General features: G+C 37.1%; 3 protein-coding genes across 4 annotated transcripts; 2 read left to right on the top strand and 1 right to left on the bottom strand.

Annotated features, from left to right (window-relative positions):
- The first annotated feature begins 9,980 nt into the window (after positions 1 to 9,980).
- LOC135728153 (CCN family member 3-like) lies at positions 9,981 to 13,082 on the top strand. Its single transcript, XM_065246280.2, has 5 exons — positions 9,981 to 10,105; positions 10,193 to 10,421; positions 10,831 to 11,085; positions 11,186 to 11,400; positions 11,562 to 13,082. The coding sequence occupies exons 1-5, from the start codon at positions 10,055 to 10,057 to the stop codon at positions 11,856 to 11,858; spliced, it is 1,047 nt and encodes a 348-aa protein (XP_065102352.2). The 5' UTR covers positions 9,981 to 10,054; the 3' UTR covers positions 11,859 to 13,082.
- Positions 13,083 to 17,207: 4,125 nt separating this feature from the next.
- LOC135728152 (zinc-alpha-2-glycoprotein-like) lies at positions 17,208 to 24,885 on the top strand. The gene is made up of 11 exons (XM_065246279.2): positions 17,208 to 17,368; positions 18,521 to 18,793; positions 19,023 to 19,313; positions 21,241 to 21,516; positions 21,599 to 21,727; positions 22,377 to 22,436; positions 22,698 to 22,744; positions 22,828 to 22,906; positions 23,233 to 23,265; positions 23,365 to 23,436; positions 24,356 to 24,885. The coding sequence occupies exons 1-10, from the start codon at positions 17,320 to 17,322 to the stop codon at positions 23,430 to 23,432; spliced, it is 1,305 nt and encodes a 434-aa protein (XP_065102351.2). The 5' UTR covers positions 17,208 to 17,319; the 3' UTR covers positions 23,433 to 23,436; positions 24,356 to 24,885.
- A 385-nt stretch (positions 24,886 to 25,270) lies between these two features.
- On the bottom strand, positions 25,271 to 53,661 carry enpp2 (ectonucleotide pyrophosphatase/phosphodiesterase 2). 2 transcript variants are annotated; one of them, XM_065246277.2, is made up of 25 exons: positions 53,527 to 53,661; positions 52,672 to 52,759; positions 50,967 to 51,122; positions 50,687 to 50,812; positions 48,565 to 48,625; positions 48,102 to 48,199; positions 47,931 to 48,010; positions 47,705 to 47,824; positions 46,904 to 46,959; positions 42,702 to 42,767; positions 42,514 to 42,586; positions 42,284 to 42,392; positions 42,082 to 42,207; positions 39,745 to 39,776; positions 39,462 to 39,589; positions 38,100 to 38,184; positions 37,934 to 38,021; positions 37,223 to 37,392; positions 35,209 to 35,344; positions 33,205 to 33,344; positions 31,889 to 32,024; positions 30,994 to 31,071; positions 26,424 to 26,556; positions 26,152 to 26,305; positions 25,271 to 25,740 (listed from the first exon to the last, which is right to left on the bottom strand). In XM_065246277.2, the coding sequence occupies exons 1-25, from the start codon at positions 53,542 to 53,544 to the stop codon at positions 25,570 to 25,572; spliced, it is 2,628 nt and encodes an 875-aa protein (XP_065102349.1). In that variant the 5' UTR covers positions 53,545 to 53,661; the 3' UTR covers positions 25,271 to 25,569. The 2 variants fall into 2 exon arrangements, with proteins under 2 accessions (XP_065102349.1, XP_065102350.1); XM_065246278.2 differs by having other exon boundaries at positions 35,209 to 35,254.
- Positions 53,662 to 55,300: the final 1,639 nt, after the last annotated feature.

Genomic DNA, 55,300 nt, shown 5'->3' with positions numbered 1-55,300 from the left:
TTTTTTAATACTTAATTAATACTTTTTTGAGCCTTTTTCCAGTGATTGTGTAGCGATAATCATTTATTTAGATAATCGGTTTAAATGCATTTAATAATTGTGTGTTTAAAGTGTGTGTGTCTTTTCCCACATGTGTCAAACCTCTGACCCTAAGGGCGCACTCACATTATCCCAACCAAACCAAACCATGCCTGGGCGCGATTGCCACCCCTCCCTACTCCCCCAGGTGCACGCACTCACACTGTACTTCTTATTGATCCGAGTCCGGGCGCGCTTTCGTCATTAAGATGCGATTGTTTTGAAAAAGCAGGAAGTAAAGCGCTCTCTTAACACTGGAACCCACCGTAATGATAAGTCTGTGTTTTTTTATTCGGAGTCGTTTGGAACGCGATTACAGACAGCCCTCTCACATGTCATCATATTGCTTAGTTCATCTGTCACGTGCGCAGCTCGGACATTCACGTAACCCCGCTGCGCGCATCAAAAGGTTTTTACGGAGGCAGATGAAGGTGAGTGGTCGCGCAACTGACGTCTTCACCTTTTGAATCGCGCTCAGGCGCGATTGCGCTCACACCACAGCCTTCCGCGCCTGAGCCCAAGTGAACCGCGCTCCGGCCCACCTCTGCAACCCGGCCGCGGCGCGATTAAACAATCCGCGCCCGGGCGCGGAACGAAGCGATCACACTAGTCAAACAAACCAGGCTTTGGGGGTCAAACGCGCCCGAGCGCGGTTTGGTTTGGATAATGTGAGTGCGCCCTAACAGTGTGCTGTCAGATCTGACACATCGCGGCTCCTTCAACCTCTTTGTGTCCCATTTCCCTCAGAACTGGAATCTTTGACAGAAATAGTGCAATTTCAGACAACAAAGGATTATTTTACATTATGGTTCTAATTGTGAGGTGCCAACAGGGGTTACATTTTGTTGAAGTGATAATTTTACTACAGTGAGAATCTGTTTTTGAAGGGAAATTGTCTAATGCATTTACATTCGGCAGACGCTTTTATTCAAAGCATTGCTAGGTATATATTTTTATATCAGTACAGGTGTGTATGTTCCCTGCATTGTAAGAAAAAAATGTATTTAAGCTGTCACTGGGACAGTTCAGTACCTTTCAAGTTCCTTTCAGGTATTAGTACTATAAAGTACCAATACATGTGTACCTTTGAGGTACCAATATGCACCTTTTAGTTACAAAAGTGTACTTTTTGAAAAGGTAACACCCTCATGACAACTTTTGTACCTTTTTTCTAAGAGTGTGGGTTTACACTCATGACATTTTACACTGCTAATGCAATGCTGTACCACTGAGTTATACAGGAGCACAAATATAAAATTGTAATTTCTTATTTTGTGTAGCTTTTGCTTTTTAATAAATGCAGTAAATATCCAGCTAAAATGTATTGACTTCCCCAAATAATTTTTAAAATAAGTTCTTCCAAACATTATAATTCAATTTACCTAGCCATATGCTGTTGACATTTTATCCAAAAAGTTTTTACCTCGAAGCTGAAAGCCGGCTGACATACAGGAGAGTATCATTAGACATTACAGACTAAACGAAAAATATTTCCTTACTTTTTCTAAATTTTAAGGATATCTTTTCTTAAAATTGGAATGCCTTGATGTTCAAACGCTATAAACTCAAATGCGGTCTAAATAAACAATCAAGTACATATTACTTAAAATTTCTGTTTTGGAATATTAACGTAATAAATCCTAGTTCACTAAACTTTTTGACCTATAATCCACACTGAAATAAACAACTTAAATCAACTTAAAACATTTGTTAAATAATTAAATAAATATCACTTAATTATTTTTATTTTAGAAGTTAGATTTATTTTAATTGTTTATGTAAAGTTTATTACATTTTTGGATATTGAAGCATTGCTGTCCTTAAAATATTAAATAAATCTTATTTACTGTTGTATGGTAGATTGTATTAACTGTTTATTATTTTCTTTAACATAGTTGTATGGACTTAGTTACTCTTAGTGTTATAATTGGCATTATAATAAAAAATTCTGACTAGTCAGTCATTGAATAAACTTGATTCTCCACAGAAAACACACATAAACTGCGTTTTTGACATGCATTGTCAGTTCTGTGGAGAAAAATACAATAAAATGTTACGAACAGGGTTTTCATGTAAGTAAACAATGGTGACTTCACAAAATTATCATTTACAACAAATCAACATTATTTGTTAATAAAACGTCATAAAGGTTTAAGGTCTTATAATATAACATTTCTTATCAGTTCTTATTCTCTGAAAAATCTTACTGTAAATAATCAAAATATTCACATTAACGTGCTGAAAATTTTAAGTTCATTTCACTTGAATATTTTAGTTTAATACGCTTAAGTCAAATTAACTCAGATTTTTTCCTTGAACGTGCAAAAGTTTATGATAAAAATGTACTTAATATTTTAGGACTATGATATGTGCAGTGACTATAAAACAGTTAAATAACACAAGAAAATATATTATAAGACATACTTTTCACACACATTTTATTTATTATCATTTTACTTAGGAAAATCTAGTTCTCAATAAATGTTAATATTACTATGTAGAAATTATGAGGGTTAATCTAATATATTTACTACACCAAAAAGTTTTTTTTTTTCTGTGCATAAGCCTAAAAAATACAAGTGTAATCGATTTAAAATTATGAGTACAAAGTACTCTGATGAATACCCACAATGCCTTGCACCTAAATATAATTTACTTAATCTTACTGTTGTATGGTAGATTGTATTAACTGTTTATTATTTTCTTTAACATAGTTGTATGGACTTAGTTACTCTTAGTGTTATAACTGGTTACACATAATCCATGAACAAAATGAATATTTGGATTATTAATGGTTGGTCAAAGAATAATAATGGTGGCACTTAAATTTTTGCAAACAAGATATTGTGGATGTTTAATCTCTTAATATTGTTTACAGTTTTTAGTAGTTTTCTGTGAATGAATACATCATTTAGGTGACCATTCTTTGCTTTGGTATACATGGACGCAGTTCAACACATCTTCACAACAACAATGTGCATGTCATCAGTGCATAATTATACAGTGAGATGTGCATTTTCATGGAGATGTTTATTCAATGATTTACACAAAGTACATCATAAAGTTTAATGAAATGATATCCAATAGTACGCAATAAGTACCAACTTAAGTGAAGGGACAAATCTTAAGTACAGTCTACATGACCAATGAAGTTTTTGGGATACCCTATTACACAATGAACTTAAATATTGTTCAGTTTAACAAACCGTGTTATCATTACTTAAGATTATTTGGAAAATACACAAGTACAAAATTGAACTAAGCTTAATAAACTCAAAAGTTTTAAACTTATTTGCTTGATAATTTTGAGACAATCAATTTCCATGCCTTTTCTAAGTAAATTCAACTCATTACTTTACATTGCGAAAACTTTAGAGCAAATTGAATTTCTGAGATTCTTCTTTTCTAAAGATTAATAAAATAATAAAATAATGTTTTGTTAGGACTGTTGGTCATTTCTTAAGGGTTACATGATGATTTTGGCAGCATAGTAGACATTTCTCAGCGTCCACCACACGGGCCTGAACAGCTGAGAGTTTTGGTAATTCTGGCATCTGGCAAACTCTTCACTCTTAGTCACCAAATATATGAATATTTGATATTATGATTGAGATTATCCAGCATATTTTGTTGTAACAGATTTCCTTCCCATAAAACAATCGTCGTTTTAGCTTTAAGCATTCCATTCCCACAGGGAGTCACCTCCAAAAACAAAGGCTGGATCCTTGTGTTGTTTGCTTTCGCAAGCCGTGTAAAATCGCCAAGAACATCTGTGGCAATTCTGGCCTTCAGCAGTCACAATAAATCTAAAATCTCTTCCTAAAAAACTCATCCTGTCTTTCCAAAATGGAAATTTGGTAAAGAGTTTGTATTTAAATTGTACTATAAACTGTGATCCTCAAAAACCACGATGTGGGGAACATTTCCTCAGTGAGGTCAATCTTCCAGGTTTGGTTTCACAGAGTTAAATGCATTCAAACATCTGTGGCTATTTTCATTGTTCTGGTGTGACATTCTATAAGCGTCTCTGGGCTTGATCTTCAGCTCCTGACCTTTTAACTACCATTATCCAAGACCAACATACGAATTGGGTGCGTCACAGCATATGTTTGGCCTACTCAAACACAAAGAGATGCCTTTACAAGGTCAAGAAGCTACGTCTACAAAGATAGATCCACACAAAATGTGGATCTTCAGAAATGTCAAAGGATTTTGGTGACGTCCTGAGGGTTACTTCAAAGACCAATACTCACTTAATCCTTGTGTCATTGAAAAATCCTTTAAACCTATATAATATGGGACCATTTCAATCCAACTCAACAATGAAGAGGTTGATATTGTATACTTCTGCATATATAAACCCTGTTTACCAGTAATTGTAAATATGTGAAGATTCATCTTTTTACATTGAGAACAATGAAGAGACTTATACGCAACTATTACAATAGATACAAACATTTAGTGATACTCAAAAAGTCAATACATTTAAAAGTTAGCTGTATGTTAACTGGTGTAAATTGGCATTATTTAATAAATATGTTTTTTTTTTTCATTTAGTAATGTCCTTCAGAAGCTTTAAAAATGCATACATGTTTCCTAAAAGACAAAACAACAAATTACACCAATTATCATTTTCAAAGGTTTACACCCACCTGACTTCATGAATCATGTTGACTTTTTGAGCATCAATGAATTTTTGTATCCAATTGTAATAGTTGCATATAAGTCTTAATGTAAAAATATGAATCTTATTATATTAATTTAAAGGTAAACTGTTTCAGATATATTAGTGTGCAACTGCTTGCAAAAAAGAATCAGGTAAGAAAGGACCCCATATGGCAAAAACATTTCTTTGGCCAAAAATATTGCTGTAGAAAGTAAAGCTTAATTAAATATATTTTTAATTTAAAAATAGATTAAGTTTTAACCTTCATATATTAACATAAGCGTATTTCAGGGGCAACAAATACATTTCTAATTTTGCAACCCACATTGCAAAAAAATATTATCCTGGCCAAAATATAAAAGTTTAAATTAGTAAAAGTATGTATAAAATATACAATAATAAGTATAATTTTGCAGCTGAAAATATATTTAATTTTAATCTTTTCAAACCTGTTTACAGGTTTGTAACATACAAAGTTTTTCTCCCGATGCGACGTAAACATAAATGCTTTAAAATATATTTATTTTTAATATATATTTTAAAATATACAAAAATGGACAAAAAATATACTGGTGAAAATAAATATTTAGAAAACATATTTCAAAATATATTTCAGTACATATGTTTTTGGCCATTTTGTATATTTTAAAGATACAAAATATACATATTTGGCTACTGGGACTACTGTACTCGTATTATTGCGCCTGCAGAAGACATGCTGGTAACACACATCTGCTAAATACCAAGTCTGATTTACAAAGTACATGGAAAATTCATGGATGGATCTAATCTTTCTTCATCACACAAAATCAACATCTGTCACTACTGACAGTAAGTAAATCTGTGAGTAATAACGTTTAGTAAAGATGTGTAAAGAAAAGCTGGAATTTAGATGGGATCTGCTGTTGTCATTCAAACTACACACTTTAAATTTGTTTCATCTTTAAAAAGGTTTTAATACGTACAATTTAGCTATGTACCTCTGAGGTAATAATATGAATGAACTTTATAGATGCAGAGTTGTACTTTTTGAAAGGTACCGCCCCAGTGACAACTAGGGACTATTTTTGACCATTTTTTATTTTTTTGACAGTGTATGCAGAAACTGCTTGAATACACTACATTTATGGATATGCCTGCGATATAACATTGATCTTTATGTATACTTTAATTATCAAAAGAAAATGTACATAAACTTTTATTTACAGCTTGCTTTCACTGATTTTTAGGCTGCAATATAAGTCAGTTTATATTAAAAAAAAATGAATGAAGAAGAATGAAAATAAGTAGGCTGCAGTAAAAGTTTTAAATGCACTATAGCACAAATCTGGCATCTCCTGATCTACAAAGCATCTAAGAAAAAAATTATCTTTCAATTCTTGCAGTTTTCTTTCCAGCAAGGATCCAAACAGACTTGATGTAAACACATGTTGCCTTTCAAGACTCTTTTATAAGCATCTAAATAAAGTATTTTATCAAGATTTTTCAACATCAGCAGGTCTTGGTATACAATTTAGCAGAATATATAGGCGGATAAAGGCGTGGTATGAAAAAAAGAGTTACTATTGTTTTACATCTTAGAGATCTCAGAGCTTGTAAATTTTAAACTATTTTAAAACTGATACCTTGGTTAGATCAGTGTCAATGACTAGAAACAGAGCAAGAAAACTATGCGGCAAAGCTTAAATATGGAGCAGCTCCTGAAATAACCTTTTAAACCAAATACATAGGCATTCAATCCAAAAGGCCTATAAAATCTATCTGGAAAACCAGTAACTGTAATCCAAATTTCTGAGGTAATGGAAACCATGACATGTCACAGTAATTAAATCAATGCAGTAAGTTATTTCATTCAAAGAGGAATCTTGTACCATGCTTTCATTAAAAAAAAACTAACTCCTAAAAATAAGTTTTATGACAAAAAAAATGACATAGTAAAGAATACTATCTCTAAAAAATGCCTGGTTATTTTTAACCCAGAGTTGGGTTACAAAGGGACAAACCCCAGCTGTTGGGTTGTACTGTGGTTGTTTAAACCAAAATGCTTGGTTGTACCTTTTGTTGGGTCATATATAAAGATTTTCTGGGTTCATTTAACCCAACACAAGGTTTGTCCCTTTTTGACCCAACACTGGGTTGAAAATAACCCAACATTTAGAGTGTACAACATACAGTGGATAAAGAGGGTTCATTGCTTGGTGCTGCAGAGAGCAAATAAATGATCTTCAGATTTTTAAGGGTTGGAAATAAACTTGGTAATAAAAACGTGGAAAATCATATTTAAAACTCAAAGCTTTGATGGTCAAAGTTAACGTGACCCGACATGGATTTTAATGTGGCTCAATCAGGGTATAAAATTCATATCCTGGAGCATTAAAAACCTTTTTTTTTTTTGAGGTTAAGCATCTGGGAGGATCATTTTAGAAGAACTGGCATAGAGAACACAGAATCAATCTTGGAGAACGAGTGATGTGTGGGGATAGGTTTTTATCTTTACAAGGAATGTTTAACCCAACAGCATTTTTTATTATTAGCTCTGAAGAGATTGAGATTAATTGGCCTCTAGAGATTCGTTTTTTAATTATAATCATGCGAAAATGTTTCTTTGGCAGAGAAAGACTTAAAAACAGGAAAATCTTTCACATGCATGATGCAATCAGTTTGAACTTAAAAATCACAGAGCATAAACCAACATTAAAGGTGCTGTGTGTAGATTTTAGACATCAAGTGGTGAGATTGTGCATTGCAACCAACAGCTCAGTCCACCGCCTACCCCTCCCTTTCTAAACACATAGAGAAGCTAAAGGACAAGGTAGCTGCCACAAGACAAACATGTTGTCTATAAATCTCTATTTTGCCAGGATACAGTATGTACACCACGTCTGTCATTGGCGGTGCATTAGACAAGGAGAAATGCTTTTTGAAGCCGATCCAAAGCTGACATCTCACAGATTGATGCCCAGCGTTACAGTAGCTGTGCCAGGGCTATCAGATTCAATAATACCACAAATATTTCACAGGTCACATAAATGTGCGTAAGTAGACTTCCTGCCCGACTTCACTGTATTTCACATGATATATGTGAAATACAAACATTTCAAGACTTGATACTTCAATGGAAACAGTGGACTCGGTTGCCACCTTTGAAGATGGCTGGGCAGCATAAAAATGTAGGAGACCTACAAAAGACTTTATTTTATAAATTATTTTATACATTATACAGTTTATATTTAGTGTTTTTCATGCTTTACTTTAATGTTATAATGCACCAATATATACAGACACACATGCAATTTTTACACATGCATGGTGCTAGCAACACCAATTTTATGGGGGGTTTCTATGGTTGTAGACCATAATTGCTCAGTGTGGGTTAAAACTCTAGATAAAAGCTTCTCAAGTGTCAATGTAAACTCTTTTACAGACTATAATATGGTGGAGATTTTTTCAAACTTTAACTTCATGAAACTAGATGTAATGCATATATGTAATGTAATGCTACTTCTCATCCAACTCACTAAGAAGGTGCCATTGAAATGTCAAACATGCTCTCTGAAATATGAAGCCCTATACAGTTTGAATAGTGTTCTGTTGAATTTTTTAGTAGGCTACTGCAGGCGCATCAATTATCAATTAAACCAAACCGGGAAATTAATGTCCCAGGCCAGCCCTAATATGACATCCTTCTAAAAATAAAGTTGATGTTCTTCATAGTGATGATAGAGGAACCATTTTTGGTCCATTCAGCAAAAATTAATCTTATGGCATTGTGAAGCAGTTTTTTTCTTATGTGGAATTCACACCAGACGCGGAAGAGGCGGCAAGCGCAAGTGATTTGCATGTTAAGTCAAAGACGTGAATAGCCATCCTGCGGTACGGTATCTCGAAATGACGCGGTGCATTGCCGGAGAAACACGCAATTTGAAAAATCTGAACTTTGGTGGATATTTGCGCCGTGTTAACCAATCAGGAGCTTGCTCTAATAGTGACGTGATGACAGGGAGCGAGCATAGTCGCAGAAGCCCCCTTCAATGACACAAATTTGCGTGTGAATGTTTCGAATGACTAGAATTTCACGCGCGGCTTTCACGTCCGAAAGAAGCGAGTAAACTAAAAATTTTCAAGCATCCAACTATGCGCGAATCACGCATTTTTGCCACCTCTACCGCGGCTGGTGTGAACGCACAGTAACTGTGTATTCACACCAGACACGGTAAAGGCGGCAAAAACGCACTATTCAAGAAATTCACAAGCCGCGTGAATTTCAAACCGAGAGTGAAATGTAGTAATCACGTCACTACTAGAGCAAGCTCCTGATTGGTTGAGCGCTTCCCACGGCAATGCTCAATTCGCATAGAACGCTCCATCCGCGCATTCCGCACCAATCGGGCCGCATCATTCGCGTCTTTGCATTGACTTAACATGTAAATCACTCGCGCTTGCCGCTTCTTCCGCGTCTGGTGTGAATGCACAGTAAGACTACCTGCTGTCAGTCTGAAGAGGCACATCAGATCCAGTCTGTAAACAAAGAACTGCAGCTTCTCACATTATTCAACGTCCAGTGTAAAACTATTTGACCAACAATAAACCATGTCTTGTGCAGAAAGCCCATTCACACACAACTAATTTATAGGGCATTCCACCCATTCTCTGCTCCACTGGCAGCTAAACAAGTTTAGATTGGATACACAGTTTTATGATTTGAGAAGGTCAGTGTTTTATTACTTAATGGCAAAAACTGAGGGAGGAATGAATGGAATGAAAGTTTGCAGAGAGAGAGAAATTTGCTATGTTTTTGTGATTAACAATTTAATCCATGTTTAGTGTTTTATTGAACATGACCAACAGTTTGTCTGCACATTGGGAAGGACTGTAAAGCTAAACATCAGTCAATATACTCAAAAACGTCAAAATAATAGTTCATATGCAGCCTTGATCTTAAGAGTGGAAATTCAGCATATTACTGCATTTACAGCATTAATCGTTGTAAATATTGCTGTATTTTGTGAAAAAAAATATCAATTCATAAATATATTGTATATCACATTAAAATAAATGAAAACTTAAAGTTATATGGTAAAAAAATTCTCAGTAACAACACCTGTGTCCTGCAGCTCGAGATGTTTGGGCTTTGGCTGTAAAATGTGACGGTAAAGTTCACTGTCCAATCAGAAGCCTGAGATTCGAGACAGCACAGGAATTGTTTGCATGTATTTTCCTCCCCTTGTACGCCAGACCACGACCTGCATAAATACCACCAGATTATTATCCAACATCAGAAAGAAAGCAGCACGTCAGGGAAAACATAAGATGACAAACATCATGTTGAAAAAAGCCTTTGCAGTCTACATTTACGCACAGGTATGCAACATTATTGTTTATGGCATAAGCAATGGAGTGTTTGTAAATAGGATATGTAATATATTCTGTGTGCGCGTGCGCTCTCAGGTGGCTCTTTGCGCACTGGTGAGCGCGCAGTGTCCGGCGCGCTGCAGCTGTCCAGAGCCTCCGCCGTGCGCCCGGGGTGTCCGACTCGTTTTGGATGACTGCGCGTGTTGTCTGGTGTGCGCGAGGCAGCGCGGTGAGCTCTGCTCGGACAGAAACCCCTGCGACACACAGAAAGCTCTCCGGTGCGATTACGCCGGCAGTGTGCACAAGAGGACAGGTGTCTGTGTAGGTTAGTGTTTCTCTGTTGGCTTCCTTAAGTATGTGCTTATTGGTCATGAATGTCGCAATACAAATATACTTATAAAAATATATTTCTATAGAGTATTGCCATGCAGAACAAAATATATGGTGGTAATAAGAAAATAGAAAATATTTATACAAATCAAGGTATACATTTTGTACTGTATGTTTCACTGGGAATCAAATCCTTGACCTTTGCAATGACAACACAATGCTCTACTAACTAAGTTGCATAAGATACGCAACAGCAGGAAATGTGTTAAAACATTTTAGAGTACTCATATTAATGTAATTCTACAATATGAATAAAGTTAACAGTGTGGTTTATGTAGTGCATCTTATATTATCACACAGTTTGCATGATTAAATAGTGCAGCTCTTGCATTCCCCCCAAACAGCTCACAAGGAAAATGTTTGTCGACTGGATGGTGCCGTCTATCAAAATGGAGAGACATTCTTCCCAAGCTGCAAGTACCAGTGCATCTGTAAGGATGGTCAGATTGGGTGCGTGCCACGCTGCAACCTAGACGTGATGCTGCCGGGACCCGACTGCCCGTTTCCACGGAGGATCCAGGTTCCAGGAGAGTGCTGTGAGAAATGGGTGTGCAATGCTCAGGATGAGATCAGTGCACTCGGCGGCTTTGCGATGGCTGGTGAGTAATGCAATCTCACACACATGGTCACACATACTGTATGCACATGTGCATATATGCAGTTATGCACATCTCATTTCATCTGTCAATTATGCCCCAGCTTACAGGCAGGAAGAGACGGTGGGCTTTGACCAGTGGGACTCCAGTGTGAACTGTATCGAGCAGACCACAGAGTGGAGCGCCTGCTCCAAAACCTGTGGCATGGGAATGTCCACTCGAGTGACCAATAAGAACAAACGCTGCGAGATGACCAAGCAGAGCAGACTTTGTATGATCAGACCCTGTGAAAACTTCAACAACCAGAGAACCACAATAGTACGTCGGCATTATCCATAACACAAATATTTCACAGAAAAGTTGTCATAAAAAATTCAAAACATAAAAATAAGAAGAATATGATGTTTGATATCTTATGATGTCTTTTTATAAGTTGCATATATTCAGTGTTTCATTTGCTTTTGTTATTTTCTCTATAGGGGAAAGGCCGGTGTCTAAAAACAAAGAGAGGCACTAAAGCCTCTCGCTTCACTTTTAAGAACTGCACCAGCGTCCAGGCCTACAAACCCCAGTTTTGTGGGCTGTGCAGTGACGGCCGTTGCTGCACCCCTCACAGCACTAAAACAGCTCAGGTGGAGTTCCAGTGTCCTGAAGGCAAGACCATCCGGAGACCTATGATGTTCATTAACACCTGTGTTTGTCATCACCACTGCCCAAAAGACAACACCATCTACCAGCCGCCTGCCAGCACTGTTCACAGCAGCCTCCGACTTTGAGAACTAGGCATATCATTGGAGGAAAGAATAAAATGTGAATTCATCCGTGAAGTTATATACTATATGCACTTACGCTTTTTGAGAATGAAAGTGTACGGTTTGGAAAGAAATGTAGAAAGTGACATCTTGGAGAGGGTCTACTGTGTATGAAGTTGCCCCAACAAGAGGACTTCAAAGACTTGCACACTAAGCCGCACTTACAGTATAAGTGTATGGATGTCACTGCTTTAACAAAATATAAACAGTAAAGAAATTAAGAGAAAAAGTATTTGTACACTTTTGATAAAATAATATAAAGTAGATTAGTGATTAACTACACTTGTGGTTACTCTATAAGGACACGCATGTTAACCTGTGGGATACTGCAAGTTTGTTACAAGTAATCGCCAAAATTGAAAGTGATGGTCTGGCATGATTTGTTTGTAGATAAAATGAAATCTATATATCTTAAGGGTGGCTGAGTTGTTCATATACTTCTTTACGGCACTGTGCAAAAGTAAAGTCTTGATATTGATGGATCTAACTTATTTGCACATTGATCTCAGCCAAATCACCTTCAGTCTGTGCTGTCTGGCTTTGTAAGCTGGTTTTAGTTCAGCACTTCAAAAAACTTTTCACCAATGTTACATAAATTTATTTGGTGAAAGGTTTGTGTAAAGGTGACCTCTCCCATGCCCTTGTGTAATGAAGAGAGCAGCGTGTCTTGTGTGTTAGGTCAGTCACATAGTTGAGGAAAATTCTTCAAGTTTTTTTCCTGTGATAAAAACTATTCTTCTTTTCTTTATATGTGAGGATATCTTTCTTCAGAAGCTGATTTTAATATTTGTTTTGTATATACTTTTTGTGTAGTTTATAAAATGTTTTATACACTTTATATGTGGCCTTACTTTGACTGTGAAATAAAAATGCACATTTAAAAAAACAGTAACACATTTTTTTACACTTCTAGTGCTGCACCCCATATGTATTTCTTAATAAAGTTGTATTTTTTGTTAATAAAAAGTCTTAGTTATTGGATATACTTGCAAGACTTCATGATCCCATACATACAGTAGAAAATGCGCCATCTTGTGATTAAACTAATATTGAAATCTTTGTAAATTCAAAGGAAAGAATTGGTAGATTTATTGGATGTTTTTTATTTATTAAAAAAATTATCAGCCAATCAAAGCAGAGTTTGAAAGCTTATTATGTCTTTTTGTTTATAATGTGTAAATAGTAAAACATGACAACAGGTACAATGACTGTGTTTGTGTGATTTCTCCTAAACACTAACAGAAGGAAAGTTTCACTCACCTAACACACAAGATACCTCGAGTCTTGTTTACTCATTCAACACAAAAAACACACATACTGTACCAGCACCAGGTTGAACATACAAACAAACAAAATAAATAGCTAAAATGTCTGTGACTTTGTTTTTTTAAATAATTTCATAAACTCACACAGACATAGATTAAAGGGGTTTACACTTTTGGCATTAACATGTGGGATATGATATTTGGGGGTGATGGTGCAGTGGATAAGACACATGCCTTTGGTGTGAAAGACCGGGTCCGAATCCACTGTGACACACCACTTAACCCCTTGGTGCTTCCGAGGCGTGTGACCTCTGACATGTATAGCATTTGTAAGTCGCTTTGGATAAAAGCATCAGCTAAATAAAAAAAATATATTTATTTAACTGGGATTACAACCATGTTTACAGATTTAGAGCAATAAACCCATATTTAGAGAATTTAGATTCCAGGAAAAGAACAATAAAAGCCACAAGGATCCACCACAAAATGAAATCTTGTCTGTATAGAATCACAGGACAAATCCTCAACATCATTTTGTGAGTCTCCTTAACCTTTGGAGCAACAATATGCAGAATGAAAGTTAAACACTTTGGGTCGGTTTCCAGGACAGGGTTACGATTAATCTATGAGCAGACCTTGTTTATTTTAGGACATTGAAGAAGCCTAACTTTTACAAACATACAAAAAACACATTACTGTTGAGACAAAACAGTGGCACTAATATCTTTTAAAATTTGTCAATGCAAGCTGATTTTAGTTAGGGCAACTCAAACAAGCATCTTAATCTTAGACTAGAATTAAATCCTGTCCCTTACCTATATCAGCTTATATTTTAAAATAACACATTTTAATTAGTTATAGATTGAGTTTGTTGTTATATTTACTATAGAAAAGTTCTACATTACATATTTTCAAATATGACAGAATAGCCAAATAAAAACTGCATGTCTAGCAACCATGACCATTAGATCATCATAGCTTTGATAAAAAAAAAAATGCTTATAAAGATATAATGCCTTACCAAATATAATGCTATACCAATCACTTTTAAACAGAAACTTCCCATTGATAACTTCAGCAATCCCAAAAAGGCAGATATGGACCCTGCTGGAGAAACCAGAATACCAGCAAAACCAGCATATGTTGTGTTTTGTTGCTGGTTTGCTAGTGAACACAGCTAAACCAGCACCAAAACCAGCATTAGCACCAGCCTCAGCACCAGCTAAACCAGCACCAAACCAGCATATTTGATTTTATGCATATTGCAATTTTTTTATTCCCAAAGTTTATTTAAACCAGAATGTTTGTTAATTTGTAGTTCTCTTTGGACAGCAAGAGACAAACACCTCAAAATACACGATGAACAATTACTAGCACATCAAACTCTCTTATTATTAGAGGACGTCGTATAACCACCAGTCGGCGCCATTCTCTGTAAAACCACTAAGACCGAAGCGATTCATAATTGACAGTATCTTATAAAAGTGAGTACACCCCCTTACATTTCAGCAATTATTTTAGTAAGTCTTTAGTATATATGGTGGTGATGACGTTTCCTTCAACAAAGCAAAACATCTGTCTGAAAACCACAAGAGCTTGGTTTTGTATAGGCACCTCATTGTATATAACTAGGTTATTATTGTCATGAGAAATAAGAGGTTAATAAAACAAATCAGGCCACAATGGATCACATTTATAAAGTTTTTATTTGGAAATATTTTAATTGTTCTGCCGTTGAAGGACTCAGCGTACTTCTTTCTTTACATATAATTTATCCAGCCTTTAAAAAAATTCTCCCACAAGGGACATGTTGCTGGCATACACAGATTTTTTGTGCACTCCAGTGTAAGGTGGTTTTCAGCATCCTGGGCTTTGGCAGGATTTCCAAAAGCCACATTTTTTTAACCTTGTTGGGTCCAGCTGTGTAGCCAGAGCCAAAGCCCTGAAGAACTCATACACATCTGGAGTGCAGACCTTCTTGCATTGAGTTGTGAGCCTGTTGAAAACAGGAGCAAACCATATTAATTATATTATTAACAACATGACAGTTATGGTGTATAACATGGGAGGTATAGTCATTGTGTCCTACCTAATTGTACAGTTGATTCTTATTTTGCAGCCCACAATCCTTCTTGATTGCCTTCTTGCTTATTTCATTGACAAGTGGAGTTTGATCTAGGGCTTTTTCACAAATTTAAATGATTTGCAAAACATGGGCCATGGCGAAGGTTTGCTGGGCACGTAGGATCATGTTAGATGGATTCTCTGTCACCATGCACTGAACTTTAGACGTAATGGCCAACTCAGCAAGGCATTAGCCTCAATGAGATGCTGCGCTGTAAGGGTTTGGTGAAACCTCATTACACCCAGCACAACAGTTGAGAGTTGGTAATCATCCAAATTGTCAGGGTCCGTGTGTGGTGAAGTGGACGATGAGACGAGGATCAACAATAAACATAACATTTTATACTAAACATTTTTGGAGGTAAACACACACTGTGGGGCTGATGAGGGTGAATAATAGCTGTCAAATGAGGATGATGAGGAGACACAAATGAGGGAGCATGCGATCCTGGGAATTTGAGTTACAGTGGGAAGGAAACAAACGGGGAAAACTAAGGAATCCTGCAGGAAGACAGACTGGGGTCATGCACAAATAAATGGAGGACCATCTCAGCCATAAGGCCTTTTGTAGGTCCATCATGTCTTCTCTTCGGTGGTGTTTCGATGACCATGGCATTGGATGGGATGGGAGGACATGGCTCGGATCAAGTTTGTTCACAAAAGCCCTGAAACCTCATCTTCTATGATGTTAACAAGAGCCTCATCCAATTCCCTTTGTCCTTTGAGAGAGAAAATAAGACCTACCTTCAACAAGATACATTAGAAAAACAGCTTTAAATAGTGCCCAGCTATTAAGACTACTAGCCTAATGGTTCATTAACTTATCACCTTCCTAAACAAACAAGTTAAGTTTGATAAAGTTTCTGCTCAGTGTGCACAGACAGATCAAACGAAACACAGAACTACAACAATAAGGAAATCCAAAATAATATCTTTACTGGCTGTCAATTGGACAATCATATGTTCGTAAAGTGTATATTGAAATATTCACAGTGAATCTGATTTTTAACAAGGTAGGTAGTTGCGATAAGCTGACACAAGCCTATTAAAAAACTATAGACTATAGTGCACTGTCCCACACACTTTAAATTAATTTTAATTATATTTTAAATGATGCATACCTTTCTTAGATGTCCCAGCAGTGGCAGGAGGCCTAGGTTACCATCCTCTCCACTCCCCAAAAGGGCAGGATGAGTGCTCCTCAATTTAATAACGGATCATGTATTGTTGCAGTAGGCAGTTAGCTGCCTGTCACAATATATCTTACTTTATTTTGGGTTTTCAAATGGAAATGCTCTCACACCCCGGAATGTTGGCATCTACATGAAGCCATAAAATGTATCTATAATCACCTATGAAATTACAGTATGCATGTATCTTACTTATGTTTTGCTGCCTGACACAAATGTGTGTCAATGTCACAGTTAACATATGTTACTAAATCCAGCCTAAATATCACAAATGAAAACTGCACTATCACACTCTATCGCAACTCACTCTCCTTTCATAAAAACCCACGAGGTAAAGATGATGCATTAACTCGTTAACTCGTTTTAAACGTTATGGTTGTTAACTTGCAACAGATGCGATTGTCTGATTTGTTCCCGACCCTGTCAACCAAACACAAATCAGGCAGGAATGAGGAGTACTTTGGAAAGGTTCTGTCTAGAGGGGATACAGCTACGGTCAAATCTCGCGAGATGTTAGGAGATTTTATGAGTAGGATAAGGATAAAAGAAGCTGTTCTGGCTAACTAGGATTCAGATACTACGGCCTAAATCCCGTCAAATGTTGGGTTTATGGTTATGTGTAGTATTGAGGTAGAATTAGAATGAAAACTGCGCTCTTCCGGCGAGATTTTATGCCGCTACTGTATCCTTTCTAACCATAGTCACGTGACATTGCTGTTTTGCATCGGGATGTCAACACAGCGTCGAGTTTCGAGAGAGTCAACACTAGAATAGATCGACTCCGACTTTGCTTGTGGGCGCCTGCAATTCGCCTGCTTGCCATGATGAAAACAAAACCTCCTAAAAATGTTTATTAAGATATTTTTAACAGTATTATTTTGTACTGTATGGAGCGGTAAGTCTGTCTTTATTTGGTTTATTAACTTACATTTAACGTTAAGTGAAAGTGAAAGTATTTAAAGAGCTCTGTATTAGACTCATATTTTTGTTCAGTGTAAAGTTATTTAACCAAAATGACAGGATCAAAACGTGTGCATATGTTCAGTTAATAATGGCAGATTTTTTATAATTTTTATTGGCAAAACCAACGAGTTTACTACAATTACCATGATTTATCCTTGTTTTTTGTGGCAAAGCAAAATGGTTTACCCGAATACCTGTCATTACCTTATGTTATTTGTTACATGAGGATTTTGTGCTTAAAAAAATGTAGGAAAAACATCATTTATTTATAAATGTATTGTTGTTTTATCGAGCGACATAAAGTGACATATCCGATATCTTATAAATCGTATAGGTTAAGCAAAATCATTTATAGCAACGTACGTTTAAACAAATTAATGTCTTTCATACAAAATCTGTCTAAAACAGCGTTGTTAATTTCATTTTCCTGCATGAAGTGAGATTTTATTTCCCGGTGGGGGGGTTTCAGATCATAAAGAAATTCAGATCAGACTTATGGCATATAACTGACCCTCAAAGTTGAAACGGTAAAAGTAATGTCTGTTTTTGTTTTAATGTTGATTCAATTTGCAAAACCAAAATGTAATTCAATGTGAAATGCCGGGTTGGATTTTACATAGGCGTTGGACAAATACAGTCATCTCAGTCTTATCAGTACTAATCTTAAGAAATATGTTGTGTACAGTATAACCCACTGATGGTATAACCAGATTTTTATATCAGCAATCTTGTTCTTACCCTTCGACCCATTATCAATTGGGCAAGGCATGCTCTGTGTACTCTATGGGTGTGCTCCTTAGATCATTAAGCAATGAAATGTTTCCCATCCCTATGTTATGCATTTTGTCCTCAGCTGAAATCAACCTCAGTCCTGAATGGGAGGTTTTAAGTCATATTTCTTGCAAAAATTGCATTTGTCTTCACACTGTTTTATTTCTTGACCCCAAGGCAGGAGTTGCAAGAGGCCATGCACATTCTAGACTTTTCTATTAAACCCTAAAAGATAAAAAAAATCATTTACATATGTCACTTACATGTATGTTTCAAATCTCAGTAGGTTAATGTTTATTCTTTTATATTGCAGAAAAATACTCCCTATACTACACATACACAGCGCTCTCCAGACCTGTCAATGTAGAGGGAATCTATGAGTTCACTGCTGTGGGCTTCCTCAATGACAGAGCGATTGACTACTACAACAGCAAAGATCAAGTCAAGATTCCTAAACAGCCCTGGATGAAAAAAAAGATGCCACCGGATTACTGGGAAGCAGGCACTCTGTCACGAAAGAAAAAACAGCAGTGGTTCAATGACAATATACAAACTTTGATTGGGCGTACGAGACAGAACAATACAGGTGATGACACCTTTACATTTTAACATTGATATATGCTTTTTGAAAATAAAGGTGCTTCACGATGCAGTAAAACACATCTGCAGAATTCATTCTTTGTAAAACGGCTTAAATGATTTTTGTGTCTATGATATTGTTGTCTCTAACCTCCGTAGCACCTTTATTTTTAAGCCTGTAAATGCACATATCATTTGAATACTTTATATTATTATTTGCACTTTCTCCATTTTAGATGTTCATGTTCTTCAGTGGAGATGTGGTTGTGAAATTGAAAAAAATAGTGTTTCTGAAGAGCACTTTGTCAAAGGGATTTGGGAGATTGGCTATGATGGAGAAGACTTCATTTCTTTTAATAATAAGGAATCCATGTGGGTTTATTCAGTTAATGCTGCTCTTTCTACACTAATGCAGTGGAATAATATCTCAAATCTAAACCTTAAAGTCGTGCAGTACCTGGAGGGGGACTGTGTGGAGTCACTGAACAAATTCAGAAACTATGAGAAAGAGGAGTTCAGAAAGTTATGTAAGTATCAGTGTTTATAGTGATTAACTATTCACTGAAGAATATAATGAAGTTAAATAAATGCATTCATTGTGTTTTAGACATAGACTGTAAAAAATATGGACGTTGTGTCTGTGACGCCACTTATAGGTTTGTGGAGAGCTTTTTTTGAAGCCAGTAGTAGGCGGTGCATGTCGTCGCCATCTTGGCTGTATATCATCGCGCATAACTCACAAGTTCCGATAAATGGGTAAATAGGCGGGATGTGGGTAAAGCAGAGGTGGCTGGTTGCTGAAACCACGGCCACCTAGCTCGACTCTAGTGACGGCAGTGGCTGTTTAACCATCACTCAAGTGGCAACGGCCTTAATTATGCAGAACTTTAAGGCTTAATATAATTTAAACGGATGAGTTACAAAAAAATTCACCCCCCTCACAGTTGTAATGAAGGGCAAAATTAGCTATATAGACCAGAATCACTTTTTCTACCTGGCTGTAAACATTATTTTCTGCTGTAAAGTTGGGCATTTTAACATGGAGGTCTATGGGAATTGACTCCCTTTTGGATTCAGCCCCTAGCGGCCAGTCAATGAATTGCAGTTGAAGTAACTTCCGTATTGACTTCATCAGAGAGATCGGAAGATTGGCCCTCATATATGTTTGGGCTTCATTTGCATATTTTAAAAAGTATATTGAAGCTCACATAACACACACCTTTTCTGCATTTCTGATGTTAATCTGGAGTACCTATAGACGGTTTCATCGGACGCACGTGCGCTGATGCGATACACGTCTGGATCCGAACTTTACATCCGGTTTCGTTTTTTTTTAATGGTCTGACTAGTTGCTAAACTGATCTCTTGAACAAAAGCCTCGTCGAGAATAACAAATGTTTTGGTTTTCTAGGTAATCTGTTGTTTTTTGCTTGTTATATAAATAAACTACGTTTAAAGAACTTTGTTTATACTTAATATAAGCCGCGTTTACCGGAAGTTACGTGCGGACCACGACAGCCTCTTGTTTATGTTGTTATTGCTGAAACCGTCTATAGAGTAGTATTACATCCTTTATATCTCTGATCGGTCTTTAGTTTAATCAGATTTATAAAAGAAAGATTAGCTTTACCGATTCTTTCCGATAAAATACGAAAAAATGAAGAAGGAGGAGTTACTACCGCGGGAGGAGTGAGTCATGCAACACTATACAACACTGTTTAACTTATGATTCACTACATGTTTGTGTGATTTATATAATATGCACTTACGCGCCTATTTCCAACATAAGACAGAAGTCTTACTTACCGCGTGCAACTCATTACCTGGTTGGGAATTTTCAATGAAATCCAGCGCATCAAACACAAAAGCAAAACTCCGCTGCTTCCCGGGATAATAAACTATATCCATCGTTTTCATAAGGCTGGCTTTCTATTCCTAACGTTCAAAAACACACTTCTTCTTTCATGCCATTGTTGAGTTTTGAAATTAAACAAAGCTGTCGCGTGATGTGATGTTTGTAAGTTCTTCCATCTCCTGCTGATTGACGGGTGGGCAGGGTTTTCCATTGGAAGTGCCCATAAAAAGAAGTGATACGTATAGAAACCCCTGAAACGTCAGCTGGGCCCGTAATCTGAAAAAACTTTCCAAAACTTGTACGAACCCTGGCGAAGTGCATTCGGCACAGAAATACTCTGTTACATGTCCAACTGCTTTTTTGACACTTTGCCTACGTTTAGCATGAGGAAACAACTCTTTAACTGTGTAAATAAGTCAGAATCCTTGAAATACCATTGAACCCCCCCCCCTTTAAAGTATACAGAACTGGTATGTTTAAAACATAGTTTATGAATTGCACACGTTAATGCATAATCTTTGACAGCCCTATTAAACTTGTGTATTTATTTTGATGGCACATATTATGACTGCAATAATACATTTGTTGTCTCTTTACAGTTACTCCAAAAATTCATGTGTTTGCTAAGAAGTCTTTAAGTGGTAGATTGAATATGACGTGTCTGGCCACTGGCTTCTACCCCAAAGATGTGATGCTGTCCATTAGAAAAAATGAAAAATCCTTGCCTGAATATGAGCTGGAGTCGACAGGAGTCAGACCAAATCATGACGGATCATATCAGCTGAGGAAGAGTGCGTCCATCAGGGAGGAAGATGTGGCTGATTATGATTGTTACATGACTCACAGGACACTTGAATATCCAAAAATCATAAAATGTAAAAGCGGTTTTAGTTACAGCTACAAAAAATTCTTTACTCTAAACAATGTATTTAAACTGAGTTTAAATTCTCATTTCAGTGTCTGACGGACCAGAATATTGTGGACCAATTTCTGTGAGAAAACTAATGGTGGTTGTAGTAGGGATATGCTTTTGTATAGGTGTTATAATCATCTTTCTTCTTTGCATCTTAAAGAAAGACAGAACTAGTAAGTACTGACAGATTACAAATGACCCACATTCCTTCTTTGTCACCAAATTCTAAAGATGCCTTTTCATTAAAAAGTATAAATGTCATACACCTTAGATGCATCCTAGTAGTATGCAGTGGTGAATTAGGGACATAAATCCTGTACCTTAGAGATACTCAACTTGAAATGAAATAGGATAAGAGTCATAATTATATTTTCTTTAAAAGGAAGTTTCAAATAGAAACTTTTCCATGCAACTATGTTTTATTATTAATCACTTCATGATTTTATATTTTGGGGGGTCTCTAGTTTTTCTGTCACTGTTTTAACCTCATAAGACCCAAACTTTGGTTTGGATTTCAGATTTCTTCCAGCTATTTGGGGTTATGAAGAACCAATAAATATTATAACCAAATATTTTTCTTTGAACATGAAGCAGTGTAATTGTCCACGTTTGTGTACACCAGTTACACATAATTAAGTATTATGGTGCAAACAACAAAAAATGTGATGTCCATGTATGTGGATACACCAGGTCTTAGGAGGTTAATCCATAAAGAACAAAAATGTCTAAAATGTTTAAAATTCTTGTTTAGTTGTGTACCTGCATTAAGTGAACTTTATGGGATGGGGAAATAAATGTACTTTATTTTTCATCCCCTTGTAGTTCTTACGCGAGGTCAAGCAACAACCACACAACAGAATGTTCAAATGGATCAGATGAAAGGTACCAACATGATTTAAATAAAAAAAATATTGATTTAATTTTTATTAACATTATTATATTACAGTACTTTTCAATTGCCCAGATTAGAGCTCATTTGAAACTGCAGGATGTCCCTCAAAGTTTGATATGTCTTCATATTTTTTATAAGATTTTTCTCTGTAAGACTTATGTTGGAGACTGGCATACACATTTAACGGCTTGCATAAAATGTGCATAATTTACAATGTAATTATCTGATTTTATGTATCCTGCAACTCCCAGGGACCTGTTGTGAAGAGGAAACAGTTTTACTTGGAACTAAAGATAAGGTAAGTTAAATGACTTTTTTTTGGTCTAACAGGTTTAACAGTTCTTTATAAACCAGTTTTGTGATTTTTCTTTTGTTTTGTAGACTGCAGCAGAAGAACAAGCAGTTGAAAGTGATTCAGATTTAAAAAACCAACCGGATTTACCTAAATCGATCTTTCAAAGTAAAATTTACACTCCATGTGTACATTACAACTTATTTTGTTTCATAATCTGTTTGAAAACAGTGTCTGTATGTTGTATGTTTTTGCCCACTCTGTGTTCATGGTTTACCTCACTATTCCTTTAGTCAGTCTTGTAGTTTGTTCCTGCTATAGTTAAAAGAGATTTACATATGAGGTCATACAGTATGTAGTCCAAGTAAATCTAACGTTAAAGCGGTGTTGAATTTTTAAAGCATTGCTGTCAGTATTTATATAGAAGAGACCTTTAACTGCATCAGTATTTACTGCTCTTAATAACTTTTACCATTTTTGTGTTTCATATTTAGGTGAAACATGGAGTGATGGACAAAATGACTCTGGTAAACATTGCATAAATTTAAATATGTCATCCATACTTGTAAATGTTAATGTAAAAAGCCACTGCACAGTTGCTATACTTTTGCACCTTTTCCCAACAGGACTGGAAGTCAGTGAACAATGCACTAACAGCAGCTATGCAAGCTCTATAGAGTGTGCAGGCACATGACCTGGTAACTACATTTTATTTGTCATTTACGATGAGACAAAACAGCCGCCAGCACTGTGATAGTTAACCAGAAGTTTAAAAAGTGAACTTTTTTAAATTTCACTTCGGTTTTGCTAGGAGACAGAGGTTTGATTGATGCCATTTCTTATGAATCTATAGTATCCTAGTTACATATGACTCAGTATGTTGAAGGAATATTCAATTTTCTTAAAAGAAAAATCCAGATAATTTTCTCACCACCATGTCATCCGAGAAGAAATTATGTTTTTTGAGGAAAACATTGCAGGATTTTTCTCATTTTAATGGACTTTAATAGAGCCCAACATTTAATACTTAACTCAACACTTAACAGTTTTTTTCAACGGAGTTTCAAAGGACTCTAAACGATCCCAAACGAGGCATAAGGGTCTTATCTAGCGAAACAATTGTCATTTTTGACAAGAAAAATAAAAAATATACACTTTTAAACCACAACTTCTCGTCTGAAGTTGCCATATATGTACTTAGGGAGGGGGGTCCCAAGGAAAAAGGTTGGGAACCATTCTGGTACAGGATGTTATAACTATGGTAAATTCAGGTACATTTACAAATGTGGAAAATCACCTCATATACATTTACATTTAATAATTTAGCAGATGCTTTTATCGAAAGCAACTTTATAATGAGAACAATAAAAGCAATTGAATAAGCAAAAGGGCAAGTAAGGCATAACTGCTGTGACAAGTCCCAAGTAGTCTAGCATTGTGTACGTATGACTTTTTTACTACTATATAAATAGAAGTCTGTTCTTGCTAGTATTAGTGGGTCAAGTGTTAATAAAAAAGATGTATTTAGCAGTTTTCCATACAAAACCTTTATTAATAGAAGGAACGTGAAAATAAATTGCATAGATTATCACATTTGTATGCATGTCTGTGTTTCAGGGTGGATGACTGATCTAAAAGTTGATCCAGCCAGATGCATAAGAGCAACAAATCAACACATCTGTGCATTTGTGACAGTGGGCTACTGCTGCCCTGTTATCATCTTACGTGCCCCATTGAACCTACAAACCAATCTCAATGCCCATGAAGGTGCTAAATACGAAAAAACCACTGAACTATACCAATCTCAATAATCTGTGTGTGTTATTGTAAATTTGTAAAATAGAGAACTTTATGAAGTAATGTTTAATTAGTTTGTTAGTAGTACCACCTCAACTGCACAATATTATTGTCAATATTTTTTACCAACAACAGCTATTAGATTATATAATTAATGTTAAATGAATGATGTATAATATGATTCTGTTGGTATAAATATGGACTTGATGCTTGAAAGGGGTGCTGTATGAAATGTGGTTTACTTTGGTTTAACTGTACTTTAATTTATTACTTTTATCATGTTTATTGTTGTGTGGTAAACTTTGCTGTGAATTTTCCGTTGGCATTAATAAAATTTTGTGAAGACAGGACCCAGTTGAAGACACCAAAATCTCTTCACAATCAACATAAAACAGGCCTAAATGTTGCCAACAAGACTAGAACAGAAGAAATGACACACAAGAGTAAAACAGAATAAATACCAAGAAACATGAACACGGACTTTGAATTGATAGCAGATAAGAGTAAAAAAAAAACACTGTGAAGACAACAAACATAAAGGCAAACAGGGGAAGCCATTAAAAAATAAATGTATGATTTAGGAAAAACAAGGGGGTCAAGACTCCAACACCTGTAAACTGCCATATAACCACTAGCTGGCGCTGTTGTCTTTAAAACGAGCAAACACAACTATGTACAAAATGTTTATTGGCATAATACAAAAACAATTAACACTTCACAAACTATTATTTAAAAAAAAAAAACAACAGAACAGGTTTAATAACCTGTCATACAGGTATTAGGTTACATTCAGCACATTGTACATCACATTAAACAAATCACAATGACAAAACAGGACATTTTTACAATATTATTACAACATTCATTAAAGAACTTGATAAAGTCCATTCATGCGTACTGTATGATTCACTGAAATAAAGGGGAATTATATAAAAAAAAGTTCAAGATTAAGAATAAATGAACAATAAATATGATAGCTTGTATAAAAATATACACCTAACTATGTCAGGATGCAAAAGTAATGATACAGTGGTTTAGATCTCGCTCTCGTATGTGTGTAAGTAGGTCTTTAGAAAGAGGATTTCCTCGTAGGTTCTGCTGGTACGACGATAAAAGTCCAATCCTGTAAGTAACTCAATGTCTCGTACACGTGCCGTGTGCATCTTCATCAGATCCTCCACCCATTTTGACTCTTCCTCTGAACTCTGAGTGGGGACAAATGCATTACAAGTGTGATACCATAACATTGAACGTTTAGTGTTATTCATTCTTTACACTTTAGAATAGCAGTGAACTCATAAAAAATATGAATACACAGATGTAACTTTGAGAATAATCTTTAAATTCAACGATAAATAAAAATTATATCATCTTACCTTTACCTAAAATGAGCAAAATTGTACTCTTGACATTTTATCATTTAGTTTGTTTGACGGTCTCACCCTGGGATGCTTTTTTAATCATATTGAAGGAGTTTCCATCTATTGTGGGCTCTTAATATTGGCTGCTTGTTGTTATTCAGTTCAATTAATCCATTTGAAAAAAATCTAGGGCTGTCAAGATTTATTGCGATTAATTACTTTATAGAGAAGAAGAGAGAAGTTCTTCCAACTTACATTACAGGTCTCATCATTATCCGGTCGATGAGGAAGAATGAAGGAGAAAACACTGAGAGGACCAACACACGAGTCAACAGTCTGTGTGTAATCCAGACAACTTGTAACCACGATGTAGTAATGAGTAGGAATTAGCACAGAGCCACTGGCGTATCTGCAATTAAATAAAGATTCAGTGTACATATTTATATTCATTCATTATATTTGTGTATTTCTATAAGCACCCATCACAACAGTTGATGTACGAGCAACTGCACTTTAAGGCAACTTACTGTTTCATCTTCTCTGTTGAATCTCTGAGACCATCATAGTCAAAGTCAAAGATTGGGCCGATGACCACATTCACTCCATTTCTCTCACTGGCATAACGTTTCACAAGAAACTTCTGGAAATATGCCCAAATACCTAAAGCAGCCAAAGACAGATGAAGAGAAGGACAACAATAATGAGGGAGTGAGAGCAACGCAAAGACATAAAGGCCTGGTTTCACAAACAACGCTTAGCTAAAGCCTTAGTTCAATTAAGATCATTAAGTTAGGAATAATTGGTCTAGGACTAGCCTAAAGCCTTGTCTGTGAAAGATGGATTAAGCGTGTTTGGTGTATGCGTTAATATCAGATTAAGCAGAGTTTTGCGGCCAAGTCCAATGGTTCAGGATCTTTGTTACTGGCAAAAAGGTCAAGGTTTAATTCACAAGTGCACAAGAACTAAAAAGTGATATCCCTGTCCTCCTTAAGTATCATAATGTACACACAGTATATTCATTTGAATGAGAAACATGACTAAATTTATTCAAAAAATGTGCACTAACCATTTAACAAGAAAGTAAGATGACTTTGACATTGAAACCATGCAAACGAACCACTTCTGTAAATCAGCCATTCAAGAACGGTTATTAACTAATATTAACTTTTTTCCCGCCATTGACGAGTTAATTAAGAGAAAACGCTTCCCTGCCAATGATGAGTTTTTTCAGCAATCCGTATTTCTGCTATTATCCACAAGGTGGCACTCTTACCCAACTTATAATTCCTGGAAGCAACAAAATTTGATATTTTTGAAGAAACCTACCCATATTTGCAAGCCAATCTCACGTTAAAGCGTAACTAAACCCCTGGTTAGAGCCTGACTCCACCCACTGGCAATATTTGAAAAATGCAAGAAAAGTGGGAAGATCCCAATGAAGATAGAGGGGACGAACTAAGCGCGTATCAAGTGTGTGGTGAGATCGTAACAAGGGCGTGGTGAGCTTGAATCTGCTTACATCATGAGTCATTTTTTGGACCCAACATCCAATGGGAAAATTCAACTGCAGTAGCCACCGTTCAACCTCAAGAGGGCAGCACTCAGACGTTTTTACACCATATATTGTAGTATTGAAACACTTTATATCCAAATGTCAAAAAAAATTACTAAAATCAATGAACAGCACTAATAAAGCATCATTCTTACAGATCATTAACTAAAAAAAGTTGGTTTAGGGTTTAGTTACTCTTTAAAAGTCAAGAAATATGTGATTAATGTATTCGTGTTATTGCCACGATTTGTCGCAGTTTTTTGTGCCACTGGAACACAAATGTCTTTTTTGTGTCACCCAACAAAAATTTCTATAAATAGTTTATAGACTTTTTTATTGTGACAATTTCTAATTGTCAAATTTTTTTTTTAAATAGTTTTTCATAGTTTTTTTACCATTGTCACTTGGGGTAAGAATGACTTTCTGCATCATCCTAACCCAAACCTCAACTCCAGGCGAGAATAGTTTAAAAAGCAGAAGAAAAATGTAGAAACAAATGCATAAAATTACATCCTAAGCCAAACCCTGAATCTAACCCTAACCCCAAGTGACAATGATTTAAAAATAGGAAAAAACAATGAGAAAAAGATATAAAATGACATGATAAAGAAAGTCATGCCACACATATGAAAAACTATTTATAGAAATTTGTGCTGTGTGACACGACAAGACATTCGTGCTTCAGTGGCATGAAAAACAGTGGACAATCTTGTCAATAACACAAATCAATTAATTAAATATTTCATGACAACTTCCTGTGAGATAGAGTAGCATATTTGAAAGGTAATAAAAGAGAACACATGAAGATTGGATGAAAGTTTGTTTGTTTGAAAGCCGAGGGTCTGTTCTTTCATTTGGTATGTTGTATATTTATATATGTAGAAGAACATTTTCTGGAAGGCATTAAACTTTTGTAAAAATCATAAAAAAATGTGTACGCGCACCGGCAGATTTTTGAAATGTAGGAGATGCATTGCACTATGTCGAAATGTGCATGCGTCAACCATCTGTGTACACGTATGAGTCAAACTATACTTTACAAGGATGTGCGTTCGACTGTGTGCATATATTTGCATAAACGTAAAAAAAAAAACAGACCCAAACCTTATGCGTTGACTTCCCTATGAAGTCAAGGTTCAAGGTTTAAATTAGGGTGTCAATATCCCCCCACCCCATAATTTGCACCCTGGTTCTAAGCCCATATGGGACAAGCTGTAAAATGCATGTACTGTATGTTCCTCACTTAGGATGAAAGTGCTGAGTAATTAGCAATGTTGCGCTGTAATCTGTTTCACAGAGGTTTGGAGATCTCAGATGGTTTTTTTGGAGGATTATTCTGTAAGAGTTTGGTTTCACTGTGGGTGGCGGTTCTGCTAACAGCGTGAGCACAGCACACTTAATCTAAAGCAGACACAGCATCCATCATTGTACTCCCATTTCAACCCAACAGCCAAACTCTCTGTATACACACACATACAGAGTCTCAAACAGTCTGGAGATCTTAATGCCAATTTTCTAGAATTTGTGTGTGGTGCGAGTGTCTGCGTTTGTATATTTGTGCGCGTGGCTGTGTAAGGACACACACTTCCTATGAGGCGATACAACACGTGTACAGCCATACAGAGGTGGCTCTAATACGGTGACCTGATTTCAAATGAAGTCTGACCACAGGCCACACACACTGCTTTCAATTCACACACAGGCACCGTAAATGCACATTCGAGGGTCAGAGCAAACACACAAAGACACACAGAGGTTTAGTTTCCTTTCAAACTTTTCTGAGGGGTGCTGGCGGGAGACATTATGGCTAAGCAAAACGTATCACTTCCTATAAGATACAAACCAGCAGAGCAAACCTTGCTGGTGGTCGTTTGTTGTTAATGTCAACCAGACCTCAGGAAGGGAGAATTGAAATGCACCCCATCTGACCGCACACTTTACCTGCTAAGCATACATAAGACCTGTGCTTAGGGACTGTAATCCAATATTGTGTTGAAGCCTCAGCCATGATGTTTCAGAGATAAAGCTGACGTCTTAAGTGTCTTCGTCTGTTTTCAGTCAGCTTTAACTTTTAATACACTTGTTAAGCAGATGTTATTATGGGGCCACACAAAATGAAAAATGAAAATTAGCCCATATATTACTTACCCTCAAGTCATCCTACATTAAGTGTTTATGACTTTCTTCTTTCAGTCAAACACAGTCTGTTACATTAAAGAGCACATATTTCATTGCTAAAAAACGTTATTTCTCCAGATTTCGCTCTATTCCTGAAACGCACGGATTTGAAAAGCACTGTGTCCCCGATTGGCCAGCTAATCTATACTTTGTTATTGGCCTGAATACCTCTGACTTTAGCCGGAAATGTGACGCTCCTTACCATGTTTGAAAGATTCGCTCACAATGTAATGCTAACAGAAGTTAACTTACATGCTGTGAGTCTGAAGCGGGAGGAATTATAATAATGTCGCTCTTTACTACATCAGTTTTTGATGGATGGATGCGCTTAATGGAGCTTTTAAAATGGGGCACTATCCAATGCCATTATAAGGCTGAAACGTGACAAGATATTATGTAATATAGCTCTGACTGTTTTTGGCAGAAAGAAGAAAGTCATAAACACCTAAGATGGCCTAAGAGTGAGTAAAATATGGGCAATTTGGGCAAACAATTTTTTTAATAACATCAAGTTGGCTAAAGTTTTAATGTCAGACAGCTTGTTATACTGTAGTTTAACACTGTAGGTAGGCAATGTTTAATAAAATGGTGTTATATAAAACTAATTTAAATGAGTCCTTACCTCAAATATATACCTATACCTATAATATAAATTTTTTTAAATATTACGTTTCTTTCTTTTCTTTTAAACGCCATGCTCTAATTATATAAAGTAAGATGTTTAAAATTTATTTCATCTAAAAATCATAGAACTAAATTTGGATTAACTTGATTACCTTTTTTCGAAAGTATCAACAAAAATAAAAAAGGTTTAAAATATTAAAGGCGCTCTAAGCGAATTGATGCGTTTTAGACCATAAAACATTTTTTGTTACATACCGGAAACATCTCCTCACTATCTGCTTGCTGCCTGTCCGCTGATCAAACTGTAAAAAAAGCGATCTCTGTAGACAGCCCAGGCTTCACAAACGGCAATAACAACATATTGGCCAAACCTAGCACCACAAAACAAAACAAAGTATTCCAGCCAATAAACGACAAGAAGGATTTGGGGGTGCGTTCATGAAAGCACGGAAGGGAGGGGGAGGAGTTAGCTACGCTCCGTCTGTTTGAAAACAGTTCAAATGTCAACAAAAACTAACGTCTCGCAGATTCGCTTAGAATGCCTTTAACTTTAAAGGTCTATAAATAGCTTACTTGTAGACATATTACCTATATTACTTATACTGCATTTTAAGCTGGGATGGTACAAAATATAGTAACATTGAAAAATGACACGCATCATCTTTACTTTTTGAGGGTTTAGATCCGACCTTAACTCAACAGGGTCATTGACAGCTCATTGAAAGCCTTTGAGGATGACTTACGCTTGAATGCTGGGTACATGGGTACAGTGTTGGTAATCAGAATAGCATCATTTCTTGCATCCTGATTGGAGGTCAGCTCTGTCAATTAAAACACCATAAACAAATATTTGAAACAATACATTTGAAAAAATACACACACAAGGCTCACACAGAATCTTAGCATAAAAAGTCTACAAAATATGCCAAAGTCACTTTATGGAAGTCTTGCCACTCGGCAGCCATGTTTGCAACTCCTCCGGGCAGTTTTTTAAGTCATGCAAGACTAAAGTCCTATTTACTTGAATGGGAAAAGAAAGATATCTGTAAAATCACAATTAAACAACAATTAGGGAGCGCAGATGCAAAAGCCATTAAATACTTGCACTTAAAATTCCCCTTAATCAAGCAATTTAGAAATACCTGAATCCATTAAAAAATGCTAATTTACAAGAAAACATATCAAACGCACTTAAAGGATTTTGCATCTGAGCTCTTCATATTTTTGACCAACAATTAAACATGGCATCAGCTTTACCATAAGTTTCTTAAGCTCAAACAGCACTAAAAACACATTTTTTATGAGGATCCTTCACCAAAGAATCGTCAGTCTTTATTCGGACTAATGATTGGTTCTTTTTACAGGAAGGGCGAGATTTCTTTCACTAGAGCGTCCATATTGAGTGGCCATATTCAAGTTATAGCAGCGCCACATCTTGTAATATCTATTATCTTCGGTATTGCTTCCTATAAACAATGATCTGACCTATCCTAGAAAATTGTTAAATGGTTGAACTTAAGGAGCTGTTTTGGTAACTTACACTAGACTTGTATAATATTTAACTTTACACAAAACCTTCAGGACAACGTACATGCTAAAGCGCACCTGTACTCTATGAAAAATGAAAGGGAGACTCACGAGGTGGATATAAGAAGCCATAAGAGATCTGTTTGTCTGCCCGGTAGCTTGAGCAAGATTGACTGTGTGCGGGGGAAACTCTGATATCAGGCCGAATGCAGTTATTGAGAGCCTCTGGCAGAGGGGTAATTTCCACCTGCAACAAACAGACACATGGTTAAGATCAGGGGTCTTCAACGGTTTCCAGGGAATGGTTTTTGGTTGCTGTGATATTGCACTTCTGCTTTGTTTATCAGTCGTTCTACAATGCTCCAGTTGGTTGTTGTGATATTTGTCCCGCCCCTCCTCCACTGTGATTAGACTGCCATGTAAGAGCTGACATTGACGAGCTGAGCCGAAAGCCGCGAAAAACAGGCGAGCACCGGCTTTCAGCACGGAAAAAACCTTCCAGCTGCTGGCTTTTTTGAAAAACGTTGTGCTTCTATTGGAAGCAATTGAAAACATACGCCACCCACCGGTGTAAAAGCTTTGGTGTGCACCCCCCTAAAGCACAACTATTGACCAATTAGAATCAAGGAATAGAACTGTTTTATAAAAAAAGGCTTAGGTCACCACCACCAAATTTGTTGTTTTAGCAGTTTTAATGTCCATCATCTATATTAATTTTTTTACTCTTTTTTAAGATACAAACAGAAAATACAGGAAATATGTACAAAAAATTAAAAACAAAACAATTTTCAGAACTAAATGTCTTCTTCAGGCATCAGTCAGTATTTAGTGTGACCTCTCTTGACACTAAACACATATTGAGCTTTTTTTAGGAGACTGAAGTCCTGAAGTCATTTGATTAGAATTAGAAAATAGGATTTAATTTCCTTTAGGTTTAAGAGATCCTGCAGCTGCCTGCTTTTGCTCAAGTGGAAGGGGAGTTTACCCTAAATACTTGACACTTCATCTTATACTGTACTGTTTTTAATACTAAATACACATTTACTCAATTTTTCTGGTTGTATTCTAATATAAAAGAGTCTGAGAAATAATTATATATCTTCACTATGTACAAAAAAAAATCTGTAGCTACTGCTGCTTTCTAGGTGGGCACATGTTGAGCCTTCCAATATTTTGTTTTTGTCTGCAGGCTAAAACTGCACTGCACACGGGACCTTCAATAAGCATACACGCACATGTGCAACTTAAAGAGAACATAGGTTGTAATGTTTTATATATGTTTTGCATTAAAAAAAATGCTTGTGATTAAACGTAATTTGGCGGACCCACTGCAGATCCGACACGGACCCAACGTTGAAGACCCATGGCTTAAAACTTCAGAACTTAAGAGAGTACAACCCGGGTACTGACAGTTGTGTAAAGAGTACCTGCTTTGAAACAGAGTAAGATGTCCAGAGAGGCATTGATAGAGCTTCACTGTAGCCACTGATGTAGTCACTGTGATGGAGGATGAAGTATTTGGTCCGGAACATGACTGCTGGCCGACCATAAGGAAGATTTCTGCTGTCTTAAAAAGAATAAACAACACATTACAAAAAAGATTCAAATAAATGTTATGACAAGAGCTACAAATAAAACAAATTAAAGTGTTCTAACAGTGGGGCACAGACTCATTGTATACAAACTGTATCGTCACTGTCCAATGGAAACCTTGTATGTCTAAGACAATTACTTTTCAAGAGACAGAGAATTTTTTTTTAAGAATTAAACACTGTGTTAAAAAAATAATTCTGAATGTATATATGGTGGCACACTTGCATGTGTCAAATATGTTATAAGCATTTTACCAAAAAACCTCAAATAGACTTATTAAGTTTTTGACCGGTTTCTCCAGCGCTATCCCATGGCAATTTGTACATATTTTTCCAGTTGGTTAAAGGACAAGTTCGGTATTTAACACTTAAAGCCCTGTTTTCAGATTGTTTAAGTTGAAATAGAACGGTTTTGACTGAATTTGGACATATGATGCTGTCCCTTTTTTTTTGGTGTTTCTTGTATCACCTCCCACCTCTACAATGGGTGTATAAGTGCACTGGAACAATCCTTCCTAAAATGCATTAAACTTTCATTTACAAAGACGTGAAACTCACCGAGTGGTCAGGGGTGTTCACTGATATGTTCACACAAAAATCGCTGCATGAAAAAGATGCATTCCAACAGGTTTTATCGTAGTTTTTGTCCAACTCCATTGACTTGTATTAGATGTGCTGTGAGGTACGGTATTACTCCGCGCCGGGAACTTTGTTTCTATTCTTGCAATTGGCAAAGGCGGATTATCGCCACCAACTGGGCTGGAGTGTCTATTATTCAAGCTCTAAGCGGAAGAATATACGGGTGTGAGGCGTTTGGAAAAATAGGTCCACAAGTTAACAACGAATGGTAAAACAGCTGTTGGAAAGCATCTTTTGCAGCGATTTTTGTGTGAGCATATCAATGAACACCCCTGACCACTCGGTGAATTTCAAGTAAACGAAAGTTTAATGCATTTTAGGAAGGATTGTTCCAGTGCACCTATACACCCATTGTAGAGGTGGGAGGTGAAACAACAAACACCCGAAAATTCTCGGGCCAGCATCAAATGTCCAAATTTCAGTCAAAACCTTTTTCTATTTCATCATAAACAATCTGAAAACTTTAAGTGTAAAATACCGTACTTGTCCTTTAATTCGTATTTATTTGTACACCCACATTCATACATTTTTGTATGATTTGCTTTTGCCCCGTGACGATAAAAAAATAGCCGATAGTCATGGTCGATATATCCTGTCAATCAAAAGAGAACAGGAAAATACAATGAATTTGAGCCAAACTGTCGGTATCAGCAGATATCAGTTTGAATAATCGGCTATGGGTATCGGTGAAAAAATTTAATATCGGTGCATCTCGTATGTTTTTGTACAATTCACTTCATATGAATTCAAACGAACTAGCCAACTCATAAAATACGTAAGAATTTTCGTGAGATCAAGCTGGTTTCTCCCCAAAAACACAAAACATTAGTCTTTATATAGTTTGAGAATCCAGAGGAGTTTATTTGTTGCATATTGTTATATAAAAAATGTTTTATCATAAAATATGGAGATACAAGGTTTCCGTCTGACAGCGATGATAATACAGTTATAGGTAACCTAAACAAATAAAAATTCTTTAATAAAAAAATCATGTCATTATACAACCATATGATTTTCGGGTTTGACAGATTCTTTTATTTTTAGGTGTTCTTTTCACTTAATATAACATTAAGGTTTTTTTTAAGATAACTCTCAACTCAGAAAACTAAACTGGAACAGCTAAATCAACATGCAGGTTAACCGTAGTAATGCTTTTTGGCATCATAAAACCATTTTTCCAAAGAAGTGGAGAGACATTACCATCAATAACTTGTCTCAGTCGCTGATTGAGCTCTTCCACTTTGTTCTGTAACAGACAGAGCCAGAGTGACTCCAGGTTATAGCCTCTTACAAGGGTCACTTTCAATGCCCTCTGCCCCCTACTTTTTGAACGCAACTGCAAAAGATTAAAGGTGAAAACCTCCAGCAAGAGATCTACATCTGAGCAGAAGGCAAAAGCACTTTCAGAGGCAGGGGGGAACACTTTAGTCTTTCAAAGCAATTACTATGATTTAAGAGAGCTAAATTGTCAAAATAATCTAGACAGTTCAAGAGAAAAGCAATGGCAGCCAGCCACAATTTCTGAGCACGGCTGAAGGGAAAATTACAGACATTAAACATGCAACAACAGTTCCTGATAAATGCATGTACATGCACATATGAAGCAAAGAGTTTTTATGATACATAATGTTTTCAGCAAAAATGACTTTAGCCCCTATAACCTTTCAATTTCAATAGTAACTTGATATGTTAAGCAAAACAAAGTACTAGATCTTTACATGTGATTGCTAAATTGTCTGGCTTTCCCACATATATTAAGCAAATAACTATACAGGACATGTCAAAAATGCTGCCTCATTGGTCAGGGCAAAAGTGCCCCATAAACACATAGGGCCCTATCTTGCACCCAGCGCAATTGACTTTGTCAGTGACGCATGTATCATTCGTATTTTGCACCGGCGGCCAACGGATTTTTCCCTCCACCGACGCATGTCGGCAAACTAGGAATGAACTTGCGCTCCCTGGGCGGTTCAGCGCAAAAAAGGAGGCGTGTTGCGGCGCAAACCATCCCTGATGCTATTTTGCAGTTTCAAAAAACAATTGCGCCACTGACCAAAAAAAACTAGTCTAAAGTCAGTGGCACGTTGCGCGTTGTTCATTATGCTATTTTAAGGGCGCATGCTTGACCATAATGTATAGCGTGCACAATGCGCGCACATCTACACAGATGCAACAGTTATTTTTGCAAATCATAAATTGTTACAATAAAAAATATTAACACATGAGATAAGGGAAATCATAGTGGTGAGCATTGTGGTGATAGTTTTTATTTATTTTGTGTGGCTGCTTAAAAAAATTATCATGCAAATAACGATTAAAATATTTTCATAAGTTTGTTGTGTGGCTGTATTACGTTTATTTTATGTAAATAATAATTAAAATGTTTTCATAAGAAACCTTAATGTATGTGAACTTGATTTGTAAGAGTACTTTGGGGTTGGACTGCTTGCGTTTCTTGGCTTTCAGCGGTGAGGGTGGACGCAGCGATGTCCTCTGCTGGCGTCAGGTCATGTGTAGAGGCAGATCCAACTCGTGCCCGATTTATGCTGGCAAGCTTGGGATTCCCCCGTCTCCTGACATCATTGTAGCGCTTGCGGCGCAACGTCCTGGGGATGCCAGCTGATGAGACAATTGTGGCTATTTCCTCCCACTCCTGTTTAACCGACGGTGATTTGGGCGGGTTTCTCCCATGCCCATACAAAACAACTTCTCTGTCTTTGATTGCTCTTACAAGAACGTCGGTCTCCTCGGCTGTGAACCGCTCCTGGCGTGTGCCTGGTAAATCCGTCATAATAATAGCAACCCGCCATGGAACTTGCGCACTTGCGTTTAAAGGGAATGTTGGATGACGTTCTGATTGGTTTATTTGACGTTACGCCCAAATCACACCAATGAATAATGAACCTACTTCAGACCAACCCCTTATTGATTTGCGCCCGGCGCAAGAGTTATTTCTCCCGCCGGGAAAATAGCAACAGCGCCCAAGATCCGCCCACAAAGTCACTTGCACTTTGCGCTTCGCACTTGCGTTTCAGATCGTTAAAATAGGGCCCATACAGTAGAAGTGTATTTTCTAGATGAAAAGCCCAATAATGTTTATATTTCTCAACCGATACAGCCATATAGAGATATGTATAAATCACTTTTACATTGTAAGTCTGTGCGAATTTCGTATTAAGTTTGTTTTAAGATCTGAAAATTCTCTATTGCTAACCTTGTCTTCACAGGTGCAGCCCAGGTCATCTGTAATAGCCGTGTTTGATCCTGCGGGGTTCGGTTTGGATACTTCTTCAGGCATGCTGGGTATGTGTACAGGACTCCTCAAAAGTTGGTTAAGGCTACCGTGGGTACCGTTGTTAGGGACCGGCTTCAAGCCAAGCAGATCTGAAGATGAAGAGGAAAAGATCAGTGTGAAGCAACCATCAAAGACCTGTCCTGCTTCAGTTGATATACATTTACTGTAAGAAATATTACATTATTGATAATGACTACACTCTAAAAAAACAAACGGTGCAATATAGCACCAAAACTGTTGCTTTGGATCGTAACCATAGAAGAACCGTTTTTAGTTCTACACAGGTGCTACACAGGTGCTTCACCGGTGCTATATGGCACTAAAAATGGTTCTTCTATGGTTACGATCCAAAGCAACAGTTTTGGTGCTATATAGCACCGTTTGTTTTTTTAGAGTGTACAGTGGTACTAAAGTTTAAACTTTATTTAGTTTCTGCCTGCAACATCCACAACAGTACTAAAAATTTTTAATATAAAACTGTCACGCCAGTGTTTTTATAATGCAGAACTGGCAACCATAAACATTAACTCTAATGGTTATGAATTAAAATTTCAAATCAAATGTAAGTTTTGTAGTCATTTTGTAGTTAAGATCTTTAGGCTACGGCATGAAGAGTAAAAATTATCTCACCACACATGACGTTGTACAGCTCAATATTTTCAAAGGGTGGAATTTTTGTCTTAAATTTGAAAGCCGGTCCATACCCAAGGAATATGGTCTGAAAAGAAGGCCAAAGTGAGTCAACAAAGCAACATAAAAAATGTATTCAAAAAACAGCAATGTAAGCATAGCAAACCTGCATGCTGTTGATCTTATTATCATATCCGTGATCACCGGCAAACCCACATTTCCCTTGATTCCTCTTTGTTTCATAGGCCTTCCTGTATCAGACAGACATGACCACAGCAAGTCATAACAAATTCTACCTCTTGAGGATGAAAATAATAAGGAAAAAATAATACACTTTTTTCTATGCTATAAATCGTCAAATAATCAATATGTTGTTAAGCATTTTTACATATATGCTGTGGTATTTATATGATACAATTTAAGTCCTATAAAAACGAATAACCATAAGTAAATGACCTGTTAATGTTGTTAATGACAAGTTTATGTTGTTTATAGATTATTCTTACTGGACATAAAGCCCAGTGTTGAGTCCACGGGCATAAACCAGTGCGAGGAAACGTGCTGAGCAAAGTTGTGTAGGAGCCAAACAGACTGTGGGAAACATACTGAAACCTCAGTGATGGGAGAGCTACATACTGTCCAGTGGAAAGCACACACTACAGTAAATCTAGTGATTCCAGTGATAAGTGTCGGTCCTAACAGCAATATATTAGCGGCAGACCTGCTCATAAATTTTCTGTTTCATTTCGTAAAACTCCCAGTAGCTTCACGCAACGGAGCACGTTAAGGTATAGTGAGACTGAAGTATTTCAATTCACGACTCTGGTGCCACCGATTAGACAAGACTGTATCTCCTGAAAGCTTCCTTTCACTAGGGCTTCACTGTCAGCCAAAGCAAACAGAGTAGGGTGTCCTGACTCTGCCGTAAGGACCCGACTGTTTCTGCATCCTCATCCGTGGTGGATGTACTGTTAGCTGTTGGTTAATTTCAATGACCTCATTGGTTTTCTTTAGAGGTCACCGCTCTCCATTTAAAAGTTGGATATGTGTGACTGTGGTATGGTTAGAAGGTGGTTGAAATGGTAAAGATGTACATTTCTGGAGATTTCCATTGAGCGGCATGAGACATAATTTTTCCTATCAGTATTTTTGTCTTGTTTTAAGTAAAAATATCTAAACTTATACAGTAAATATAATTTTAAAATGTCCTACCCTCTGTTTGATTTTTAAAGAACTTAGATACTTTTACTAGAAAACAAGATAATACTGGGCGGGGCTTTATCAGTGTGACATCACAATAACAAGAAAATCAAAACCGAATGTCTAATGAGGCTGCTTTGGTTTAATGGGGATAAAAAAGAAAGAAAAAAGAAAGAGAAGGTTGATTTTTTTCATTGTAGGGTGGTTGTGTTGACAAACTGCCAACACACATTTATGACCAAGCTGAAAAAGTGGATTTGCTTAATATGTGCCCTTTAAGGCATTTTGGACATGTCACCGAGTCAAAATGATGTATAAGAACATTTACCGTGCTATGTGCCATTTCCTCTCAACCATCAAGTGAATCTCCTCGATTCTGCGGTTGTTGGCATAATGCAGTCGTTTGGGAAGGTGCTGCTTCAAGTACGGCTTGAAATGCTGGTCGGACTTTTTACACTGTAAGAGAACAGAAGTATGACATTAAACATTCATCTGAATAATCAATGTAGAGCTTGTTTATACATTGTAATGTTTACTGTAATAAACTACCTTTATGATATAAAGTTCCATTGAGGAACATTATTCAAAAAACATTTTAGAGATTTACTTACAGTAAGGTTTGCTACAACCGCCTTTGCATCATCTAAACAAAGAAAGAGAGAAAAATGACATTACGATGGCTGAGACATTTTCAGAAATACAGAATTGTGTTCTGTTCTACTGTTTTACATAATGAATACATGTGGTCACTCACATCAAAACACATTTTATGGGACATATTCCTGCATAGATTTAGAAAATATTTAGTTATAAACATATAATATATATAATGAAAGAACAGAAGCTCTGAAGATTCAAAATCATGCCGTGTGAAATGTGTTTTGACTGAAAATAACATCAGCGATGCCCTACAGCCAATGAGAGAGCAACATACAGGGCAGCTGGAAGTTCGGCTCCTTCATAATCTTTATTTCTTCTTCTTTCTGCTGCATATGAGCGCACATGCAATTTGAATAGTAAGCTTCTTGCGAGCTACCATTTTTTATAATAATCCAAGTCTCACGTGAGAACTCCGGTCTTGCACGCATCACCTCGCGTTGTTTCCTTGCGTCACTTCTCGCGTGCGTTTGGTTGTGAGACGTAGTTTGCGGACCGGGACAAAGTTGTCGGCGATTCTTCCAACGGTAAAGTCATGAAGTATGAAAACCCCTGTCGCCAATCCATCAAGTAGTCTGAAACAGCAACGACTGAACGCTACCCCAGATAGTCACGCAGTGTGAAAACATCTGTGACCCGACTAGTTTGAAAATCATGCAGCCTGAACTCGGCATTACAGTGAATACATTTTACTGATGTGTGTTTCCTGGGTTTGAACCCATGACCTCTTGCTCTGCTAACGCAATGTTCTACCACTGAGCTATAAAACAGCAACTGTATAAGTCTCAGTGGCGTGCCATGACCTTTCTTCCGAGAAGGCAGGAATTTAAAGGAATAGTCCATTTTCTTAAAAGAAAAATCCAGATAATTTACTCACCACCATGTCATCCAAAATGTTGATGTCTTTCTTTGTTCAGTCGAGAAGAAATTATGTTTTTTGAGGAAAACATTGCAGGATTTTCTCATTTTAATGGACTTTAATAGAGCCCAACATTTAATACTTAACTCAACACTTAAAAGTTTTTTCAACGGAGTTTCAAAAGACTCTAAATGATCCCAAACGAGGCATAAGGGTCTTATCTAGCGAAACGATTGTCGTTTTTGACAAGAAAAATAAAAAATATGCACTTTTAGACCACAACTTTTCGTCTAGATCCGGTCGCGCCAACGTGACCTCACGCAATACGTCATGACGTCAAGTGGTCACAGAGGACGAACGCGAAACTCCACCCCAGTGTTTACAAGTGTGTTAAAAGAGGACCGTTCCTACGTTGTTGTATGTGGAATGATACTAATTAATGTCTTTGTGTCAGTTTATTGTTTAAAATGGTCCGCAAATGTGCGTTTTATATTGGTAACACGTGACCTCTCTACATCACTACGCATTTACGTAAGGTCGCGCTGGACCGGACCTAGACGAAAAGTTGTGGTTTAAAAGTGCATATTTTTTATTTTTCTTGTCAAAAATGACAATCGTATTGCTAGATAAGACCCTTATGCCTCGTTTGGGATCATTTAGAGTCCTTTGAAACTCCGTTGAAAAAACTGTTAAGTGTTGAGTTAAGTATTAAATGTTGGGCTCTATTAAAGTCCATTAAAATGAGAAAAATCCTGCAATGTTTTCCTCAAAAAACATAATTTCTTCTCGACTGAACAAAGAAAGACATCAACATTTTGGATGACGTGGTGGTGAGTAAATTATCTGGATTTTTATTTTAAGAAAATGGACTATTCCTTTAAATATGTGTTCGCCGATCGTTTAGACTCTGATTACACATGAGTTTAAGCGAGTATCTATCAAACGTGAGCGTCTCTTTTATTATAAACCGTTTTGAAGCATCTGCAGCAGGCACTTTTTTTGACATGACGAGCCACGCACATGACGGGCTACATACATGTTTTGACGGGTTTCGCATTCGTGCATTCCTGGAAGAGATCTCACGGCACGCAACTGATGAGTCTGGCTTTGTGAACTGCACTTTATGTTAGCTTATTGACAAAATGTTAAACGCTTTCTTATTTGTAAGTCGCTTTGGATAAGAGCGCATATGCTAAACAAAAATTGAACAAATTTGAGATATATCCACTAAAATGGAACAAATTAGTGTCAAAAGATTTTTTTTAATTCCTAGTTTAGACTACTTTAATCCAGATGCAAGCTGTCTATTGGACACTAATCTAATAAACAAAACACTATTCCAAATGCACAGTACGGTTTTTCCATGGTTTGTCATTTTTGATGCAGCCAGACCACAATTTCTCCATCTGCTCCTGTTCCTTTTATTACTAACATTTAGAGTTGTTTGGATGTCGTGGTCGGATTCTTCCCAGAGAGCCAGGAATCAGGATGAGGTCCTCAGTGTTAGACATGTAGGTGCTCAGGAACTCTGTGTTGTCACAGTGAGCTTCCTCCATACCTGTAGAGGAAGACAAAACTTTAATTTACAAAAAAAATCTATAGGAATGTCTGTCCAGAATTGCCCAATGCAGTACCGTGATCTCCAACCAAGATGATATTGACGCAGCGATGCAGTTTCATCTGTTTCAAGCCCTCCATCAGCTGTCCGATCACCTTGTCAATATCCCTCAGTGCACTATCAAGCTGCAAAACAATCACAGCAACATCCATTACTGGTTTGAATGCAATCAATAACTGGCTCAGCACTGTTGTTATGTAAATGCAAGCAGTCAGTTGGTCTTCTCAGTGTGTAAACTCTGCTCACCTCGGTGTTGTGGGGTCCTAGTTTGTGACCATAGGTATCCAGCGGTTCAGCATGCATTGCATAAACATATGGCCTGCAAACAAACAAACACCTGTTACCTTTTAGCCCCTCCCACATATCTTTAAAGTCAAATGTTTTAGTTCAGTTTTAGTTCACAACAGTATTGTGAGTAAATATATAAAACTGACCTTTCTGCATCAGGAAGGTGAAGCCATTGTAGCATAGTCAGGATTCTCCTTTCCAGTGGTATTGTACTATAATCACAACACACATCAGGAAAAATGCATACAGGCTCTTACGTGTCGACACACAACATGTATTAAAAATGACTCTCTTTGACATTCTTCAGATTGTGTCTCATTTTAAGTGTGCACAGCTGAAAAGTTTCGCAAGCAAACCTTCGAATCTGAGGTCTACAGAAAACACATGTATGTGGTGAGTACAGTTAAAGTGTTTATATAGGGTATCAGGGGACGAGAGACCGGGATAGATTATCTATGTTAATCTCTACAGGAAACCTTTTCCCCACCACTACCTTCTGACTCACTCATATATGCATCAGGCCACATGAACATCTGGGCTTAGATAAGAAAGCCCAACTCAATTTCCTTCAGCACTGAGATGGAAAGTGAGCTCTGACAGGCACTTTGAATTTTAGTCAGCTCAGCTCACAGTGTAGTCTGAGTTGCTTTCTCTAAATAGGGCCTTTCTCACAAATTGCTAGCAAAACAGCAACCCCCCCATGCAGTCTCAGAGCCCTCTACAGATGAGGGGATCTTGTGTTTCAGTCTGGGCAAGCCCAAGACTTGCCTGATATAGCATCAGAACAAGAACATTCATGTGATTACCTCTCGTATAACATTTAACTGAGTGCAATTATTGTGTAATTTTGACCCAAAGTACCTTGTTTCAGTAGTGTACCTTCTAGAGAATATAGAACTCTGTCTGTGCTAAAGTCATTGCATCGATGCTATTATGCTAGTTAGTTGATTGGGTTAGTTAGCATTTGGTTGCCAGGGTGATGTTAGGGCACTGTGGTTGGTTGCCAGGGCGTTAGTGGCTAGTATGATTTTAAGCTTATGCTATGTGGTCGTCAGGGTGCTATCAGAGTGTTATGGGTGGTTGCCAGGGCATTGCTAGTTGCTAGGGAGGTTTTAGCCCACTGCTATTTGGTTGCCAGTATGTTGCTAGAGTGTTGTGGGGTGTTGCTAGTTGTTTTTAGGTGGTAAGCTGAGCTTTAGCTCATGCTATGTGGTTGCAAGGGTGTTGTCAGAGTGTTGTGTGTGGTTGCCAAGGTGTTGTTAGTAGCTAGGGTGTTTTAGCTCATGCTATGTGGTCGCCAGGGTGTTTTCAGAGTGTTGTGGATGGATGCCAACTTGGTGTTGTAAGTTACTAGCGTGGTTTTAAGCTCATGCTATGTTGTTGTCAGGGTGTTGTGGATGGTTATGTCAGTCGCTGGGGTGGTTTTAAGCTCATGCTATGTTGTCGACAAGATGTTGTGGATGGTTGCCGAGGTGTTGTGGATGGTTGTCAAGGTGTTGTAAGTTGCTAGGGTGGTTTTAAGCTCATGCTATGTTGTCGTCAGGGTGTAGTCAGAGTGTTATGGATGGTTGCCAAGGTTTTGTAAGTTGCTAGGGTGGTTTTAAGCTCGTGCTGTTGTCGTTGGGTGTTGTCAGAGTGTTGTGGATGGTTGCCAAGGTTTTGTCAGTTGCTGGGGTGATTTTTAGCTCATGCTATGTGGTAGCCAGGGTGTTGTCAGAGTGTTGTGGATGGTTGCCAAGGTGTTGTAAGTTGCTAGCGTGGTTTTAAGCTCATGCTATGTATTCGTCAGCGTGTTGTGGATGGTTATGTCAGTCGCTGGGGTGGGTTTTAGCTCATGCTATGTTGTCGACAAGATGTTGTGGATGGTTGCCGAGGTGTTGTTAGAGTGTTGTGGATGGTTGTCAAGGTGTTGTAAGTTGCTAGGGTGGTTTTAAGCTCGTGCTGTTGTCGTTGGGTGTTGTCAGAGTGTTGTGGATGGTTGCCAAGGTTTTGTCAGTTGCTGGGGTGATTTTTAGCTCATGCTATGTGGTAGCCAGGGTGTTGTCAGAGTGTTGTGGATGGTTGCCAAGGTGTTGTAAGTTGCTAGCGTGGTTTTAAGCTCATGCTATGTATTCGTCAGCGTGTTATGGATGGTTATGTCAGTCGCTGGGTTGGGTTTTAGCTCATGCTATGTTGTCGACAAGATGTTGTGGATGGTTGCCGAGGTGTTGTTAGAGTGTTGTGGATGGTTGTCAAGGTGTTGTAAGTTGCTAGGGTTGTTTTAAGCTCATGCTATGTTGTCGTCAGGGTATTGTCAGAGTGTTATGGATGGTTGCCAACGTTTTGTCAGTTGCTGGGGTGGTTTTGAGCTCATGCTATGTTGTCGACAAGGTGTTGTGGATGGTTGTCGAGGTGTTGTCAGTTGCAAGGGTGGTTTTTGCTCATACTATGTTGTCACCAGGGGGTTGTGGATGGTGCCCAAAGAGTTGTTAGTTGCTAGGGTGGTTTTTAGCTCATGCTATGTTGTCACCAGGGTGTTGTAGGTGGTTGTCGAGGTGTTGCTAGTTGCAAGGGTGGTTTTTAGCTCATGCTATGTTGTCACCAGGGTGTTATGGATGGTTGCCAGGGAGTTGTTAGTTGGTAGAGTGATTTTAAGCTCATGCAATGTTGTTGCCAGGGTGTTGTGGATGGTTGTCGAGGTGTTTTTAGGTGCTAGGGTGGTTTTAAGCTCATGCTATGTTGACGTCAGGGTGTTGTCAGAGTGTTGTGGATGGTTGCCAAGGTTTTGTCAGTTGCTGGGGTGGTTTTTAGCTTAGCTCATGCTATGTTGTTGACAAGCTGTTGTGGATGGTTGCCGAGGTGTTGTCAGTTGCAAGTGTGGTTTTAACTCATACTATGTTGTCACCAGGGGGTTGTGGGTGGTGCCCAAAGTGTTGTTCGTTGCTAGGGTGGTTTTGAGCTCATGCTATGTTGTCACCAGGGTGTTGTAGGTGGTTGTCGAGGTGTTGCTAGTTGCAAGGGTGGATTTTTGCTCATGCTATGTTGTCACCAGGGTGTTATGGATGGTTGCCAGGGAGTTGTTAGTTGGTAGAGTGATTTTAAGCTCATGCAATGTTGTTGCCAGGGTGTTGTGGATGGTTGTCGAGGTGTTTTTAGGTGCTAGGGTGGTTTTAAGCTCATGCTATGTTGACGTCAGGGTGTTGTCAGAGTGTTGTGGATGGTTGCCAAGGTTTTGTCAGTTGCTGGGGTGGTTTTTAGCTTAGCTCATGCTATGTTGTTGACAAGCTGTTGTGGATGGTTGCCGAGGTGTTGTCAGTTGCAAGTGTGGTTTTAACTCATACTATGTTGTCACCAGGGGGTTGTGGGTGGTGCCCAAAGTGTTGTTCGTTGCTAGGGTGGTTTTGAGCTCATGCTATGTTGTCACCAGGGTGTTGTAGGTGGTTGTCGAGGTGTTGCTAGTTGCAAGGGTGGTTTTTAGCTCATGCTATGTTGTCACCAGGGTGTTATGGATGGTTGCCAGGGAGTTGTTAGTTGGTAGAGTGATTTTAAGCTCATGCAATGTTGTTGCCAGGGTGTTGTGGATGGTTGTCGAGGTGTTTTTAGGTGCTAGGGTGGTTTTAAGCTTATGCTATGTTGACGTCAGGGTGTTGTCAGAGTGTTGTGGATGGTTGCCAAGGTTTTGTCAGTTGCTGGGGTGGTTTTTAGCTTAGCTCATGCTATGTTGTTGACAAGCTGTTGTGGATGGTTGCCGAGGTGTTGTCAGTTGCAAGTGTGGTTTTAACTCATACTATGTTGTCACCAGGGGGTTGTGGGTGGTGCCCAAAGTGTTGTTCGTTGCTAGGGTGGTTTTGAGCTCATGCTATGTTGTCACCAGGGTGTTGTGGATGGTTGCCAAAGTGTTGTTAGTTGCTAGGGTGGTTTTTAGCTCATGCTTTGATGTTGAAAAGGTAATGTGAATGGTTGCCGAGGTGTTGTTAGTTGCAAGGGTGGTTTTAAGTCCATGCTATGTTGTTGCCAGGGTGTTGTGGATAGTTGCCAAGGTGTTGTTAGATGCTAGGGTGGTTCTTAGATTATGCTTTGTTGTCGTCAGGATTTTGTGGATGGTTGTCGAGGTGTTGCTATGTGCTAGGGTGGTTTTTAGCTTATGCTATGTGGTCGCCAGGGTGTTTGTTAGGGTGTAGCTAAACAGTTGCTAAGGTGTTTTTTTATCATACTGCTTTGTGGCTGCAAGGGTACTGTTAGAGCATTGTGAGGGTTTCCAGGTAATCTTTAACAGTTGCTAAGGTGATTTTAGCCCACTGCTATGCAGTTACCAGTTTTTTGCTAGTGTGTTGTAGGTTGTTGCCAGGTTGTATCTCGTGTGACTTACACAGGCCAGAAGAAAGTTCCAGCTTTTACTCCCTGTTTCACTGCAGTGATCCAAATCTAGGTAAAGGAGAAAAAAGGTGTCAGAAAAAAAACGTTTTCTTTCTATGTTGCTAAGAAGAAACTTTTTGCTGTTTCATGCATTACACCCTCGAACAGAAAAAATAAGAAAGACAAGAAAACAGGACTACAATTCACAAATGAGGGACAATCGTTCTCTGTGTTGGATAATTTCGCAAGCGTTTGGCAGAACTTGTCAAACTGCAGTGACAAGACTGGATCAGTTCCATCTGTGATGTCTTTTCTGTCGATTGCCTCATTTACCATCACATCTCAGTCAGTGGTGTCTGGCATCAGCCAGAAGAAATAAAGTTTAGTGAAAACTGAGAATCAAGACCAGCTGCTTGACTAATAGCTGACAGATGTGTTGGAGACGCCCCCCCACTCGACTTTGTGTACCTTAGGATCTAAAAAGCTCAGTGGTGTGATGCACAGAGTTCAAAGTTGTCTCAGTATTCCACTGGCTGCAGTATCAGAAACATGTGTAAGTAAAAAGCCAGATATAACTGTCTCAATGTACTCTTAAATGTCTTTTGTAAGGACTATGGTGTACTGCTTAAAATGGTGACCCCACAAATTACTTCACATATATGTGACCCAGTCTGTGAAAACCCAGTTAAAATCATTTTTGTGATTTACTGTTTTTCTACAAACAATTCTGTGAAAATATCATCTTGATATCTTAAATATTGACTGAGTAAGGTCATTTAAAAAATTTCAGAAAAAAGGAGGTTAAGAGACTTACAGGCTGTCCTCCCCACCATCGATGGTTGAGTTTTTCTTTCCCACGGAAGCTAAAGCTAGCATTAAAGACAGGGTCATACATAGAATTACCCACAATTCCATGCGACTCAGGGTAAAGCCCCTACAGCAAAGCAAAATTAAAAAAATATTATTAAATGTAAACAATATTTAATCCATCAGAAGCTATATTATCACAAAAAAAGATTAAGCTCTTGAATGATGCGTACTGTTGTGATCGAATATAAATTGGGGTAGGTTTTGGAGGGGTACACAGGTCTCATGTATGGTGCATGGGTTCCACATGATCCTATAGGAGACATGACAAGTCATATATATTTATTTATATAGCTAGAAAGCCAAACTGGTCATTTTTATGACATGACATAAGCAGATCTTACGTAGTTTCTCAATGTTGGGGATCACTGTGCTTCCTCTCTTCATGAAGGATGCACGAAAACCATCGACAGACAGCAAGATGACAGGGGGCCGAACAAACCTACACAAACCAAAGCATTGGTAAATTGCTGTCCAACAGAAAGACTTTTGCTGCTAAAATTAAATAGTGGTCAGATCTTATTTTCAAAATGTCCTGCTAAAACTTTCATAGTGGAGTGTTTAATGTGCATGCATTAACACTAATTGTAATGCAAAAACCCTAGCAGTGCTACTTGTTAGATGTTTGGTCAAACCAATGCCCGACATCCATCTCTGAACTCTGTGTTTGCTGTCATTCGTCACTTAAATCAATAAATCTTTCCCTCTTCTCTGGTATGTAAAGGCTGAGATATGAGTGTCGTGGACACAGTGATGAATATGAAAGGTGGTATGGATGGTGTGATGTTTGTCACTGTAATCTCTCACCCGGCAGGACACTCGTGGTTCTTAATCTCCCCACACTCTTCCTGCAACCAAGAAACATCACCTAACACAGAGAGAGGAAGTGCGTCAATAACACCAGGTGATTGATCACACACATGCAAACACACCGGTACGTTTTTACACCCATCCCCACTCATTTAAATATGTTCCAATAACATATTTCACTAACACTTTACAATAAAGTTGGAACATTAGTTAATGTATTAGTTAACATTAATTAACAATACATCAACAGCATTTATTCATCTTAGTTTAAGTTCTTTTTACCATTTATGAATACATTTTTAAAGACAAAAGCTCTGTTAATGCACAATAAAATAACATCAACGATATTGGCATTAACAAACATTGATAAATGCTTAAAACTATATTGCTCATTGTTAGTTTGTGTTAGCTAATGCATTTACTAATGTGAACAAATACAACCTTACTGTAAAGTGCACTGTAAAAAATACTTTGCTGCCTTAAATTTTTTTGTTGAATCAACTCGGATTTACAAGTCATTTCAACTTACTGTTATTTATCTTGACTAGAGATGAGTTGTTATAACTACAGGTGAGTTGTTATAACTTATAAAATTAAGTTGACTTTTCTCAACTATATTTTATAAGTTGTGACAACTCATCTCTGTTGACATGACTTGTAAATCTGAGTTGATTTAACAAAAAAATTTAAGGCAGCAGAGTATTTTTTTACAGTGTGTTGCCCATATTTCGGATCATCAAAAAAATGTCTATTCAAATTAGGGTAAAAAGGGCATTTTTAGGTTGGTTCAGCTAATGTTATTTCATCTCTCAAAAAATGCCTTTCCAATTAAGATAATTGACTTTTTGAATTTAAAAACTTTCAGTATGTGATCCTGGTCATAAGTAGCATGGATATATTTGTAGCAAATCCATAAATCCATTATATGGGTCAAAATTGTCGATTTTCTTTTATGCCAAAAATCATTACGATATTTTGTAAAGATCATGTTCCATGAAGATATTTTGTAAATTTCCTACCATAAATATATCAGATCTTTTCTTTTTGTGACTGAATGCAGTGCTAAAGACTTTATTTGGACAACTTTAAAGGCTATTTTCTCAATATTTCGATTTTTTGCAACCTCAGATTCCAGATTTTCAAATAGTTTTATATCGACTAAATATTGTCCTATCGATGGAATGCTTATTTATTACGTTTTCAAATAAAGTAGGGGGTGGTGATGGCGCAGTGGATAAGACACACGCCTTTGGTGTGAGAGACCCGGGTTCAAATCCACTGTGACACACCATTGTATCCCTGAGCAAGACACTTAACCCCAAGTTGCTCCAGAGGCGTGCGACCTCTGACATATATAGCAATTGTAAGTCGCTTTGGATAAAAGCGTCAGCTAAATGAATAAATAAAGTATAAATCTCAATTTCAAAAAATGTTCTAGTCCAGGGTCACATATACTGATAGAAGTACTTCCTCCAATTATTTTTCTCATTTTTTTTCAATTACCTTAGTGGCCCATTTCATTCTTCTTATATTTTTGTTTGGTTTATTATAGGTAGTGACGGCAGGTGCCTCCTCTTCCGAAGAGGCAAAAAACAAATTATGTGTTCGAGGTGTCGTCATGTCAAAATATGTGTTTGGTGTGTCATGGAAACCTATGTGCATCACTTGTCATGTCAAAATACGTGTCTACTGTATACGCGTTGAAAGGGTTCATAATAAAAGAGATGTTCACGTCTCGCAAGACACTAAACTTTGATTACACTTAAAATTAAGCGAGTATCTAGCAAACGTGAGCGTTTCTTTTATTATAAGCCCTTACGAAGCATCTGTAGCAGGCATGTATTTTGACATGACATGTGACGGGATGCACATAGGTTCCCATGACGCACACAGAAAACATATTTTGACATGCTGAGCCGCACCCATGACAGTGTTTTTCGAGTTTTCCTCTTGTAGTCATGAGCCGCAACTAATTATAGGAGTAATAGGATGTGCTTTTAAATCAACTAGTGGTTAAATCTGTAAGTAACATCAACATCCAACCATATGTCCCAAAACCCTGTTTGCACTAGAGAATTGAAGTTGCTAAAGCTATATTAAAATAAGAATTGCCTCGCACTTTTGCAGAGAGACTTGTAGTTGGTGCAGCAGTCTCCTTTGGCCATGCAGTCCTCTGAGCAGTGACAGGCGTGATGCTCATTACGTGTTTCACCACAGCGGTCTTTACTACATTCGAACCCCCCATCTGAAGATGTGGGTAGAGAAAATGTGGGTTAAACAATGTTATAAAACATCACAGAAAATTAAATGAAGCTGTTGTAGTTACAAATGTGCACATAATTATTGAAAATCTCTTTGGAAAGACACAAAAATCTGTTTTCTGAGCTGATAAGGCTTACCTGTTTTCAAACAGTGTTCATCAAAGTCTGAGCAACACTTGCTGTATGTTTTACACAGGTTGTCGCAGCGGCAGTTTGGAGGTTCAGCCTCCACCAGTTCAAAGCACCTGTTTTTGCAGGAACCCGACAGGCTGTTAAAAGGGAGGTCGCCGTGAACTTTGATAAAAGTAAAGAAAAAAAAATGGAATGAGGGAATACAAAGTGACAGATATGAGCTAAAGTTGTAAAATCACACCAGATTACATATATATAAGCCGATAACACTTTACAATAAAGTTAGTGTAGATTTTAACCTCATAGTTTATTGCTTATTGTTCAAGTTAAGGTTGTGTTATGTATTGTGTCACTGAAACTGATAGATTTGTACTGTACTGTACTGTACATGCGCTAAGCCTATGTTTTGACTCGAGTACCTAGATGCAGTGCAATATACACCTGTAAAATTTCAAATATGGGTTAGTGAGCTGAAATGTTTTAATATTGACTTAGGGTTGAGTAAAGTAAATATCTCCCTCATTTCCATCAGCGTACCAATCACCAGCTGAGAGAGCAACAGACAACTGCTGTTTCATTTAATGTTCCTGGCTCATAAGTATCAAGTATATTAGATTATAAAATGAAACATTTCATGCACATTAAAACTAACATGCACAAAACTTAAGTGTGTTATTACATTTATATTATATGTATTTAATATATTTAAATTAATTCATGACATTGCATGAATAATGAATCAATGAAGGCCGGATCAAACATGGTCAAATAATTTCCTTTCGACTAAATTATAAATATATATAAAATTATATATAACTAGGAGAAACACATTCTTGACATGTTTGAAATGGCATGGATTGAATTGGTCTTGGGTACATAAATGCACTGAAAACACACAGTGCTGCTTTCCAAGACACACTGCAAAACCAACCTACAGTGAAACCTCTATTATCACATTCAAGTATGTATTTTCCCAAGACAAGTTTAACATTGTAAGTCAGTGAAAATGTTTGAATGCAAATGTTGTTTCAGGCAATGGCTGGGTAAAATATGGATAAACCCGATTTTTGGTTTAAATCATCTTAGAAAATGTCCATATTTGACCCAACCATGGGTTGAAAACAACCTAGCAATTTCCAAAGGGTGTGCAAAGGAATACATTAAGCAATGCATTTTCCATCATTTCCAAAGATACCCCAGGGCTTGCCAAACCAAAAAAGAAAAATGTTAAAATGTTACATATGTTTAGGATGTAGGCTACAGGTTCATCATCTTCAGTACTCACAATTTAGTATGCATACAAGCTAATGCCAAAAGACACAAGACACTTTTTCTCCCTACATTTATGTTTGATGTCAATGTTGAAAAATGACTGTAGGGATTTGCTCTCATTCCCAAGAGCATTGGCGAGGTCAAACACAAATGCTGGCGAGAAAATCAGTACAATTTTCAAACATTAAACTTATGTTTCTATAAAAAAGCTGTCAAAAACTGGCCTGAGTGCTTAAGTGCCGACAGTTGTAAATTAATAGGAGGATGCAGTTCTGTTGATATTAATCATTAATAGCCTACTCGAGTATACGCTAGTCATGATTTATCGGGGTTTTATATGCTATTCATCTTTCCCAATTGAATAAATCAACTCTATTATCAAACTTTAATAAAAGTAGTCAAGATTAGTCATTGAAAACAGTGTATGAACTTAACTTACGTCCAGATAGATCAGCTCTGCCTGTGCGTTTGAGCACAAATCCCTCACACACACCACACCGTGACAAAATATATATAACTGAAAAAAACTGTCAACACAACAACATATAAACACACAAACTTCACTTCAAAATATTTGTGAAAATGCTCGTATAACAGTTTAACGTTACGTGTGCGAGCCGTTGCAAAAGTTTAAAGCGCGCGCCGCCAGTTCATTAACCTGACGTAATGACTGCACGAGTCACACTGCACAATATAATAAAACTGTTTTGATATCTATTTAACATAAGACAAGTAGCAAAATTGTATTGTTTTAATTAGATTTCACTCGGCTTCACCTTAGCAGATGAAAACAGTCAAATTTTCCCTTACGAAAATTAACCATGGTTTTATTGTGGTAAAAGTGTAGTAACCATGGTTTTTTGGTGTATTGATTACTATCAGCAAAACCATGGTTTTACTACACTAACTATGGTTTAACTATGGTTTTTGAAAACCATGATTGTCAAAACCATGGTTATTTTGTAGTTACTATGGTTTTACTACAGTAACCATGGTTTTTTGGTTTTAACTGTAGTAAAACCATGGTTAATTTTCGTAAGGGTTGTGCAACACGTGCTTATTAATAGCTGATAATTTGTTTATTTCTGCACTATATGCTAATATAAATAAACACATTAAGGAACGTTATTTATTTCTATGTACAATAAAAGATTGTTAAGATTTTAATGCCAATGTGGATTCAATAAAATTTAAAATAAAAATGCAATGCCCGATATAAAGAATAAGACTCCAATATAAAATCTAAATAAAATGTTAGAGATATTTGTATAATGTAAGAGTCATCTTACCGTACCCATTTTAGTGTGAGCATGGCTGATGTAGTGTGCTGCTGTCTCTGACTCCCTGCGGCACTGAGTGAGCACTCAAACTTCAGCACACTACACACTACACCCACTCAAGTGTGTTTACTTTACCTTCAACCAATACACATCAGCCACCAATTACACACACACACAGAGAGAGAGAGAGAGAGAGAGAGAGAGAGAGAGAGAGAGAGAGAGAGAGAGAGAGAGAGAGAGAGAGAGAGAGAGAGAGAGAGATAGACTTTTATCAGAGCTCAAACTCACATGCTATATTTGATTTTCATAATGAGATCTGGTTATAATTTAAATGTAATAACTTTTCATCAGTTATAGAAGACAAGGATCTCTAGGTCAGTTGTTCTCAAACTAGGGGCCCCATGTTTTATGACATTTTATAAAATACATTAATTTATTATAAATTATTTGTAATCAAACCTCAGAATAATAAGGCTATTAACCAACAGCAATACGTTGAATACGTAAATATTTTTTGTTTAATTAAAAAATAAATTTTAAATGTTTTTTATATCATACATATTCTTGTGGGGCACGTACACATGGGAGGCAGCACACCGAAAAAGTTTGAAAACCACTGCTCTAGGTATTAAACTGTATCCACAATTTAAAAAATAGTGTGCTTTAACGGTTATTCACAGCAATGCCATAGAAGAACCCTTTTTGGTTCCCCAAAGAACCTTTCAGTCAAAGGTTCTGGGAAGAAGCATTTCTTTCTTACCTTTTTATAATATTTTATATACATTTTCTTCACAACAAAGAACCTTTCGTTAGGGGTTCTTTAGATGTTAAAGGTTCTGTATAGAACCATTTAGCCCAAAATGGTTCTTCATTGGCATCATGAAGCCCCTTTATTTGTATACAGTGTATAACTACTGAATACTAAAACTACATTATGCAAACTGAATGTCTTGTCATGTTTTTATTGTTCTCATTGTTACTGTTGTATCCTAAATGTTGTTTGCACACACTTTATGTAGTCCTGTGCACATTTTTAAGTTCTCATTCAACTTTTATATTGTCTATATTTAAGATCATTTATATATACAGTTAAATGTCGGTCTTGTGCTGTCTTACCCATACTGTAAAAAGTTATGTGCCTAGAGTTTACTCATTTTATTTCGCTAAATCTACTATTTACAAAATTGAATTTTAATTTGAGTTAAAAATAACATTAAAATGTGACTAATTCAAGTCATTCTAAATGAACACATTGTTGAGTAAATTTAACTTAATTTTATCATGTTTAATCCACTTAAAGTTGTAAGAAGGAAATTAACTAAATCATTTTATGTTGAAATGAATGATTTTAATAGATATAACTAACTAGGCAGTGGACTTGTAGTTCCCAGCATGCTTAGCATGAGACTGCATTTTTTTATATGCTTCTAACTAAAAATAAAGACTTGTTAGTGTTTAATGTTCATTTCATTTATGTTTTAAATATATAACTGGTAATTTAACATAAATTAGTAAATATCACATATTTTTGTGTAATTTTCTTAACTTAGTTAAGTAGATTTACTTAATTTCCATATGCGTAAAACATGCTAAATAAAAATAAATTATACTTATCGTTTTTTTCCAGTGCAGGACTATGTCATGTGTGGTCTGGTGTAACACATTGCTCATGGAGAAACTTTATTTTGTTTTCACGTGTATGAGCTTTATGTGGTTTTATGACAATAAAGCTACTCTGGCTTTATCTGATTTTGCATTATTTTAGGCATGTTCATTTATGCAGATCTC

The sequence above is a fragment of the Paramisgurnus dabryanus genome, chromosome 13, assembly GCF_030506205.2.
Source record: "Paramisgurnus dabryanus chromosome 13, PD_genome_1.1, whole genome shotgun sequence".
Lineage (NCBI taxonomy): Eukaryota > Metazoa > Chordata > Actinopteri > Cypriniformes > Cobitidae > Paramisgurnus > Paramisgurnus dabryanus.
This window is presented reverse-complemented; position numbering and strand designations above follow the sequence as displayed.

Coding starts and splice junctions, on each gene's coding strand:
- LOC135728153 (XM_065246280.2), top strand. CDS start 10,055: ATGACAAACATCATGTTGAAAAAAGCCTTTGCAGTCTACATTTACGCA. Junction 10,106..10,192: donor CAGTCTACATTTACGCACAG/GTATGCAACATT, acceptor GTGCGCTCTCAG/GTGGCTCTTTGCGCACTGGT. Junction 11,401..11,561: donor ACAACCAGAGAACCACAATA/GTACGTCGGCAT, acceptor TTTTCTCTATAG/GGGAAAGGCCGGTGTCTAAA.
- LOC135728152 (XM_065246279.2), top strand. CDS start 17,320: ATGTTTATTAAGATATTTTTAACAGTATTATTTTGTACTGTATGGAGC. Junction 17,369..18,520: donor ATTTTGTACTGTATGGAGCG/GTAAGTCTGTCT, acceptor TTTATATTGCAG/AAAAATACTCCCTATACTAC. Junction 19,314..21,240: donor AGAGGAGTTCAGAAAGTTAT/GTAAGTATCAGT, acceptor GTCTCTTTACAG/TTACTCCAAAAATTCATGTG.
- enpp2 (XM_065246277.2), bottom strand. Junction 42,768..46,903: donor GGAACTTTCTTCTGGCCTGT/GTAAGTCACACG, acceptor TTGTGATTATAG/TACAATACCACTGGAAAGGA. Junction 26,557..30,993: donor CATGTACCCAGCATTCAAGC/GTAAGTCATCCT, acceptor TGGCTGCTTTAG/GTATTTGGGCATATTTCCAG.